Source organism: Dendronephthya gigantea, unplaced genomic scaffold, assembly GCF_004324835.1.
Source record: "Dendronephthya gigantea isolate DGI-Jeju-01 unplaced genomic scaffold, DenGig_1.0 000090F, whole genome shotgun sequence".
In the NCBI taxonomy this organism is placed as follows: domain Eukaryota; kingdom Metazoa; phylum Cnidaria; class Anthozoa; order Malacalcyonacea; family Nephtheidae; genus Dendronephthya; species Dendronephthya gigantea.
The window spans coordinates 152,137-224,225 of NW_021163100.1; the positions used below are offsets into that span (position 1 = coordinate 152,137).

The window sequence follows — 72,089 nt, forward strand, 5'->3', positions numbered from 1 at the left end:
AAATTTTTTTTAAAAATCAGCGTTCTCTGCTGTATAGTCATGTTACAACGAGTCACTTGGTTATCACCAGTTTTAAAATTCAAAAGTTCCGATCGAATTTCGACGAAGATTTTTTTAAATTCAAAAAATTCGTTAACATGCAAGTCTTCCATTTATTGCTGCATGGTTCTATTATACTGCAGGAAGTTAAATCGTTTCACATCAGTCAGTTCAATAAAAACCAAGTTCCTTAGTCTCCTGCCCGACTTCTTCGAAGCTCGATGTTGTTTGCTTGAAGAAAAATTTCAAAAATGTCGATCATTTGCAGAAACAAAGATTTATTTTAGCGCCATGGGGTACATAATATCTATGCGCATAAATATATGCCTTGTTATTTACATCAGTAATAGTTATGTTCCATAAAGCTGCTAGTAGCAAATATATCTCAGCGTCTGTTCGATTTTATGTGTTAAAAGATCTCAACTGTGGAACAATTTTTACTTCAAATCTAATTGGGTGAGTTTAAAATCAACACCAGGTTCTGTTTTCTACCAGATATATAATTACATGGTGTATTACATGAAATTTAACATTGAATTTACGTATACAATACATTATTGCCCTATAGACATTTTTTTCAACGATTATTGATTACTAACAATATTTGATTTGGTTCGGTAAGAGTCTTTTATAGAGGAGCGAAGTTATAGTAGAATGTACGGACGGCTTCGATTAAAAAATCAATAATTTAGATTGACAGCTAAAAACCAATAGCATCAGGTCAGACTGAGTACCGGAAGACGAAGCAAACTTCCTTTATGTATTATATATATATACGATTTCTGATTCTAATAATTCTGATAAATTATTGTGAAAAACTAGAGATCGAGCTCACAATACAAACAGGACGTCCAGTAGGCCTATACGTTGTAATGCGTAATAGGTTTTATAACTTACTTTGACAGGCAACAAACGAAGGCGGTAAGAATACCTGTATATAAGAACTCACTAATAATCGATAATATCTTAATATAAATCTAGCCATCCTCTCGAGAATCTGGATGTGGCTATAGATGAAACAAACACAACATTGCTTATTTATATAATGGTCACTAAAGGTTTATTAAAGCTTAGCTAAACTATGCTTGCTACCATAATAATTATTATGACAAGTCTCAGACTTGTAAGTAAACAATCATTATATATCCCTTTGCGAGCTCATGCTGAGTTTGAGGTTAATGGTTTGTCTGTCAGTTCACTAATGAATAGAGATATTAGCTGGGCTAAGGATAAACTGGGTATATTATGGTCAGTATTTTTTGCCCCGAGCTATCTTAGAAAGGGGCAAAACTAGCGTAATATAGGGGGGATTGAATATTCAAATAATCTGTTCTTCCTGGCAGATTTCTTTTTTACATACGTATTTCGGAAAGCCCCCTTCTCAATTATCGCTGTAGTTTTGCCCGCCGATCTTGGAAACTTTCCCTCTAGTTCATCAATTTATCTCACCAAAATATATTTTGCGAACGCCATCCCAGTACAAATACCAAACCAAATAGGTCAACTATGCGCTATCCAGTTTTTCGCTCGGATAGACGCAAAAGGAATTTTTTTAGTGTCCCCGAAATCCCCCAGTGTGGCCTTCAAGATATGGGTTAGGAACGGAGGGAGATATTGATTTATTTATGCCAGTTCTTATCTTTTTCTGTACACTGGATTTTTTTAGAACCTGTATAATGATACTATAATTAGAAATTAGAAAGTGGTAGTGCCATTATCTCCCCCCAGTTATCGCTTGGGTAGTCTTCTGGTATGTAAAGGTAATATTGCGTGTCAAAAAACTTGATCTTGTTTATAATTATTATGATAAACGTATGCAATATTTTATTGTGGTTATATTGATTAGAATTCTCTCTCAAATGTGAACATTAGAAGTGTGAATATGAAGCATTAGGCATTCGCATAGGATCATCCACGTCAAGAATATAGGAAGGAAAATGAAATTTAAAATATTTTCATTTCCATGACTATGGATGTAGTATGGAAGCAGTATGGGTGTAGCATATGCCACTGAGCTATATTAAATTCCTGGAGGACCGGCTCGTCATTTTTCGGTAACTTCGCCGCCATCTTTTTGGCGACACGATTTGGCCGCGAGCCGGTCCTCCAGGAATTTAATATAGCTCAGTGGCATATGCCCATAGTATGGATTTTGAATAAAAAAATCCAGTGATACACAGTAAGAAATTAATGGTGGAGAATAAAAGAATTTTGTTTTCATTGAAAAAATCATTGGGAAATGCGTATAGAGTCAAACATATTTTCCTAGATGCAGAAAAAAATGTGACAATGGAGCCAAAAACAACTGGTGTTAATGGAATCGTTAATGATGAAAATAATAAGTGGTCGTTAGAAAACTACCCGTTTATAATAGCAGTGATTGTGGCATTGGGAGCGTTGGTTGTTTTAGCGTTCTTTGTTTGGATGAAATGTAGAAGAAAGGATGTTTTTAACGTATGGTACCCTCAAATTTAATTATATATTAGTTTCGAAGTATCGCGTATCATTTAATTGGCTGCTGATTTTATTAGACTGACGTAGCCAAATGTTGTTATTTTTGTCTTAATTGAATGGAAACTTTTTTGCATAACGGGACTAAAACAGGTCGGGCTGGCTGACCTGTTTCAATTGTCCGTAATCCTGAAGAAGAATTATAACCATGCCTCTGACTGAATGAGCGAGGATGATTAATATAAGAGTGCAGCAGAATAAATTATGCGGTCACTTTAATCGGCTAACGTTTTCAAAATAAAAAAGTTATAGCAATATGTCTTGTTTCTTCCAATTGAACATTGTCAGAGCATTTTTATAGCATATATTTAAATGCATCAGAAATTTCCAAATTTTGTTGCTACGAATCATGCCCTTGCACGAGGAATGTGGATATATCGCTACTATAATGAAGTTGAACGAGTCAAGCTTCCGGCGTGTATTGTAAAAAGTTGCATAAGTCACATGCAACTCAACGAAAACATTTTGCATTTAGGTTAGACGTGCAACCATGCAAATGGGACCAGAGATTGGTGAAGTAAATGGTCAACCAAGAACAAATAGAACTCCTGGTTCCGGCTCAAGAACTTCTCACCAGATCAAGCGATCAGATGATGCCTTTTGGGAGTTTCCTAAAGGCAAAATTGTGATTCTTAAAATTTTGGGTGAAGGCACTTTTGCCACTGTAAACAAAGCGAAGATTTTACCTTTGCACGCCATGAATCAAATCAATTGTGGGATTGTTGCTGTGAAGACTCTCAAAGGTACAGTTATGGCATTCAAAACAGTAACGTCGTGAATTTAATTTATTTCTACTTATTTCTGCTATTTCTTGACAACATAGAGAACACAGACGAGAAGGATCGTACAAATTTTCTAAATGAACTAAACGTGATGAAGAAGCTAGAGCCACATCCATACGTCGTACAACTTCTGGGCTGCTGCACTTCCACTGGTACTGCGATTACAGTATTCTCAGTAATTCTCTACCGCAACTGTCACTGCTACCAATTTACATTTTATGCTTTGTTTTCGCCATCTGCATGATTTTCAATCAATCATGCATGTGCATAAACGACATTAGACTTCGCTGTGTCATTAAAATCTCATGAAAGAACTTAGTCTAGTTCTCTTATTTGGCCTGGTGATTAAACTAGTCAGATCTTTAATTGCATATCTGTTACTTTGTCACTATTCATGTTGCTTAGCGAAAAAACCAAGCTTCAGTCACTGGCGTCACCAGCTTGATATGTGAGGGGGACGTATTCATATATTCGTGTTTTACAATATTCACTTCTTTTCAAATTGATTGCTTTTAGGTTTAGTGAACGTGAATGTATGAATACGTCTCTCCCCCACTATTAGTAGTAGCCAGCCTGACGATTTAGTCCTGCTATGCGAATTTTATGTTATTATCATTATTCATGTCGTTAGAAAATCATTGTTTTCACAGTCAGTGAACACCAAAATATTGGCATTGCAAAAACACGCGGGACAATAGCTATGCATAATTTGTGGTCTCATGACAGCGTTGTCATTTTTACGATGCCTTCAAATGAGGCATTTTACGGATTCTCGATGAAATAAACGCAGCGGCAATGTGATAGCTGTTTAATAGCTTATATGAAACTGCAATGTTAGCTAGACATCGGAGGTTCTTAGCACAATTGAAACGTTTGTATGATTATTTCAAAGTAATGGCAGCGTAAAAACTTCCCGTAGCTAATTTCTAGCAAAATAATTGACTAACAACGTCGAGCTTACCGCGTCGTAGACTCGTAGATAATAAACTCCATACTATAGATGCTGGTGACGCCACTGATGATTGTATTCAATGCATCGGTACGTGAGACTCGCCGTGTAGCAAAATTAGTCGTCATAGCTAAATTTGCTTTTGTTATTCGCAGAACCGTATTTGTTAATACTGGAGTACTTGGTTGGTGGAGATCTTCTGGGTTATCTCAGAAAATCCCGTGGATATAAAGATCCTTATAATACTGGAGAGTATGTTCCAACATCAAGGCTGACAGAGAATGATCTATTGTCTTTTGCATGGATGGTTGCTGATGGAATGACTTTTCTCGCCCAAAATGAGGTAATACCGCCTTCACCATGGAAGTAGAGGATAAGCCTATAAATGGTAAAATACCAGTTCACAAGATTGTCTATAAAAACGCCAGGATATCCAGAAACACGTGGCCGTAGGTATAAAAGCTTAGTTAGGGGGGGGGTGTACATTTAGGTTTTCGGCTTATGCCCGACTGGTTTCTAGTCATGTTGTGAATGTGTACATCCTTATTTCTCGTACGCTAATGCTCGTAGTGCTTACTTTGTAGTAAGTTGCTGCATGCGATTCTATGCCTAACAATTCTCACATTATAGATAATCCATCGTGATTTGGCAGCGAGGAATGTTCTTGTTGGAGCGCACAATGTCTGCAAAGTGTCAGATTTTGGTTTGGCAAGGGAGGGGTCTTACGACAGAGAATCAAAGGTTTGTTACGAGTTATTACGATACAGTCAATTATTAAATTCGGGAATTTTTTGTTTACTGCAGCAACACATGCATACAGGTTCTTGAACAAAAACTTCGCTGGGCTACGATATGACTTAATAACTTATACCTATATAACATCTTAAAATCTTTGGTTATTGCGTAAACGGTTTTCAGTAAATATTTCAGTAAACTTAATCTTTCTACTGTTGTGCACACCTTTTTTCTGATTTTACGTGATTTTTCAGACTTCAGTAACGCAAGCAGGACAAAATTGCATCATGCGTGAACTCTTTTCGTTCTCAGAGGTCTAAACACATGCAGCTATGTTGGCACTTTAACCACATTAAGGCGCCCGGTTTTCCACGAGCGATAATTTTCGTGCGATGCGACGTTTTACTTTAATTTTGACATCTTTGACGTAGGCACGTCTTCCTGTTAAATGGATGGCTCCTGAAGATATATTTGCAGGAAAATGTACCACCATGAGCGACGTGTAAGAAGAGTTATTTGCTCTATAACTAGTATTTTATTGAGGAAAAAATGCATAACATTCTCGGGTGGGATTCTCAGGTGGGGAGGGATTTCAATTTATGTCGGACGGATTAAAATTTAATTTCATAATAATTGCAGCACTTTATACTTATAGTCATAGCGTTCCTTGTCTACCCTGCTTACAAAAAATAATAGTGCTCTTAAACAGTCTTAATTTTTTCTTTTATACAAGGTGGTCCTACGGAATTTTGCTAATGGAAATTTTTACCATAGGTAAGAAATTAACAAAATTGTATAATTATAAGTAAAATTTAAGTTGAATATTTACCAGCCATATTTTCTTTAAAAATAAAAACCCGCAGTAAATTTTCACGAATCACGATCTCGGATGTCGGTTCCACTTCGCTTCGCCCAAAAAAATTCTCGCGTAGTGGAAAATGCGTTTTAGTGAGTTTTTAGAATGTAGGTGTAAGAGTTAAAGAAAGATCGTTTCAAATAAAAAAAATTGCTTACATTTTGTTTTTAATTTTTTTGGAAACCCGTCCATTATTTCTACTGAGAATGATCTAAATACGTATTTTCGATTCTTATAATCAGTCAGCCTGGGTATTTTTTTTGTTCACGTATACGTACGTTTAAATCTGACTTCGTAACTAATATAAACACTTTATTGTTTAATTTAGGTGATTCTCCATACCCGGGATATAAAGGGAAAGATGTTCCAGACTTAGTTGAAAGTGGCTACAGAATGCCGAGGCCCAAGCATTTGTCGGTTGAGATGTAAGTGCACAATAGAAAACGCGGGGTCGCCGCGTTTATTGAAAATAATTTTGCGAATAATTTTTTCAAAAGTTAACTAGGAGGGTGCTTGACTGCTTAGGAAGAAGCAAAGATCAAACGAATTTATCTAGAAAACTTGCTAAATATGAAAGAATTTTTAGACTTAATATAAACAGTATTGATCACAAGCGATCCATATAATTATTAAGAAATAAGAGGATCAGATTTTTGCTAAGTACTAATACTCAAGGTGAGTCAAAAGTTTTGGGATTAAAGAAATTTGGTACCTGGTTATTTTATGGCGTATTCTATATGGCATCGTTATTACCTTACATTTTTGCCGAATGTCTCCTGTCGCTATTTCGACTACCATCGACACGCCTTTTTTTGTACGTGTTTGGTTCGATAATTTTTTGAGGTCAACAGGAGAAACGCTGAAATGATAATTCATCTACGTCTTGCAATAAAATTTTCTTTAAAATAATTGTCTTGCTACTATCTTTAGTTATTCCGTCATGGAAGAATGTTGGATAATCGAACCGCGAAAAAGACCACGATTTTCAGACATGGCATCGTTCTTCAAAGAAATGTTGGTAGAGGGTTCGAAGGTAGGCATATTGATTTTCTCAGGTGTCAAAATAGAATTATAAATGATCATTTTTTAATGTACAACGGAAAACCTTGCATGGCTAAGGTAGCGTTTGTTTTCTTAACGTTTCTTTAAAAATTTCAAGGGATGCAAACTTAAATGTATTCCTAAACGATTCTGCATGAATATTTTTTTCCAAAAGGCAAAAAGGCAAAAAAAAACGCTTCAGCAGTCGTTTTGGAGTTTAGAATTCACAGTGCCGTGCAACGTGTTACACACATACGTGCCATGAGTGTTTTAATTCTTAGTAAATTAATACATCGTTGAAAATAGCTGATCAATTTGATTCACAAATTTTGCAATTTCTTTTGTTTCCAGGATTACCTTGACTTGAATGTATTTGAAGACCATCTTTACGAAAATTTCGATGAAATTAAGCTGCAAAGATCAAGCATAAGTTGATGTATCTGGTAGTTTCGGTCGTATATAGGTAATCATTCCCTGCGAATACAATTCAGACCTGCATGTATATATTATTTTGTACTTCTAGCAGTATTTTCGTTTAACTGTCTGGCCTTTTTTAATTCAATTCCTCAAGGACCAATTTTTGTATGCCAATTTCATTTCCGCCATTTTGTGTTGGCAAAATCATTAGTTGTATATTCTGCAACAAAATAAATTAAAAACTCTACCAATCAGCATCAAGTAATTTTGTGATGATTTGGTTTAATTTCTTTGACCAATTTATAATTCCTGGTTTTCATAACCGTAATTAATAATTCATAATTTATCAGTTTTGTCTATGATCGGAAGCTCATCAATATATAAAAATATCTACTTCATTTGTCACCGACAACGGTTTTTAGAAGATCGTTGATAAATTACGACATAATATGAATATGAAAACCCGGATAAACTAGGAGCACCTTAGGGTTTCAAAGCATGGTATTTGATAAAAATAATGTAAATATAAGTGTGAATAAATTATTATCATTTTTCATATTCATAACATAGAGAGGCCTGAATGAATAGAGCCACGGAGACACAGGTTAATTGTGCTTGATATGTACTGAAATCTATTTATTATAGTTTTCCCGACTTATATAGCTACTATACTCCAGGGGTGAGTCAAAAATTTTTTTATTGACATAGCTATATGCAGATATAATTGACGAATGCAAATCGGACAATTTCCTTGTATGAATCAGGACCCATGCAAAACTAAAAGCCTCTTACAGACGAGCAAGTTTTCTATGACAAGTTTTTATGTGACAAGTTTTAATTGTTCGTCAGTACGTCCAACTTTGACAATTTTTTCTATGACAAGCACACTTGTTCAGAATCAAGTATACTTGATCTTGAAAAAATTGTCAAACACCAATTTCGCTTGTGTGTACGAGTCAACAAAGAAATTAAACCTGTCAAAGTAATGTGAGCACTTGTATGAGTTTGACCAGCGGACAATTGTATAATTTTGCAGTGTTAGCTAGCCTTAGCGCCGTACCCTTGACTGATTTTGGCGATAAAAACTGCCCAGAGGTTTAGAGGGAGTTTATGGGATATCGTTTCGGAATGATATAGAGATAAAGACAAAAAAAAACTGAATTGTGACGTTATTATTGCATTACAATCCTTACGTTATTACATTATTCATGCAGAAAGGAAATTTCGAAATGGCGCCTGTTAGCGCGCTTACATTGTCCGCTGAACGATTACATTGCTAACTGCGAACTAAATTGTCAAAGTAAACTTGTTAGCACGTTCACACGAACAAATAAAAATTTTCAAAGAAAAACGTGTCATAGAAAATTTGTTGTACATTCTCACTGCAATTGCCAATTGTGACATAGAAAAATGTCATATAAAACTTGCTCGTCTGTAAGGGGCTTAAGCTGACTACGATTCAATATATCTCGGACGATTAAAATGCATTTTAACTGCCAAAGGGAACACGATTTTTGTATATGTTTCACTTCTGTCAAATTACAGCAGCTGCGGCAAATTTGAATATGAATAGACAATTTTTTTCTCACCTTGGATACACATGCAAATAGCATGTAGCTTATTTCTTTTTTGTTTGCCGGCGTTCTACATTTCGTCGAATGTATATATTATGTACATTGATGTAGCTACCATTTCGTTTACTCCCTTGTGTGTAATAAAACACTATAAAAAATATGTTTTGAATCAATACGTGCTGAACTTTATGCTTTTAGTTTAGCATACGGTTAATTTACATAAGCTCGTTATCCTAGAAGCCATTAGCGTGTTTATATGCAAATGATAAACCTAAATAGTTTTTGTGATCTGTTGATCGATATAAGTACGTTTTATCGGCGTCTTATACATCCGCCCTTCCTTGTGGTAATTAAATTAATGATGTGTGATTGGTAGCCGATGCACCTGTATGCATGTCCGTCAATGCATGCAACTATATAGCTAGTATATGTATAAAATATATATTTCAATAGTTTATATTGCAGTTTTATTGGATCAACCATTTTCCCATCGGCATTCGGCATCGTTCCCAATCCCGTGTTATCTCACTAGACGATTCATGAGTGATTTTCGTTGATGTATCAAAGAGTTCAAAATGGAGCCGAATAATTTGACACGATTAACGTTTTCGAACAAGGCGTGCGTCTGTTTAGGTTGTACATTTTTTGCTACTTTGTAAACTAAAGTGTGTAAAGTAAATCTGTGTCCCCATTAATTTCTATCTGTTATACAATTGCAGTTAAAACAAACCCAACTGTAAAAAAACAAAACTGATTTGCTAAATTCAAATAAATAATTTCCTATAGGGACCTGCTTTCGTAGGCTTTTTAAGAGGTGAACTAGTACTGTTTTTTGGCTAAAATGATTTAACAAAAAAGTGGCTAGTCCTGTAAATTCACATTTGAAATTTACAATTCATAGTTTTGTAAATAATATAATAGACTTTTAATATTCTTTAACTTTTAATTTTATGACAACAATCAGATACTCATCTTACGGTTTATAGTACAGGCCATTAATTTGAAAGTAGATATATTTCAACTGCGTGCATGCATGCTTTACTTTTCATATACTTTTCATAACACTATGTAATATTTTTATAAGTGTTTGTAAACAAATAAGCAATGAATATGAGTGACAAAATATTCATATGTAGTTTTCCGATGTTAACTATTATAAAACATCGTAATAATGATATTTGACAAGTTATACCGGACCTTATACATTTAAATTTTTGTTGAAAGAATTACATTTTTATTCAATTTGTTGATCAGTACTGATTCAGTTTACTGATTTATATTGAAACCTCCTTTGCCATCATCGAGTCATCTCCTGCGGAAACATTGGCTATTGATTTCGCGCCATCTTGGATTGTCTATAAATAAACGTCCGATAAATATTAGTCCTTCTTTACGCAGGGCGGTATTAAACCAGAAAAATATCAGTGAGTTCAAGGTTGAGTTTAGCATAATCAAAAGTGTCGACCATTTCATCAGCGTCAATGTGGAGAAGCTTGTTTCAGAGTGTGCTATACCACCAAACATGATGATTCCAGGCAGACAACAAACATAGCTCGTAAGTACAACAAGGAAACATGATTTGGCTATTCTAATTTGTTTCATAAACCGTGCTTTCTTTTCCCTGTTTTTCGTCGTTGAGGCGTCGCCCAAATCGCAGCCTGGACCAACGACCCATTTCTTCTTAACAGCTGCCCAGAAAATTTTCAAATGCACATATGCGCTCAATGCAAGAAACAAAAATAGGTTTAGAGCATAGAACAACTTATTTGTCTTTCCTCCAACGGAGATGATGCCGCCAAGATACAAAAGCGTTTCCAAACTGGATATAGAGATGAAGAATTTGAAAAGTTTTTCTTTGGTCACTTTAGAATAGTGGATGAAAGGAAATAAAACACCAAAATATCTTTCTAAATTCATCGCAGACATCGCTACCATTGAATAGAAAAACAAGAGAGCTCCTATTGTTCTAGTGACGAATGGAATTGCACAAGATTTCTTTCCAGAAAGGTCGTACATAAAAAGCACAGCAGACAACGTCATAAAGAAAATACCGTTTGCAAGATCCACCATGGATTGAATCATGATAAGAAAGTTGGATTTTATTTCTCTCAATCTCCGACACTTCCAGATTGTTGCAACCGTAACACCGTTGAAAATTAATGTAGTAAATATTAGACAGATATTGATAGCAAGTGCAGTAGCGTATAGAATTACGCTCCAAATGTCAGGAAATTTGATAACTAGATAAATTTTCACGTCAAAGATGCGACAAGTTTCGATATATACTTGTTCATAAGTTGAGTTCATTTTTTTTCCTGTATGTATACATACAAATGTTATGCTACTCGGGCTTGTCTCTTTGTGACTGAGTATAGTTTATATATCAGTATATTCATTTATATGATGAACTTAAAGTCAAGCCCTTCACCTGGTCAATAATGATTTTTGACATTTATTATGGAAAATAATGAGCGGTTTTAATTGTCGATAAGGAGGTGAAAACGATTCGTTTTGATTGATGTATTTTTTACATCGACAGACATCGAGTTCCATTCTTAACAGTTACGCACTGTGGCTTTTTCCGACGGGCATTAGAGTAAGGTGGTCTGATAAAAAATTATAGGTTTAATCTCGTTTACATTAATTTGAGAAAAACACTCCTGGACTATACTTCTTAATCGGCAAACCTCGAAAGTTATTTTGAAAATACACAAAGAAAGCGAGAATTCACCAAATTGTTGATTTATTCAGGTTTTACCCCGTGCGAAGAAAAGGTATTCATTGCTTCATTCAGTTCTAGAGTGTGTCCCAAAAAGTACCCCTAACAACAAAAGAATGATTTCAATAGAGGGTACTTTTTGGGGACACACGGTATTGTATTGTTGTGTGTAATTAATGATGAATATATGCATTCAAAAACTTTTATATCATTTTTTGTCAAATTCAGCCATTTTTCACTATTGTGTCTGGTAACTATGGTGATGGAAGATTTCCAAAAGTCACTCGGCTTGGAATGTGGCATGAAAAGATTTTTATATTTTAAAAATTAAACTAAATCTTGGAATCACGAATTGTTTTGCAGAAAAAAATATCTGTAAAATTTTCTTATTTTCAGCCTTGTTTTCAGGCAAAAAAGTTTGCTATCGCATGTATAAATGCCACAACGAATGATGTTAAATATTATAAATTTAGTTGCCGACCTTATGTCTTTATCTTACTTTATACATAAACTCAAGTTCGCAACGTGGGTCACTGACTGCAAAATATGAAACTGGACAAAAAACTGCACAGCCTGTTGAGACAGCCATGCAGTAAAATTGTAAAATATGAACCACTCCTGGGGCCAATAATTTAAATAGTAACGCCCAATTTGTCTAAACCAAAGTGTTGACTTCATGTCGATAAATTTCTTCAAGTAATTTCAAGAATAATCTCAGCCCAACGGCCAACACAATAGTTGTCTAATATTCGTTAGTTCAGTAGGTGTAGGCGTTTTGTTTCAAAATATCAGCGCAATGGTTGTATACACCCGCACATTGGCTGAGTTCAATGTCAGCACATGCACTTTCCCGATAGAAAGGTTTAATTTTAATAACTTAGTACATACACACTGGTTAGGTTCAGTTTTTACGTAGCCTTTCACCGTTTCACGCATATGATGCTTAATCTATGACGATAAGTGCGAGCAACCCTCCGGTTTATTTGATATTCTCGTGCACTTCATAAACACGTAGGTGGACGTAGGTGACAAAAACTCCTGATTGCGGGCAAGTTTGTAAGAAAGACCGATTCACTCGTAGTCGTATATTAATTAGTCAATTCGCTTGTGATCGAAATTGCTCGACCACAATAGACAATTGAGCGATTGAAATAAACAAATCAGTCGCAAAAATATCTTACCTTGGCCTACGATAATTTTCGCCAAAAGCTTCGAAATATAATTTGCAAATACCTTGCAACTAAAATGATAACCTCGTACTATACCCAGGGTTTTATTACCTACGCTCCACGGCCAACGTTGCAGCAAAAGCGGGGGCCAGGGAGCGTAGGAAATAAAACCCTGAGTACGAGGTTTACGAAAATGAAATCTTGAATTCTCAATAAACAACTCACGAAATTTTCCGAAGATATGACGAGCGCGCGAGTGAGTATGTTCGTCATCCTTCGTACGTCCGACAACCGCTTAGCAGCGCATGCGCAGCAGCTACCAACGAGATATAAATATCTACAAGTATTTGATTGCTTTGGAGAATATGTAACGCTTTTGTCCCTTTTGGGTATAACCATAGAAAAGAACTTGAAGTGATGGACGATTTTGGACTAAATGTTAAGATTGCAGAGGTTTTTTAAAGTTTTTTAGATTTTAACTTTACGTGCGAAGTACTCCTTTTCTATAAAAATTAGGAAGAACAACAATCGTTATGACTTTCGAAGAGTTTAAACAGTCCATTTGAAAATGCATGGTGATTAGAATAGTTAATTTTGATCTAGTTTTATTTAGAATTCTTTTAAATATGTATATAGTTAATTTTATCTTAAATTACTTTAAAGTTTTATTCATGAATTTTATTTGCGATTTTCTTTTTCTGAATAATCAGTTACGAATGCTCTGGCGTATATTAGGCTGTAGCTACTAGTACTACAGTCTAAAGGCCCGCTGTACCTCCTTGAACCGTGTTTTCTATAGACTGTATGAATAGAGCCACGGAGACAGAGGTTTTGCTCGATATATGTACTGAAATCTATCTATTATAGTGTTCCCGACTTATATAGCTACTATACTCCTGGGGTGAGTCAAAAAAGATTTTTATTGGCATAGCTATATGCAGATATATAATTGAAAAATACAAATCGGACAATTTCCTTGTATGAATCAGGACCCATGCAAAACTAAAAGCCTCTTACAGACGAGGAAGTTTTCTATGACAAGTTTTTATGTGACAAGTTTTAATTGTTCGTCTGTACGCCCATGCAGCTTTGACAATTTTTTCTATGACAAGCACCCTTGTTCAAATCAAGTATACTTGATCTTGAAAAATTGTCAATTACAAATTTCGCTTGTGTGCAAGAGTCAACAAAGAAAACTTGTCAAAGTAATGTGAGCACTTGTATGAGTTTGACCAGCGGACTATTGTATAATTTTGCAGTGGCAGCTAGCCTTAGCGCCGTATACCCTTGACTGATTTTGGCGATAAAAACTGCTCAGAAGTTTAGAGGGAGTTTATATATGGAAGATTAATTCGGAATCATATAAAGATAGAAACAAGAAAAAGACTGAATTACGTTATTATTACATTACAATCCTTACGTTATTACATTATTCGGAAATTAAATTTTAAAATGGCGCCTGTTAGCACGCTTACGTTTATCGCTGTACGATTACATCGTTATATAACTGCAAACTAAACTGTCAAAGTAAACTTATTGGCACGTTCACATGCACGAGCAAATAAAACTTGTCAAAGAAAAAAATGTCATAGAAAATTTGTTGTACATACACACTGCAATTGCCAATTAAAACTTGCGATATAGAAAAATGTCATATAAAACTTGCTCGTCTGTAAGGGCTTAAGCTGACTACGACATAATATATCTTGGACGATTAAAATGCATTTTAACTGCCAAAGGAAACACGATTTATGAATATGTTTCGCTTCTGTCAAATTACAGCAGCTGCGGCAAATTTGACTATGAATAGACATTTTTTTTTTCTCACCCTGGATATACATGCATATATATAGCATAGCTAAATTGTTTCATTTTTGTTTGTCGGCGCTCTACATTTCGTTGAATGTATATATTATGTAAACAGATGTACCATTTCGTTACTTCCTTGTGTGTGATAAACATTATAAAAAATATGATTCGGATCAATACGTGCTGAACTTTATGCTTTCGGTTTAGGCATGCAGTTAATTTACACAACGCTCGTTATCCTGGAGGCCATTAGCGTTGTTACATTTGTTCATATGCAAATGATAAACCTAAATGTTTTTTCTGATCTGCCGATCGATATAAGTATGTTTTGTCGGCGTCTTATACATCCGCCCTTCCTCGTGGTAATTAAATTAATGATGTATGATTGGTAGCCGATGCACCTGTATGCATGCTCGTCAATGCAACTATATATATAGCTACTATAATTATGTATAAAATATATTCTATAGTTTATTGCAATTTTATTGGATCAACCGTTTTCCCATCGGCATCGTTCTTGTGTTATCAATCTCGTGTTATCTCATTAGACGTTTCTTGAGTGATTTTCTTAGGAATCCCGATCTTTTCGCGTTGATGTGTTATGTATCAGAGAGTTAAAAACTGAGCCAGTTAATTTGACACGATTATAACGTTTTCGAACAACGCGTGCGTCTGATTATGTTGTACTTTTTATGCTACCTTTTTAAACTAAAGTGTGTAAAGTAAAGTTGTGTTCCTATTAATTTTTATCTGTTATACAATTGCAGTTAAAACAAACCCCACCGCGCGCAAAAAACAAAACTGCTTTGCTACATGATTCAAATAAATAATTTCCTAGGCCGGACCTTGTGAACGTAGGCTTTCTAAGCGGTGAACTGTTTTTTTGACTAAAATTATGATCTGTTGTTTCATCATATAAAAGTAAAAGTTCATTACATTCTGAGCCATTTCACAATCTGTTTTGCAAACATATAATTGACACGATACGATCTTCTTCCTTCAGCAAAGCACACGGACTGCAGCGGTGAGCAGAGCCATCCTATAGTTTGTCAAAATAGTCCACAGGTTGGCCAGACATTGAAGGGACTCAAACCGATACACGAGGCCAAAAAACTTATTCAAAAGACTAGAAATTCTAATTCCTAAAATTTTATGGCGCCAACCATGTATTGGCAAAACCCTAACTCTGAAATCTAGCGATATCATGCTCTGAATTAAGTTAAACATCTGGTTATATTAATTAGCGCCGTAGCTTGGAAAGATAACGACAAAAAAGTGGCTAGTCTTGAAATTTATAATTCACAGTTTTGTAAATAATATAATAGACTTTTAATATTCTTTAACTTTTAAATTTATAAACGACAAATATGACAACAATCATACTCATCTTACGGTTTATGGTACAGGCCATTTGAAAGCAGTGGCGTCGCCAGCCTCATAAGTGGTGGGGGACTTATTCATATATTCGTGTTTTACATTATTAATTTCTTTTCAAATTGATTGTTTTAACGGTCTGTGAACATGAATATATGAATATGTCCACCCCACTTATCGATGCTGGCGACGCCACTGTTTCAAAGTATATATATTTCAACCGCGTGCATGCTTTACTTTTCAAACTTTTCATAACACTATGTAATATTTGTATAAGTGTTTGTAAACAAATAAGCAATGAATAGGAGTGACAAAATATTCATATATAGTTTTCCGATATTTGACAAGTATAGTGGACCTACATTTAAATTTTTATTGAAAGGATTACACTTTTATTCGAATTCAATTTGTTGATCAGTATTCAGTTTACTGACTTATATTGAACCTCCTTTGCCATCATCTCTTGCGGAAATATTGGCCATGGATTTCGTGTTATCTTGGGTTGTCTATGAATAAACGTCTGATAAATCTAATTCCTTGTTGACGCAGGGCAGTATTAAACCAGAAAAATATCAGAGAGTTCAAGGTTTTCCCTATTTTTCGTCCTTGAGGCGTCGCCCAAATCGCAGCCTGGATCAACGACTCGTTTCTTCTTAACAGCTGCCCAGAAAATTTTCAAATGCACATATGCGCTCAATCCAAGAAACAAAAATAAGTTTAGAGCATAGAACAACTTATTTGTCTTTCCTCCAACAGAGATGATGCCGCCAAGATACAAAAGCGTTTCCAAACTGGATATAGAGATGAAGTATTTGAAAAGTTTTTCTTTGGTCACTTTAGAATAGTGGATGAAAGGAAATAAAACACCAAAATACCTTTCTAAATTCATTGCAGACATCGCTACCATGGAATAGAAAAACAAGAGAGCTCCTATTGTTCTAGTAGCGAATGGAATTGCACAAGATTTCTTTCCAGAAAGGTCGTACATAAAGAGCACAGCAGACAACGTCATAAAGAAAATACCGTTTGCAAGATCCACCATGGATTGAATCATGATGAGAAAGTTGGATTTTACTTCTCTCAATCTCCGACACTTCCAGATTGTTGCAACCGTAACACCGTTGAAAATTAATGTAGTAAATATTAGACAGATATTGATAGCAAGTGCAGTAGCGTGTAGAATTACGTTCCAAATGTCAGGAAATTTGACAACTACATAAATTTCCACGTCAAACATACGACAAGTTTCGAAATATACTTGTTCAAAAGTTGAGTTCATTTTGTTTCTTGTTTCCAAACGTTAATTATGCTACTCGGACTTGTCTCTCTGTGACTGCATGAGTATAATTTATATATTAATCAGTATCTTTCTTTATTTATATGATGAACTTAAAGTCAAGCCCTTCACCTGGTCAATAATGATTTTTGACACTCATTATAGAAAGTAATGAGCAGTGGCGTAGCCAGAACGATAATTGGGAAGGGGCAATATTCAGCATATATTCATGTTACGCAGGATTAATTTCTTTTGAAATCGATTGTCTTTACAGTCTGTTATCATGACTACATGAATATGCCCCCCCCCCCCAATTATCAATGCTAGCTACGCCACTGGTAATGAGCGGTTTAATACTTTTATTTAAGTGTCGATAAAGAGGTGAAAACGATTCGTTTTGATTGATGCAGTTTTTACATGGACAGACGTCGAGTTCCATTCTTAACATTATACGCACTGTGGCTTATTCCCACAGGCATTACAGTAAAGGTGGATAAGTCGCTATCCAACGGATAAGTCGCTATCCAACGGATAAGTTTTATCCAGCGTGTGATTTGCGTTGCACGAAGCTTGGATAACTTTATCCAGCGGATAAAAATCGCTATCTACCGGATAAATTTATCCAAGGTCTGGAGGTGGTTTAAATCCACTATCCAGTGGATAAATTCAAAGATACAAGGTAACACTGTAAACATTTATATAAAATAGGACAAAAATGCCATATTCCTGTTACTGTGTTTCAACAAACTAATACACATCATGATTGTATTCACTATTAGAAATGTTTCGAAGTGCAATTTGTCGCAGCAGCGTTTCACGTTGCCTACACATTCCGTTCCGAGCGGCGATTTTTTGGAGATCCTCGCATTTATAACAGGCGGTAAATTTACTATACGCTTCTAATCAGTTTATAAACGCGAATATGCAAAGAAAGATTCAACCTATTCCAAGGAAACTTGCTAATATCTAAGTAATTTCATTCACGAACATTAAAATAGTGTTCCTAAATTTGCTATGGAACCGAATAGCAAAGCGTTGCAAGGTCAAGGAATAAAATTGCGATGCGATATAGTTACTTTTCCATTCAGTAACTATACTCGAGAATTCGTAATGATTATGAATTCAATGTTGTAAATGCTTAGCAACAGCTGACGTTGTGGTACGAAATTTCAGGATAATCCTGTTTTCTTCCGGTAAATTTTAACTTGTCTATTGCCGGGATAGCTATTCAATTCACTATCCACGCTTCGTGCAACGCGTTTTTATCGAATCGATAACTATCCACTGGATAGCAGATTTATCCGTTGGATAGGACTTATCCGTTGGATAAGTTATCCATCTTTCGAACAACCGGCCCCTGGACTATACTTCTTAATCAAACCTCGAAAGTTATTTTGAAAAAAAAAGGCAAGAATTCACCGAATTGTTATAAATTATTATTCGGGTTTTACCCTGTGCGAAGAAAAGTTATTCATTGGCTTATTCTAGTGCTTCATTCAGTTGCATGTGTCCCAAAACAGTACCCTTAACAACAAAAGAATGATTTCAATAGAAGCCAGCTGATCTGAGATCATGACGTCATAAAGCGTCTCGACAAAACTGAGTTATCATGTGCCTGGTGTTATTTCTCCTTATTCTTCCAACTAATAGTATAAAGGGTGAAAAATTTGAATGCTATAATATGCAGTTGGGAAAAAAATAAACGTGTTTTCACATAAATATGATAAAATTACTTGATATTTTCGAGTGTCGAAGTCATATGCAATGAAGGAAATGATCATTTAATTTTGTCCAAGATCTGGCTTCTGATTGGTTGATTTTTACACCCAGATCAGCTGAAGGTACTTTTTTGGGGGACACACGGTATTGTATTGTTGTGTGTAATTAATGATGAATATATTCATTCAAAAACTTTTATAATATTTTTTGCCAATTCAGCCATTTTTTACTATTGTGTCTGGTATTGGTAACTATGGTGATCGAAGATTTCCAAAAGTCACTCGGCTCGGAATATGGCATGAAAAGATTTCTATATTTTTGAAAATTAAACTTTGCTCGGAATCGCGAGTCATTTTGCAGAAAAAAATCATGAAAACCTGAAAATATCTTCAATTTTTTTTTTCATTCAGCGTTGTTTTCAACAAAAAAGTGTTTGCTATCGCATGTATAAATGCCACAACGGTCAACGAATGATGTTAAATATTATAAATTTAGTTGCCAACCTTATCTTACTTTATACATAAACACAAGTTCGCAACGTGCATCACTGACTGCAATATACGAAACTGGACAAAAAACTGCACAGCCTGTTGAGACAGCCTGTAAAATTGTAAAATATGAACCACTCCTGGAGCAAAGAACTTAAATAGTAACGCCAAATTTGTCTAAAATAAAGGTCAATTGTTGATTTCATGTCAATAAATTTTTCAGTAATGTGTGCAAGGCGGCAGGCAAAAATAATCTCAGCCCAACACAATAGTTGTCTAATGATAATCGTTAGTTCAGTAGGTGTAGGCGTTTTGTTTCAATTCAATATATCAACACAATGGCTGTATACACCCGCACATTGGCTGAGTTCAATCTCAACACATGCACTTTCCCGATGGAAACGTTTAATTTTAAAACCTTAGTACATACACACTGGTTAGGTTCAGTTTTTACGTAGCCTTTCATCGTTTCATTCATATGATGCCTAATCTATGACGATAAGTGCGAGCAACCCTTCGGTTATTCTCGTGCACGTTTATAAACATGTAGGTGACAAAAAGTAATTGCGGGCAAGTTCGTAAGAAAGACCGATTCGCTCGTATATTAATTAGTCAATTCGTTTGTGATCGAAATTGCTCGACCACAATAGACAATTGAGCGATTGAAGCAGCCAACGCTGCGGCAAAAGCGGGGGCCATGGAGCGTAGGAAATAAAACCCTGAATACGAGGTTGCGAAAATGAAATCTTGAATTCTCAATAAGCAACTCACGAAATTTTCCGAAGATATAACAAGCGCTCGAGTGAGTATGTTCGTCATCGTTCGTCCGACTATCGCTTAGTAGCGCATGCGCAGCAGCTATCAACGAGATGTAAATATCTATTTGATTGCTTTGGAGAACATGTAACGCTTTTGCCCCTTTTCGGTATAACTATAGCTCTAGCCTCTAGGCAAGTCCCCAAGTCCAGTGAAGGGGGGGGGGTTAAATGGCGGGCGATGCTTTTGTTGATTCGACCCAGTGAACTCTAATAAGACTGGAACGATAACTCGACAATAAAGACTAGTCATTGGATGAAGCCGATTTGAATATAATTTGCTGATTAAAGCGGCAGCCGCGCGAGCAAATCAAGCCTTCAAAAGAACTAGGGAGAGTGAGAATTCCGTAAAAATCGTATTTTTTGGCAAAAAATTGCCAGAAAAGTGCAATTTTTATTTGACCACTTCAACTTTAAACAACGAATTTACCCTTTTTGGATAGACCTAAGTAATCCGCATCATCTTACTGTAAAAACCGGCGAGGTACCAGCTTTGTACTTGAAATATTTAAAGAATTTGAACGGGCCGAAAAACAACTTCGCCTTCAACTCGCAAAAAAATAGGTTTGCACCCTTTCACGTTCATAAAACTTATTTTTTAGTAAAATCTAAGTGTCAATGCTTGTTTTAAGCTTTTATTCATGATCAGATGAGATGGATTTGTGTATAAAAACCGGCGTTGTTTTGGTGGTGTAATTTCAACTCTTGGCCTTCATGGCGGCCATCAGTGCTGGCTTCAAAGATGGCGGCCAAGTTATCGTTCCAGTCTTATTAGAGTTCACTGATTCGACCCAGTGAACTCTAATAAGACTGGAACGATAACTCAACAATAAAGACTAGTCATTGGATGAAGCCGATTTGAATATAATTTGCTGATTAAGGCGGGAGCCGCGCGACCAAATCAAGCCTTCAAAAGAACTGGGGAGAGTGAGAATTCCGTAAAAATCGTATTTTTTGGCCAAAAAAATGCCAGAAAAGTGCAATTTTTATTTGACCACTTCAACTTTAAACAACGAATTTACCCTTTTTGGATAGACCTAAGCAATCCGCATCATCTTACTGTAAAAACCGGCGAGGTACCAGCTTTGTACTTGAAATATTTAAAGAATTTGAACGGGCCGGAAAAAAACTTCGCCTTCAACTCGCAAAAAAAATAGGTTTGCACCTTTTCACGTTCATAAAACTTGTTTTTTAGTAAAATCTAAGTGTCAATGCTTGTTTTAAGCTTTTACTCATGATCAGATGAGATGGATTTGTGTATAAAAACCGGCGTTGTTTTGGTGGTGTAATTTCAACTCTTGGCCTTCATGGCGGCCATCAGTGCTGGCTTCAAAGATGGCGGCCAAGTTATCGTTCCAGTCTTTTTAGAGTTCACTGATTCGACCACACTGTGATTTGACGGATGACGGATATCCGTGCTCACGACTTTATCCTAACCTTCTTGTTCGGGGTGACCTTAACGCTTACACTTGCGATTTTTGCTGCAATTTTATGTGCGATTTTCTTCTTTTGAATAATCAGTTACGAATGCTCTGGCGTATATTAGGCTGTCGCTGTACTACAGCCTAAAGGCCCGCTGTACCTCCTTGAACCGTGTTTTCTATAGACTGTAATTTACATGATAATAATTTTCCCACATAACCCCTGAAAAAATTGTAAATTTTGGCAAAATTACAGAGCAGTTTTGTTTCGTACGACGTGCCATAAGGCAAACTAAACAGAGATTCCCAGACACTGTCCCAGAGCATTGGCAAGCCAAGAAAAGACTGGGCGCTATTTAACGATTTCCCATGATTACCTTCGATGCCTGTGTATTGCTTTGTTTAAGGTGTCGTTGCAAAGTTTTAACCAAAAGTTTGTGAAAAAACCGGTGAAATCTAGCGGAATTTACAGCTCCGAAAACTAACCGAAGAGGTACGAACATGACAACGTTTTATTGAATTTAGATAAAATTTATTAATTGTTGTTAGCAGTATAAGATTACAGCAGTTACCTTTGCTTCGTAGCGCTATTAATCTGCTAAAGATGTTATGTTTATAAAAAATTCGAGGTATATTTTTAAAACCGTGTCAATGCTGTGGTATATATACCATGTGGTATATTATTTGAAGACTGTTGTTCTTTGCAATGCTGAAGGTTGTTGGCCTTCTTTGGATGGGCAAATAAGTGAAAATTTTGAATGCATGCTCGAATATTGTTTTTAAAGTTAGCTATGATGTCTAACTATGCAGTACATTAGCTACTCAGGTAATCTTTAATAAGGCTAAAATTCCTCATTGTGAAGTTGTGAGTGACCCCATTTAGGAAAGCCCATGGCAAATTTATGCGGTAGTAAGTAGTTATTGCAGGACTTTTCTTGCACACTGAATAATCTCACTATTTGTGATCAATTGTCCTAGCTAGCTCACTCTTGCCACATTGGCTGTGCATGACCACAGCCTACATTAAGTTCTTCCCAGAATACTCATTTCACAAAAGAGTATTTTCACAAAAGAGTAAAAAAATGCTTTGTGCACATTTTTCAAAACATAATGCACTGTCTGCATACACAATATATTTTGGTTTGCTGAACAGTTGCAAAAGCTGTTGTTATTTCTATCTATAAGCATGCTCTCATACAATGCTGAAAGTTTCGATATGCATATATTTATCTCAATGCTAGTGCTTGGGCTGGGAGAGTGATTGTATTAGCCAGGCAGGCCCAGGCCCAGGCTAGCATTCAATGAATTGTCAGTGTTATAAAAAGTACTCATAGACATATTGAATTTGCTTTTGCAATAAATTTCTGAGTGTATTTGGATAACAACTGTATATATCTTTAGTCACCTCAGCTGCCTTTTAGTACATTTAGGACTTGGTAACTTTGTATTTAAGCTATAATGATTTTTAGCTATAATAAATTTTTCATAAAGCTCCATTTTGCAATAAAGTACTCATAATATTGTTTGCAGTACACTAGTGGATTTATAAAGGTCTGAGACCAGTTGGTCACCAAGATTGCCCAAGGGGTCTAAGAAATTTCCTTTTTTAATGGTGTGGTAAAATTATAGTCCCTAAATGTAAGCAAACACTTTGTTCACATTTTAAATCACTGGATTTTTAAGTTCAATTACATGTTTAATAGTAAAATATTAAGGCCGCACAATCAATTTTTGCATTGCATTTCTGGATTTGATTTAATCAATGCTTGATTTAAGCTTGAGCACCATTATTGGCCACAAATGTATTTACATTTGCTCATGACCGAATATAATACATACCGTATCACATTAATCTAGCCACTATAACATAATTCATTTTTAAAGTCACCTCCCCCCAAAAAAATTTTGGATGGACTGACCCCCTATTTTGCTGGAGTTCATGTTCAGAAAAATGGGTTAACAGACCTAAAGCTGCATATAACAAATACACATGGTTTTTGTCCATGTTGATTATTTCATTGTTAGACTTGCTGTGTTTTGTACACATGCCACTCACCTATAGCACACTTCTAATAAAACCTTGCTGCATTTACCAATGATTTAACATTTGGACATTGTGAGCCAATAGTTTGGACATTGTGAGCCAATAGTTTGGACATTGTGAGCCAATAGTTTGGACATTGTGAGCCAATAGTTTGGACATTGTGAGCCAATAGTTTGGACATTGTGAGCCAATAGTTTGGACATTGTGAGCCAATAGTTTGGACATTGTGAGTCAATAGTTTGAACATTGTGAGCCAATAGTTTGGACATTGTGAGCCAATAGTTTGGACATTGTGAGCCAATAGTTTGGACATTGTGAGCCAATAGTTTGGACATTGTGAGCCAATAATTACCAACTTGGCAAAAACATTATTTATAACTTGACAAATATTTTTCCTTTCGCATGGAGTTATCAGGTAATGCAGTAAATATTCTGTTATTATAAAACAAAAATTTTGATGTCAGATAATTTTTCTTACTCTTATTTTAATGAAATTGGCCTTGGATAGCACATGTATTCTCATTGAAAGAGAAAATTTAATAAATAATCAAAAAATTCAAGTAATTAGGGTTTTACCCACTCGTGTCTCGGGAATATGCATGTTGAAAATATATCCCCGTTTATCATTGCCGTTTACAGAGGTTGATAGGTCGGTGATATTTTAACGGGAAGATCACTAAGCCTACGGTTCCCTTTATATATGAAAACAAATGTATGTATGGTAGCTATTGGGGCAGTTGAAAGTATTTGTCAAAGGAAAGGCCCAACACAGAACACTTGGCGCGCTTTTCAGTTGTCAGTCACTATATATATTAGGACATCAGAGATGAGATAATCGATTCTTCAAGGGTTTCAAAGTAGTTTTAAAGAATTTTGCTATCCCCAACCCACGATATTTTAGAATTTGCACCCCTTTCTTTCCGGGGGATTGCATTTTGCTAAAAACATTAGGTATAGCAAAAGTTGACTAGTACTTGAATTCTTTTCAAGTCTTACCATTTTCTATTCGAACATTTTCTAATGAACAGATTTAGGTTGACGACGGGAAAGTAAAAGACGATATGAGATCCCTAAATGGCGTGATGCGCCAGGGATGTAGCTACTACGTCATTTGTTCGCAATTTTCACATCGTCTTTGACCTTTGCGTCCTCAATCTAAATCTGCCTGACGGTCGTCACTTGTTTCCAACCACCAAAATGACATGACCTCACTGTGCTTTGGTTTCGCATGGGAAATACCCTTACTGCCCAGCTGAACTGCTAATATGCCTAGTTTAGAGCAATTCAAACAAGATGATAAACATTATAATAGTGTCACTTGGCTGATCGACTGCCCAGATAATGTCAGGAGGACATACTGTACCAGCAGCGTTGAGTTTAGCTAGAATGTAATTAGAGTGACATTGACTGGCTAGTGTAATTAGGTACATGCAGGATCTTCGTCTTTTGACAGATGCAAACGAGCGAATAGGGACATAGGGTGTATAAGCATCCGTAACTTATCCACTCGATCACATTTATCAAAAGGAGAAAATCACTCAGAGGCGCATTTGTTCTCGCGGGCTGATATAGGAAGTAATAGAACGTTGATCTACTGTGTTTTCTTTATATTGCATTGTGACTTAGGGCTGCTTTTTACTGTCGCGTTTTTATACGCGTGGAAAAATTTAAATTTTGACTTGTTTGCTACCATATTTCCCAATTTAATGTTCTTTCAGAATTGAATTTATTCGCTTCTGAAAATGGACGTGAAATTCGTGTCGCGTTAGCTAATCGCATCCAGTGTGTGGTCCCGGGTAGTGTCGCAGGTCCTCGCAAGAATGATTTTCATTGGCTAAACTTAACAATATAGTTCTGTTTCAACCAATAGCATAGCTTTGTTCTTTAGAAAGCATAAAAAGCATTATCCAATTTCCAATATCCCTTTAAGGCCCACACAGACCGGACGCGATGCGGCAACGAGACGCGATCAGTTTTCATTTTCCAGAATCAAATAAATTTTAAACTATTATTATATTCTTGTAGATTACTTAACGATAATACATTTTGACTACTCTGCCGTCCATGGATCCCAAATTTTCGCGTCCGGTCTGTTTCGACCTTTAAGCCCGTTTTCCATTAGCGTAAAAAAATTTTTTTTTTCGCTGACAAATCACGATACGGGAACAAATTGGTTTAGTGGAAACCAAGCTCCGAATGCTCGAATATATTCTTAATTTGTGCTTTTTTCTTGCAGCGTCTTCTAAATATGATACCATATGAAGTGATAAAAGGGGTAAAATCAGACACAATAAAGATCAAATGTGGTTACTGCAGTAAAATGTTTGATACTGTTCAGCAACATGAGCAACATCGCTGTCGAAAAGAAAACATCTTCACTGTGAAATGTTTGTCTTGTACGAAACCGTACAATGATCACGTATTGCCACAAAAAGATGAAAAAAATGTCAAAGGTAAAGTTTAAACAAAGTATATATACAATTTTCTTCAAAGTTACAAAACACCAGTGGCGTAGTAACTAGCAAGCCTGGGGCCGGTTGTATCACCCCCATTTAGCTTAAACGGTGGTTAAGGGCAAAATAGAAAGCAAATCTAAAGTTTTATTCAATAAGCAAACTAAAGGTTTTTATTCCTTAATACAACGATCATGTTTACAAACTATACACGTTAGGTGCACATACAATATTCAGGTTGACTGATTCAAGAGGGATGTAAGAGTGTTATTTACTTTTGATTTATTCACGGTTAAAGCTAAACGCGGGCTTGATACAACCGGCCCCTGACAATTAAGGCTATATACATTCAAACGGAAGAATTTTGAACTTTTCTCGGTTCAATTTTCAGCCATTACATCAGTAGCCTGAACACGGAAAAATATGGGTACGGGAACCAACTTTAGGAGTGCCGTGAGCGAGAGATACGTGCAAGGGTTACTGCACAGTCGAGCTCCTTTGTTTCTGCTATAGGCGCGAGGTCCATAAACCAGGGAAAGAGAAAGAGAACTGGAGTGTGGTTTTTTACGTACCAAATAAACTCTGTCAATTAACTATTTATTACCATTTGTATGAATCGTGAACGGATTTGTTTACGGCTTTGTTTACGTTTCAAACATTTATAAACATTTATTAACATGAATAATAAACAAAAAGCATGCGAAGCAAACATTTAGTTATCCTAAACGAAACGTTTCAAGCTTGAAACGTTCACATTTCATGCATGCTTGTTTTCTATCGATACGGCACATAGCGTACGTGCATTTTTATGCCTGGTTACCGATTTTATATAAACATTTTTATGGCCTGTCATACAAACATTTTTCAAAATTTAGCGCCCCAAAATAAATGTGTTCCGCTGCCGATGCTATTTGTGTAGTCCAGATTTCAACAATCCCAGTGGCTACTGGCTACCATTGAACATTTTGGAGTCGAATAAAATACGTACCGATGAAATTTGACTAGCTATTGGGCATGCAATCAAAATTTTATCCGACAAAAAATAGTATTTTTTTGGCAAACAATAATTAGAGAATGATCTCCCCTGAAGTAAGTTCAAGTAACTATGTCATGTAATCATTGTACTAGTGATCAAGATTTGGTTTTCAGTTTTTTTCTCTATCTTTCACAGCATGTCCGAAGGAAACAAAGGAGATAGCTGGAGCTACCAGTGACGATACGATAAGGCCAACACCTGAAGAAACGAAGACCAATTTGCAGCTCTTCCGTTGTTGTATTTGTGATAAAATGTATCCAAATATTGGAAACATGGTCCGGCACATCAAGTATCATTTGAACAGAAAAACAGATGTACAACCAGAACAGTGTAGTCGTTGTGGTAAATTATTCCAGTCCAAACAGCAGCTGACAAGACACGAAGCTACACACGAAGATACCAGAGCTTTTAAATGTGAAGAATGCTTGAAATTGTTCAAAACTGCCGATGGCGTGAAACGTCACATGTATGTTCACAGTGATGAAAAACCTTTCTCGTGTCACTTATGCGGCAAGGAGTTCAAGGCAAAACATCTTATGAGAAAACACGAGGAAACGCATTCTGACGAGAAAAACTACGAATGTCCACAGTGTGGCAAGAGATTTAAGGCGAGGAATAGCCTACGCGATCATCTATTGGTCCACAATGGCATTCGACCGTATAAATGCGATGAGTGTGATCAAGCATTCTATCGACGCAGTCATCTTGCAACGCATAAAATTGTTCACAGTGAAGTGAAGCCATTTTCTTGCAAGGTCTGCGAGAAATGTTTTGGTCGACGTGAACATTTAAGGGTTCACGAGCGAATTCACAGTGGAGAGAAACCTTTCAAATGTACCCGATGTGAGCGATCGTTCAACCAGCAAGCTGGACTTCAAGCTCATCTTGTTAGTCACTCCAATGATCGACCATACGCGTGTTCGATGTGTAAGAAAACATTTAAATATCAATCTCAGATCAAGCATCATGCATGTAAACCTGAGGAAATTGTGCCGTGTAGCATGGTTGATCTTCGTCTTACTACCGACACGATGGAGGAAGACTCTGAGCCAACGACTGTTGTAGACGACACGCGAGCAGAAAACAATCAGGAAGAACTGAAAAATGAGGGAAATTCTTCAACTACCGAAATTTCTAATTTAAGAACAACCTCGGAAGATACAATCATACTTATTCAAATTGAGAATACTTGCCATACCGATGATGCAGCCATGTCAGTCGATGTTGTCGCCACGCGTAAAAAAGATTGTGAGCTAGGATCAAGTCATTCAGTGGCGGAAAGAGACGCTGTAGAAGACGTTCGTTCGTCCAACTCCGGCGCAAAGATAAATGACGAGAGAGATTCAAACGCTTCGACTATTTGTAGTACAGTTGAAGGAAGACAAGATGACTGTGCGATGGGCTGTTCATCTGTTGGCATCACAAATCATGCGTTAGCGTCACAAAACGTCGAAAATGTTGATTTTTCTGTATCTAATGCGGGAGTATCGCAAACACATACTCAAGAAGCTACGAACATGCTTTCTGAATCTGCCTCAACGCATGGTGAGTTTTTAAGGACCCAGCTTTGCAACACAACAGAAGAAATGAATGCGGTAACGCAAGTTAGTCAAGGGTATAATACTACAAGTGCACCACACGGATATGCCATGGGTGAGGTACTGCATTTGTTGGGAGTGCCAGAAGAGCCGAACAAAAAAACTATGCAAGTGTTATCAGGACAGTTACACCAACCATCGACAGCTGGAACTGTCGGAATGAATCCAGGTACGATATCAGGTTTACCAGCACATCTTTGGAACCATAGTTAGCCAGTAACTTGCTGGATCTGTTCCAAGTCGCTGGAGCAGTGGAGAACGGACGGTTGCGATTTCAGGACAAACAATCTTGTATTTGTACGTTGCATGATTGCAGCTAAACCTTTTCACGCATGCTTTAACCATAATGTATAAATAATACGAGTATGATATTGATAAACTGTTTTTTTTTCATTCAGTGCCGTGTTTTTTATAAACTGCACGCGACTACCCTTTATACGGACCATTGATATCCTTGTATCATATCGTTCTCGTATAGGAACGGTAAGTTGTCGTATAGTCAGCAGGAAAATCCTGATAACCCGTTTGGTGATAAAGACATAAAACTCCCCGTTTTCGAAAACGAGACAGATTGTCAAAAGCAAGATGGCGGCAGTGAGAAAATTTATATTAACGCGTGAAATACTGAAAAGTTGCGGGGAATAACGGGAGATATCCTAAAGCAAGGTTAACGGAACAGCGTTTATCCTAAAACAAAGTCAAAAGCGTTTTGTTTCCATTCCAGCGTTTTATCCCCGTTTCAGTTTCCGCTTTCCGTTTCCGCGATTCAGTCCCAGCGTTTTATCCCCTACCCCGTGCGGTCGTCATAATTTTCCGAAGCATTTCAGCTGAGTATCCATTGTCTCTAATTGCTGGCGAGCTCATCAAGAATTCTGTGTATATAATTAAAAACAGCATGAAACGGCATCCTAATGTAATTTTATTATAAATATCTAATGTTACACACAAGCTTACAATGTACTTTACTAGACGTGTATTGTGTTGCCAAGGAAACGACGAAAAATACATTAATTATGTAGCAGGAATTAGGGACTGTGTCGCAAGATCACACGCAGCTCTTAAACATTGAAACAAAAATTCTCATCAACATCGCTTAATTTAAAAGCTTTGTATATCAAAACAATTGATATAGCATATAGCAAGACTTGTTTGTCTTGAAATGCGGAGAAACGTCAGCTAAATAATAGCCTATAAACTCTATTTTTTATTCTGCCGAAAGGGGTAAAAAAATGAGTTGTAATATAGCGTCTGTAGTAAATTCATTTTTTTCGACACTCCCTATATTATTGGGAAAATAGGAAATATAATGGGAATATCATTCCTTCCACAGCTTCAATATTTGTCAAAATTGCTTTCTAATACAGATAGTAGCAGACGTGAACACTTCATGTCATTGTAGTGCTACTGAGAAACGTTTGTTTAATGTATGCATAAAAATAGCTTAAACACACAAATTTACACCGTTTTGTACATATAAACTCTTTACGTTTAAAAATTGTAGTTTATTTCACAGTTAAGGCTACAACAGGATGATTTTATTTCATAAAAGTAATATAAGTATTTTACTATTCCTTGGTGTTGAAAGTATTCCGATTCAAATTTAATATGACGTTCGAAGCGTTGTTGATTAAATACATTCGTGACGACGCTTGTCGCAATAAATTTTCCATCTGCTATTTATACGCATGTTAACACCTAAATTATCCTGAACATAAACAAATAAGAACGCAAGCTTTTTTCCTAGAATATTCTTTTTAACAACAAGAATCGATGTAGTAAAAAATAGTTCAACGATTTTTTTAGCTACAAAGAATCATACATTGCAACAACCTGCCCTTGTTTTCATTTCGTACATTTTTATTATTTTGTTCCTCCGACATACCGGTTATCACGCTAATCTGCAGGTTGTTATAGCAACACGACACGACGAAACGTGCGCTGTATACGTGGAAAAATATAAGTGAAGATGCTACGAAAGGCTTAATAAGAGTCTGGCTTTTGTTCTGCTGTTTGATATTGTTGATAAATACAATACTAAAGTGACAGTGGACGGCTGGTTATATATTATATCAAGATCACTTCCAATGAACATAGAATTCTAATCAAACATTTGCCTACCCAGCAGGTCATTTGCAAATCAAGTACTAAACAGCGTATTTATTTGCGATATTATTTTTAAATGAACGACGAGTGTTTTAAATAGGAGAATTCGAACTCGTAATAAAATGGCCGATTTGAAAAGGATAAAAGAGCAAACGGTTTGTAGCTTTTGCGAGAAGCTGCTTACGAATCCACGCCTATTGCCTTGTCTGCATTCCTATTGTACGGCTTGCCTCTTGAAGTTTGTCAAAGAAGATGAAGATCTCATTTGTCCGACATGCTCCGAAAACCACGGCAGGAAAGAAGTTCCAAATCTGCCTAAAGACGTGCTCGGAGAATCCTTGATATCTCAAGGAAGAACTGGCGACGAGGAGAAGACATTATGTTCCAGCTGTAGCACGGATACAGAGGAAGCTGTCGATCGATGTCTCAACTGTTGCGAGTTCCTGTGCAGTGAATGTTCGAGCATACATCGTCGCATGAGGCAGACACGAGATCATGAAATTATAACACTAAATGATTATGAAAAAGAGGATGAGCAAATTTCACACCGTACTCTATACTGTGACGAACATCCAAATGAAGAACTAAGGTATAGTACTTAATTTTAATTCATAAAGTAATCTAGTATAAATTCACATTTATATGAAGGTGTATGTTATGTCGCCCACTTGGATATTTAGGACGTATTTAATCACTGCCGACCTCGACGTCTAGGACTTGTTTCTGTAGCTTAAAGTGAATTTTCATCCATCCTGCATTTTAGCACTTTATACAATTTCAGGCTGAATTTCTTAAATGTATACACGATCCATATATTTTCGTTCAGGTATTTTTGCGACAAATGCAAGCAATTCATCTGTCGTGAGTGTACGGTGATCGTCCACAAGAGTCACAAGTACAAATACATGGAACAATCAAAAAGTGTCAAGGAAATTGTCGACTCGTTTAAAAGCCTAACAATAAAAGTCAAATCTAAAATTGAAAAAGCCGAGAAAGCTCTCGAAGAAGTGAACACAACAAATGATATGATCACCGCAAGCATAGTGGGTCTGAAGAACAGCATTCATAACACTGCTACAGAAATGGTGAGACAAATACGTCTGGCTGAGGAAGACATGATTATTGAAATAGATCGAATTCAAAGTAAAAAGTTTCATAGTCTCAAGGATCAGACCAGACTGCTACAAAATAGACTGGAGACATTTGAATATGGAAGGAGTTATGCCGAACATTCTTTGAAGTATTTAAGTGAGGTATGATGTAGTTTGATTAAGTAAGGCTCATTTAGAATGTACAATTAGATGTATTTGATTATCACTCTGAGGAATGGAAACGAGTATCCAGGAATCGTGCTCATTTTGTTGCATTGAAGACGGATTTTGAAATTCGATGCATGTTCATAGGCACAGAATAAATAATAGATATCTATTATTATACTCTGTCACAAGTCCATACACGCTAGCAATATCATATATGCTGGTAAAAGCTTGATTTTTCATTTCATTTGAAGCTGAATCGTGAAGCACGTCAAATGGGCTGGGTACGATGACGTCCCCCCCCACGAGACTCGAAATATAACAAATGCTGTATTCAGTCAATATGATAAAAGTACTATAATCTCCGTAAAAACAGGAATGTTAAAAATGCTCTCATCAAGTTTAAACACTCATTGTAAGGAACGTCTAGTCAACTTTTCAAACTTTTAATGTATTTTTCTTTTGACAAAACAACTGATAAGAACGCAACAAAATCAACCCACTATCGTTTTGATTTTCTAAACTTAGTGTTGTTAACTCACAACTAGTATGGGTCCAGCACATTGAGATGAATAAACTAACAGCCGTGGGTTTATTCATCTCAATGGTCCAGCATTATTGCTCGATAGCCTATTGACCAAATCCATGTGTTCTCCTTTACAGGTTGAACTTTACCTCACCAGAGAGCCAATTGGAAATCGGCTGAAAGTCTTAAGCAAGAAGAAAATTTCTGCTGATCCAGTTGAAGAAAACAACCTGAAACACGTAAAGGAGACCAGCAGAGGTCAACGGATGGCACGGACATCTCTTGGGTATCTTGAGGTGAATGGTAATGTTGTTATTAACGGTTGCGTTCGCGATCTGAGTGATTTTGAAAATTTGAATGTGGCGATTTCGGAATCTTCTCCTGAGTTGACCGGGATTTGTGTTGATATCAGAGGTCCAGGCGGTGAACTGATCAGTCCAGTGAAGAGGGAAAGAGGTAACCATTTATGAAACTTCTTTGCGCGTAAAAGCAGACATGTAAAAACAACAACTGGCATAGAAGACGGGTGCAAAATATTAGAAACGTATACGTAAGGAATTAAAAAACATGCGAGATGATAATAAAAAAATTAGATGTCATCGTTTTCAAATTTATCCGGCAAAGCCGTCCACACGTATCCGCTCAGCCGTCGTTTTCAAATTCTTCCACCCTTGAGAGGGTTTTCAGATCCGTTTCGAATTCAGTGGGCGAAAACGCCAGATACGTGTGGCTGTACGCGTAAAGGTCGACACAGACCGGACGCGAAGCGGCAACGCGACGCGAATTTTCAGCTTCCAGAAGCATATAAATTAAATTCTGGGATCAAAATTTGACGTCTGAAACTATATTCGCATGTTTCAGACAATCCTGGGAGTTGTGGCGCGGACTTTCAAACAGAGAGGCCTGGTACCCATAGCGTAATGGTCACCCTTGACGGAGTTCCCATCTCAGGAGCCCCACTTGAAGTTGTCGTTGGTAAGCCCTCGATATCGCCAGTTGGTTCTACTCCACCAGGAACGTCTGCACGCTGTGTTAAAAGAAATCCGAAGAAGCCAGGGGAACTCTGGGATGTTCATGGGATTGCAATATGCAAGAAAGGACAGATAGTTGCCACAGATACAAACTGTCATCGAGTCCAGGTATACAATTGGACGGTGGGTTAAGGATTATGCGGGCGATCGGTCATACTGTTTTTTGTTGTAATATTCAGAACGTACCCTGACGTAATTGTTTTTGAAAAAAGCCAATAATTGTGCAGCTGATCGGAGATCATCACATCTGAGAGCGAACGCAAATGATAGACGAAATGTGAGAGAAATGATAGAATTACCAGTGCTGATTACAAATTTGTTCAGCTCTTGAAAATTAATTTGTTAAGCTCAAAACTTTCCGATCACAATTTTGATCGGCTTTTGTAAAAGTGACACCACACTTTTCGCCTTTTCGTCATTTTGGAAAAATTGAAAGGGCCGTTATTTGAAAGCAAACAAACACAGAATACAACGAGTTTTGAGCACTGCGGCTCGGTGGAATAAAAGGCTTATGCCACACATTCAAGATGGCGGGTAACGTCATTGAAAATTTGAAAACAGCCCAATATTATTATTTCTTCGTTGGTTAACTGCTCTTACTTCTATATAGTGCAGGAACATTTTAACAGCTTCGATTTCTGTTTTACCCAACACTTTATGCGTTATGCAATAAGTACTACAGATCCTAATTTCCGAACCGTTAATTGATATGCCAGCTTTTATTGTTATTTAGATATTTACCAAGACAGGAAGATTTCTCCGAATGTTTGGCTCTTTGGGAAGTGAAGACGGTCAATTTCATTTTCCACGCGGTGTGGCGGTTACCAACAAGGATAATATCGTTATTGCAGACACAGGCAATGGCAGGATACAGGTAGGTTTGAACATTCGGAAAACCATGCGGCAAATGCAGCAAAAAAAAACTATTTATTACAACAGACTTTCACAACAGAGTTTTATATATGCTTATATAGGATTTATAAAATTTTCAATTCAAGCCATGCAATTTTGTCGTGCATTCCAGCAAATCCTCCAGAAACTAGAAAATTCAGTCAGCTAATAAACGTTCTCAGGCATGAATGTGTGTTTTGTCAAATCATCAGCTAACGCGTTTTTTATTGCACAAAAACAGCCCAAACACATGTGCTTTTTTAATAATAAAATGGTTGCAAGTAGCTGAATGCAATCTTAATGTTGGATAATAATGAATGCGCGTGTACGAGGTTGTCACATTGTTCTCACTTGTAGATATTCGACAGTGAATATAACTATCTGCGCAGTATCAGATGTTATGGTGACGACGAAGACACATTTCAGCCCTGTGACGTCATAGTTGACAAGGACGATAACATCATCACGTTAGAACGCGAGAAGAGTAGAGTGAGAATTTACAACAGAGGCGGTGACGTCATTGCAGAATTTGGCAGCGTGGGGTCTGGTGATGGGCAATTTATCAATCCATCTTATGTGACAGTGAACGGAAGCGGTCATATTGTGGTCAGCGATTTAGGAAATGATCGAATTCAAGTATTTACAAACACAGGCCAATTTCTTTTCAAGTTTGGAAGAGCTGGTAAGGGAAATGGTGCATTTGGCTGGCCAACAGGTGTCGCAGTAAAAGGTAACGGGGATATCATCGTAGCAGACTCGTGTAACAATCGGATTCAGATATTTCGGGCTGATGGATGTTTTGTAGGTTGCCTTGGAGCGCTAGAATGTAGCACAGATGATCGAGTAAAGTCGCCTCAAGGTCTCACAGTCGATGAGAACGATGACATATACGTTGCTGACTGGGGAAATAACCGAATTCAGATATACTGAGATTATACTGTAATAAAAAATAACTTTCAAACTTGTGTAGTTCATAAGCACCAGAATCTAGCGGTGGTTAAAATAATTATTAGTAGAAAGTTGTAGGACATCTTTTGGAATTTTGCATCAAGCTGTATTATGTGCAAGTGTTTGTAAAAACCGTTGTGAACGTTATTTGCATCTCACGCAAGATTGATCGAATTATTAATAGATTTAATGAATCATTGACAAAATCTTAGAATGGCGTTTAACGCTTCCAAGGAAATTTTCGAAGATAACGATGTATAGTATTTGTAATTTGTATATGTGATGTATAGTAATTTGGCTGTAATACAGCCAATTATTGGAAATATTCAAATATATAACATATCAACTAAAAGAATTATGAAACTAAGTGTAGTTTTAATCGCTGGTCTACTTATATTGAGAGATATTCGCACCACCACAAAGATAAAGATGTACTCTAACCAACGCCATCACCCCTCGCCAATAACAACCAATTTGCTGCGAATATTTGCAGTCAACCTTTAATAAACACGCTTTTGAATAGTTTGCGAAAAGACAGTTAAATAATTTGCTGACGTTCTCAATAAAATACAAACTTAGCCACCTTAGCCAATCAGGACGTTTCTGATTACCAGTATTTACTATCGTTCCGCGAAGATCCGTGCCGGTTCGGGGAATGAAGCAAAACCTCACTTAGAGGATAATGTGTATAATGGATATGGAGCAATTTTCCCCCTCATCAAGCTTTTTAATAAAATCCCCTTAGGATGTTGCATTCTCACTTTATTAAAAACAAGGGACACGCGTTAAGTACAGATTGATAAAGCAAATTCTATTTTCTTTTCGAGTTATTTTGCCATTTTTGAAAGTGATAAAAACGACACAATTATGGCTCACGTCCTAATTATATTCTACTATTAAAAAATACACTTAGGCTTTTCCATGCACTATAGACAAAATTTTGCAAACGGAATTTTTGTCTTCGGAACTCGGCCTAGTGAAAACTGTCTTCAAATGAAGCAAAGGGAGTTCCTTTTTTGTCATTCGCTAAAAAACAGTTTTAATCGTTGACGAGCTGTACACGGATGACAATCAGGAATAAAGTAGTCGAGAAGCGTACAATTGTACTACACAAGGCAACGTAAGTTGTTCTAGTTTTGGCATCGATCAGCTTTACAGACTAACTCCGCAGCACTCTATAACCGTTGATATAACAATCTGATGCAGGCCTAGTTTGAAAGAAAAATAAAACAAATACGATAAAACCAACTTGTAATACACCAAAATATGAAAAAACAACAGGGTTGTTGAATTCAACGTGAAAAACATGGCTGGCTGTGGATTTTCTTCCACCAAGATAGTTTGTAAGATTCTGCCGAAGAAAGGCCCATCATTTACACTATGCGATTTGCCGTATACGATTCGTACCCTGGCGTATGTGAACGTATCAACACACGTACACAAACATGACAGTTTAAATTCTATTTTGCATTCGTCAATTGAAAATGATAATTGCATACAACTTATTGTGTAGTCTAAACAGACCTTAGTTTTGCAGCCGATGTTGAAAACACACAGGCGTGCGAGGAAATTAAATTTTTTTTCTCGCGTAACTCAGTTCCAACACGTCCCATGTTCAACTTCAAAAACAAGCGCCTCACGTTGCCCATCGCACACTTGTTCAAGGGAATTATCGATATGGATAATACAATGGTAAACACAAACAACTTACCACTCAGTATTTAACGTCTACTGCGATATTTTTCACGATCACGGGATCTGGAACGGCGATCACGTGATCTAGACCGTCTGCTGCGTGATCGAGAGCCCGACCTTGACCTTCTTTTTCTTCGTCGACGTTCGCCTTCCCCATTATCGTCATCACTATAGCGACGTGATTCACGTTTAGCCGACCTGATATAAAACGAATGAAAAGTAACTGATGTGTTGTAGCTCTATAAATAATATTGCAAAATACAGGTAGATGTTTAAACAGGAAAAACTGAGCTTCGCAATGTGTATCAGCTCGTATACTACAAAGTTTCACCAGTAGTGTCGTAGTTGTCGAAAAAATCATTGTATATTATAAAATTGTGTAAACCAAAACGTTCTACAAATGTGACGTGGTCTGGTTATGCTTTATGAATGAATGGTAGTATGTGTATTCTTATATGGTGTCACGCTGCCATTCCTAGATCATTGAGACCACTTCTACGATCGTTAATCGCAAAAATGCAACTTTCTTGGAGTAGAAAGATCTCAATCTATCACTGTACAGGTTTGTGTAATATAATGTTGCGAAAAGCCCGAAAACTTCTACAAGGCGTTGTGCCATATTATTTCACAAAAAGGCTGGTCTAAAACTGATCGCAATGAGAATCGCACTTTTACTGAACCAACAACCAGGCATTCAGTGTTTTACTTACTTTGCTCTATCACTAGCGGAGCTTGAAATCATCTGTTGTTCAATTCCTTGCAAGCAATCTTGAAGAGATTGAACGAGTATCTACATGCAGAGAGGAGAATATTGCTTAACACAATAGTAGACGTTACGATATGGATGTTAAACGAAGTTTATCATCGCATGTCTGTGCACAACTAACCATCTCATCAAACTTCGCGTGACATCAGACTTCCACGCTTGTTGGTTTTATAGGAAAGGTCTAATGCAATCAATGTTTACCTGACTGGTTTCTTCATGAGCAACTGGAGACTGTTTTATGATTGAAATTGCTTGAACTAAAGTTTCGATGGCGATCTCATGTTGACCTGAAATATAAACACAATAGAGAACAATGTATCGTATTAAGATTACGGAAATTACATCTCAGCTTGATCAACCATTAAAAAGGCACATAGCTAATATATTTGGTTTAGTCGCTTTCTAACCAGGAGGAATTTCGTTTTAAAGGAGGAATTTGTTTACAGTATTCAGGCAAAGCCAATCAGAATGCCTAAACTTGTAATACTTCATGTATTCGTGATACATCAAAGTGCATAAATGCGCTTTGTACAGAAAGTAGTCATTCCGATTACGTTAATGCAAATGTGAACAAATTTGCTGATCGGTCTAAAACGAGAGTTGGCCATGGTATGCTTCGCTAGAGTTGGGATCTGCATGGCCATATTAGACTGAGCATAAAATAAGGTAATAGCGTGGAGTCAACGTATCTTACGCTGACTTTGAGTATAAGCAGTGTAACACAAGACTTTGGGGCGGGTTATGTTGCCTAGAGCATGTTTCAATGGGCATAGGAACTGAGCATATCACCCTGGCATAAGGTCGGGCTATGTTTCATAGAAATTGGATCAGAGAATATCACATTTCGGCCATATTTCATAGGGTATGTTTTACGGGGCATAATAACCGTGCGTGTTACGCAGGCAGGCATTAAGTCGGGCAATGTTTCACAGGTATCGAGCATGTGACACTGGACGTGGAACATGACAATGTTGCACAGGTCTATTTTCTCCAATAATGTCGGGCAATCTTTGAATTTTTAGAATCATTTCACCTTTCCTTACTAAGTTACTATTTCATACCTGCAGTAGAATCTACCATCGCCTTCTTGATGGAGTTGCTTGTCAATATCTGATTTTGTCTTGTCAATTCGTCGAAATCTCCACCTGAAATGTTCGACAGGACATTAGCAATACATTCATAGGGCAAAACATGCGACATGCGAAACATTATCATATCATTTGTTAGCAAATCACACGACTTAAATATCTACAATTACAGTGGCGCTCACGTATATCGCAACAGACGATACGCGTATCATAGGGCACCTAAACAATTTTTGCTCTACTGGGTGGTTGGATTATTGAACGATGCACAACAACTTAAGCCTCGTTTACACTACACTCAATTCATTGGCACGGCACGGATAAAATTGGTACCCGTACCCAGTTTTATTAGTGCTCAGGCCACTAATACAAAGGCCGAGCACGGATAAGTTAGTACGGGTGCCCATTTTAGCCGTGCCGTGTCGATATTTAAATTGAGTGTAGTGTAAACTGCCTATATCATTCGCGCACGGCCTTTGTTTTGGTGGCCTGAGCACTAATAAAATTGGGCCTGGGCACCATTTTAGCCGTGCCGTGTCACAAAATTGAGTGTAGTAGACAGAGCTTTAAACGATTTGCTAAGTAATTTGAAAAACTTACCAGGTCTGGGAAATTGCCCATACATGTCAGGAGGTATACCACGCGCCATAAAATCACCTTCGAATCTAAAAATTAGGCAAGTTTCCACCAGGTTATCGATGTTCCTCCATTTTGGTTTTACATGGTTCATGATATCAAAAGTTATATCAAATACTGGTTGGTGGGTTATGGCATCTTGTTTTTATTCATTTTGAAATCGCAACTCGTTTCGTTCGGAAACGGTTAAATTCATTTCAAAAGAGTGAAACTTATACGGGCCATGTAAAGAAAAAGTTGATTACTATTTGTAAAAACATGGAATACTTATATTACGCATTGCAAATTGTGTTCATCTTTTTAACCAGAGTACATACCTGGGTCCTGGGGGCACCATTCCAGGCATCATAGGATCGGGCTGAAGGTAAAAGACGTATATAGAAATGTGAAGATTTTAAAACGAGCTTTGTTAACAATAGAATAGTCTAAATAATACAAAAATGGCTCAGTCAGGTCGCTCAATATTGAAACCAAGCCATGGATTGTAATAAAGAAAATGTCTCAGAAGAATTGCATTGCAAGTTGCAAGAAAAATGGCACCGTGTCACAGGGCCTTTAAGCTCACGGTATACATTAGTTAAATTACCCAGTCCTATTTTTGTATTGCATACTTTAACAAAAAACATGCTTTACACGAGTCTACGCTCTTGACACCCCCGTGCAAATCAACCAAACTCGTGTATAAATATACTTACCGGGGCTCCTTCAGGGGGGAAAAATGCTGGATTAAAATGAGGAGCGACTTGAGGTTTTGGTAAACCTACGAGAAATTAAAAATTTATCAGCTAACAATTTTAGTACAATTTGAAAACTACGATTCTCCATTTTCCATGATTTCCGAATTGACCTTCTTTTATAAATTGATAAGTGTAATATTTAATAGTACAACGTTATACAGTACAAAAATAACGTGTCAGTTTCGTTCACCATCTTATTCTGCGAGCTAATTTGTACAGAACGCAGTGCCAAGCCACATGTGATTTACACGTGTCAAATCACAGTTTACCCCCTCCCTATTCGTCGTCATTTGCCGTCCTGACACTTTGCGGTCATAAGCGCACTTTACAAGTCTATTTTTAACACGAGCAACTTACCATGGTCTCCAGGAATAGGCATTATCATGCCCATCGGAGGGGGAGGACCACCCTAAATAATAAAATTGTACTATGTATTATTGAAAGCAAAAATTTACAATGACGAAGATACTGCTTCAGAGAATACAATTTTTCTGAAATTAAGTTCCACATTATTGTTTTCCTTTAAAACCACCTTAAAGTTCACGGATTTACACCTTAAATAAACGGATTTTAGGCTCTCACAAGCTATCTGCTAAAGAGGCAAAACTTTCTTCCTAAGCACAAGACATATTTTGATCGATGATGTAGAAATTTACGTGGCCCTATACATTCGTTTTCGGTACTAGACTTATTTCCAATTTACTCTTCAATAGCTTATAGCATTAGGAATTTTCATTTACATGTAAGGTTGTAACGTAATTATTTTTAAGACGGTCTCGCATCTCAGCACCTACCATACTTGCAGGTATTGCCATTCCAGGTGGTAGTTTTTCTCCGTGGGGAGTTATCATCCCAGGTATCACAGGTGGTGGTCCACGTATTATAGGAACTCCAGGGGCTACGAAAATAAAACATCAAATTAACCAGAAAATAAGATGGAACAAAGGAGTTCCGTTCTCGGAGAAACGCTGGTTGTACGAAAGCTGGATAACGCTCTCCATTTTTACAATGGTTGAAAAATCCCTTTCGGTGGATAGAGCTTTCCAGCCTTAGCAACCCATATAACGAAGGGATGGAGTAGCAGAGTCTCTTAACACAAGCGATATAATTGTCTAAATAGACAAAAACACTCGAATCTCGACGTTTTGGCCTAACTATGCATGACTCTCTTTCATTTGAAACGCTAACTCTGCTCAGGAAGGCCCTCAAGTATAGAAATGTCCTTTTTATTAACTGCCCCTAAAAGCACTCACGCATCCATGGTGTAGCTATAGCCATATCAGGCGGAGCCAACTCTGTAGCTCTACCCATACCAGGACGCATTCCACCACGGCCACGAAAACCACGACCAAATCCACGACCCGCGCCAGCATCATTGTCTTGATGACTGTTTAATGACGGGTTGACTGAAAACATTTGAGAAGTAACTATTTAGGCAAACTTTTCGTAAAGCGGCCGTTCATGGACCAAATACTGTAGACATAATCAAAGTTTTGGTGAGAATATATCAATATGCGCCTGTTGTATAATTTTTCGCCGGTCAATTCCAACGTTTTGGAGAACTCGTATTTGAGAAGGCTCAAGCACTGAAGCTCACACTGAGATCTATGTTAACTTGAACTCGATTCAGCTGTAAAACTGGCGGTAAAAATAACCGTACACTGGTTATTTCACTCGGCATGTTTTACAAATTCTTCAGGTTTGGGGGTTTTGCAAATGGAAAATTTTAAGTGCGATCACATAAACTATGGCATGCTATATAAATCGGGCAACAATCGTTTGAAAAACAAACATAACGGATTCTAAATATAATCGATATCATAATAATATAACGAGGCAAAGTAAAAAAAATCTCAACAGACAACACAGCTTGACAGTTAATATAAGATTCAAACAGGACACATGCAGGTTGAGAGATTTCAGAGTCATCTTTAGACAGAATATAACAACAGCTATACATGTTATATTTATACCTGTTATATTTAGCATCAAATGTGGTATAACAACTGCCTAAATAGACAAAACACTTCTCGACGTTTCGACCTGAGGGCCTCCGTCAGGAGAGTTAGTTAGTTATACTGACTCTCCTGACGAAGGCCCTCAGGTCGAAAGGTCGAGAAGTGTTTTGTCTATTTAGGCAGTTGTTATACCACATTTGATGCTAAGTTGTTTGAAGACGCTGCCACGCTGCTCCTTGGTTATACTGTTATATTTAGGTTTATGAATGAAATGTCATAACAAACTTACTTTTTCTGGCAGTGACCTCGAATTGTTGTAAATGTGTTTTAGTAGCGGGAGTAACTACAGGCGTCTGACCGTTGATTTCCCTAAAATATCAATTATATATGTTCAGAAAGAGAGAAAATAGAGGAGAAATAGGATCAGGAGGCCCTTAAATTAACTTGCAATTAAATTTTAACTAGAGTAATTCCAATCAAACCAGCGTATTTCTGAGCAAACTAAACGATTAAACTAAGCAAAACCAAATTCAAAGTTTCATACGATCAACTTCAAGTTCCCAAGAATATAAACAATTTGTTCTGCGCCAATTTCTTTTGAAAAAATTCTCAAAGTGTGGGTTGTATTTACTCACCTTAGAGGTAATTTTTCACTAACCAATCTAACAGAGACATCTGAACCCAGTTCGACCAAAGCATACCTAAAACCAAAGTTTTCCAGCATTAGAAAGGTAACAAGTTGTATACACAAATTAGCGAAAACAAACCATAGTCCTCAGTTATATTGTTTTCATTAAAACTACTCTCGAGAAGCGAAAATCTAACAAATTAAGCATTTTCTTCCATTAAACAATTATCACTGTTGTTATGTCCACAAATCGAGCAAAACAACAAAAAAAATCAAATACCCCATCTGCAACGACATTTATGCACATGTAACATGCGTGTATAACCTACCTTGGGAAAATACATCAAAATTATTTAGGTATAAATTTTAAAATACTACGTAAAAAAGCGAGCACATTAAAGGATAACAAATACCACAGCACAAACACAACGGCACAAACTACACACGACGTTACAACATTAAGGAAAATTCGATATTGACTATAAGTATTGAGTACCGTAAATTTATTTGTATTTGAAAAATATACAATGATATATTAATTTGTTTATTTAACAACTCCGCATGCTTAAACGTAATTTAACAAGCATGTTAAAAATATCCATGAGGTATCCGTAAACTAGGTATCTGCAATAATTGTTTGCAGAAACTCGCTCTCTTTACAAAATGCAACAAATGCGATATAATCACGATCTCGTACCAGGAAGGCACGTATTTAACCACTCCAATTGACCGTTTATAATCGCATAAATTTCATTTTACAAAGACTGCATTGCAGATACTTAGTTGACTGGTCAACACTATACTGTACATTATATACCAATATACAAAATATATGTTAGCATAACTAAACAGTATCAGAAATTATTTTGTAGCTATACAAACAAAACTTTAAGTTAGTGAATGAGAAAGGTGTAACCACCTTGTATTATACAACGTTTCCGCCGATTATACTGCCAATATGGGGTGGTGAATCATAAATTAAAGGTCAGATTACAGAAATTCTTCACTTTTGATTTTACAAAATGCTAAATAGGCAACTTGTACGAAATATAGAGTACATGTAGATGCAACTGTAGTAATTACAAGTTATGCACCGATTTTCACAGTAATATACAATGCATTTTCCCCCAAATTTCTGGGATGATTTGCGACAAAATATTCACAGGTTTATTTGTACATTTTCTACAGTATATGGAGGCCTGACGATCATATTTAATACAAGTAGAAGACGCCATAATTATTCAAGCTTATTAAATTGCTGGCCACGCATCCAGAGCTTGGTGTTTGGCTATAGTCTAAACCGTAATCATGAACATACGACATTAGTTTGAGATAATTGGAAATTCATTATATCCAGGGTAACACACAATTACTTCCTGATTGAATGAAAATGAGTACTTAATTGGGGGCAATTAATTAGATATATTGCGTTAGAACGATTGCCTATCGTGAACACCTATGGATTCGTTGCATATGATGAAATTTGAAATATAATATCTAAGGCATTTACGATTTTTGCATTACTTAAAAAAAATATGTGGAATAGAGTTTATAGGTATGCGATGTATCTAAATATATCTCATAATATATAAAAATCAGCAATACCTACCCCTTTGATTGACCATTTGCTCTGTTTTCAAAAAACTTAATTTGAACAATGTCTGTGACGCCACACTCTTGCAGTGCATCTTCCAGTTGTTGATCAGTCGTCCACTAATGAAGTTTCACAAATTGTTTGTATATCATAATTATTTACATGTAACAATAATAATCACAATCTACAGGTAGCTGACTTCTTACGCACTACATACTGTAGCTACATATGTACTTTTTAACTCCAAGTTAATGTCTTAGTTAATGTCTTAGTTAATTCTTAGTTAATTAACAAAATATGCATAGTAAACCTACGGAACACAAATGACGAGGGTGAAGTAGCAAAATTGTAAAAAAAATGTGTGACGTGTGACTGACGTCATTGTACGACGTCATAGATGTTCACAACTCATGAGTGAGACGACTCAAAAATGATAGATCATACTTGTAGCTGATTATTAGTGTTATATAGCTAGGACATAACCAACTTTCAAATAGAACTTTTATTCCTGAAATAGACGTCTACACACAAAATGTACATGTATAAGACGAATTATCCTTAATAGTGCTCATGAAACGTTATTGATTTTTTAAAGGTGAAGCACCCCCCCCCCACACACACACACAACAAGAACTATTCTAAAGATGCTTAGTGAATGTTTAAGATTTCAAAATATGCTTTGTAAACTATCAGTGACTATCATTTTGAAAAAGAAAAGTCTGCTTAGGCTAGGCTTAGAAGAACATGGCTTAGGCTAAAAGAGATCAAAACCTGAAACTCTAAGCTGCAACGCATTTTCAAACAACAACCATCATGAAGTCTATACAGTAGGCTGACATATTCCTCATAATAATTTTAGCACATCATGAAAGTCTGATTCAAACCATTATCTAATATCCAGAGCTTTTACAACAGACACAGCATTTACAGCGTTTTACAACAGACTTTAACAGTCCTTCGCATGTACAATACGTATTAGCTTAAGATGACATTCAAACAAAATATTTCGCCTAAACATGGTTCATGATGTAACATAATGGTATTGATTTTCATCAGAGTATTGTTTACTATTAAAATATAAGCATAATAATACCAGGCCTTATAAAGTTTTTATTATGTCATGAGCCTAGTTATATGAGTCACCACTATGGTTGGCGACAAGTGAGAAAATTCTTGAAATTGGAGCTTCTAGATTAGCTGTTAATTATTCTGCTCTCATTGGTAAGATCAAATAGTCTGTTCTGGCTCTGACTAAAGATAACATATCTTGACTTGTTACAAGCAGGGATGTTGCATGCACATGCAACCACACTCTAGCGCCGCCCCTGTATGTGCGTACAGACAAAAAATTGGACCGTACCCATTTTCTTAATGGGTAGAATCAAGAGTTGATGTTTGATTATACAAAACCAAAATAGTTGTAAGGTAAGAAAACCCCCACAAACATATCACCCAAGCATACACTATACATATAAACTTGAAATAGTTACTATACCCATGTGAAGTTTCCAACGTAAAGAGGTTTTCCTTTTGGTTTATCAGGTATCTGTGAGGCAGCTGCTTGCGCTTGAGCAGATTTTGGATGAATAGTTGTGAATGACTTGTACTCATACGTGCCACCTTTATTGATAAAATTACAGGACAAATATTTAGGAACACCTTACCACCTTTATTCATAAAATTACAGGAGAAATTGAAATATTCTAGATTCTGGCAGTTACTGTGCAAAATCAGACTAGTTATCACATTACACCCCCTGTTTATAGTGAGACATGATATTTATGTAACAGTACTTCACAATAAAAGTCAAGGCATTCTTGTGCCAAAACAATATAACATGCAAAATGTTTAACTTTTACTAAAGTTCACTTACTTGCACTGACTTCAGGTGGCCCAGGAACAAACTACAAACAATAAAAGACAATTTTTAGGCATAGTATGTTTATATATTTCTGTTATGACAAACAGTTCACTTAGTCTTTGATAAATTTGAATATTGTATAGCAAAATTAGGCCATTACTGTCTGGAAAATTATAACTCATCAACATATTTTAAGAATGCTGAAGATAATTGCAATGAAGATCTTGGCTCAGTGAAGAGTAGACCAATAAATCCAAATGTTAAGAATATTACTTGTTGTTGATGTGTTGGTGGTTGGCTAGCAGAGGTAGCTAAAACATCTTCATAAATATCTCCACCAAATCCTGAAGATACTCCAGACTAAACAGAGATACAAAATTTATTATTTTTTCCCTAAATTAACCTCTGTGACAAAGATTTTAATCTCGGTCGCATAGTTTGCATACTTTCCTGTCAGGACCCAAGGTGACTTGATAAACTTTAAATTCAATAATTCGGGCTCTGATGATTATATTTTACTAGGTGGGAGTATATTAGCTGAAAGGGGGAATACTGTAAATAATTGTTTTGAATATAGATATGAAATCTTTAAAAAAATAAACAGCCAGCAGCCTATTGTTCAGTGACTATAGCCAGTGACTATATACGGCCATAATCATTTTACTTTAAAATTCAATACCAAGGTTTTCTAGCATTATTATTTCAGATAAGTGGGATTTTGTAAAAAGCTCTCAGGTTATTTACCAAGAATAAATAAATTCAAAATTGCACTATTAAGCTGGTCATTAGACTTCGGACATCAACCACTCATGACTAAACTGAACTGCACCGTGTATAAAAAATAAATTTTTAATTCTTGCAATAAATTTGAACCATGCTTCCAAATAATAAAAACATTGCAGAAAACTAACACAATAATTCATTTGATGAGATTCACATTGAAAAAAGGGTAGTGGAAACTGAACCATTTCTACAACTAAATTGTCGAAATTGATTCTAGTGGCAGTGCCAGAGTCAGTGTGGCACAAAACTAACATCAAAATTTTCCAATTTACAGGGCACTTTGCGGTGTTTTATACAAAACAAAGAAGCTACAGATTATAAGGAATAACATAACGCTTAAAATACCTGATTTAAATCAGAATCTAACTCTCCAACACCAGCATAAAGATCAATATCGGCTCCAGCCATGTCTGAAAACTTCCAACAACAAACATGTGGGACAACGACCGCTTTACTTTGTGGGTGAATTGGTGTTACCACTTTATGAAGATAAAATTCATATTCAAATGCTTACAGAATTTTACAAAAGTACTTTTTGAAATTACAACCCTTCTACGGATTGTGATTGGTAGTTTTTGGCAACATTTTGCATTTGGAGTACGTTTTTTGCAAGCGACTTTCTCAGTAGAAAAATCACATAATAACCCCCCCCCCTGGGTACCCCTGGTATTGTTAAAGAATTCACACGCATTTCTCTTGCAAAGCCCCTGAAGATGCAATAGAATCTTTTGTAATGCTCAGGTATAACAACATTGGGAGAGAGTAAAAACTCTGTGGAACAAAGATGATAAAACAATAGAAATTTAAACAAAAGAAACTTTTATGGGAATCTGTCGACTTTTATATAGGCCCGGTTTTTGTAAACAAAGTTGCCGAATTTCCAAATGAAAATTCTGAGTTGCAAAGTATTTGGTAAAAGGGATCCCAAACATAGGTAAACACTGAGTTAGTTCACCCTCTGCAAGATTTTTTAGATCTTGGGATTTACCAAAGCAAAACACAGGAACTCTTAGGATCATCACAGGAAGGCCTTGATGACACAGGCAAGTGAGGGCTGTGAGGCAACTGTTAATGTTGTACAACTGAAACTAGTAGTAATCAAAGATTAGGCAAGTGCATTCGATTTTTTATTACCAGTTGATTTTTACTAAATTTTCTATGGACTTTTTCTTGCTAATATACGGCGAAATATATATAACTCTAGTCTCGTGCATAATTATGGCAATTGGCAGTGACAATAAATATAGGTATAAACGGCAACTACAAGGCTAAGTTGAAGTGTCTTTAAGGCGAATAACAAAAAATTGAAAAGAAATTAGGATTGTAGAAAGACTGCAGAACAAAATGTGAAGAGCTTGTGCTAGAGTTAAAGTTCCGAGCAAAATGAAATAGCACTGAAAAACTCAAGTGCTCGCATCCATAAGAATTTGCGAGTGTACAGTAATTAGTAATAGGATTGTAAAATCGAGTACGTCACACACGAAATCGAGGCAAGATGTGAGACATAGTCCATCCAAGATGGCGTAAAAGCCTAAAATCGAATGGCATGCAAAACCACGCGGGACACCGCGCGAATCAGAATTAGAAATTAGAATTCTCCTTCGTCGAACGCAATTATATTATTTGGTGAGAACGAATATGGCATATTAAAACTTAATTGGTAAGGTTGTATTTACTTAGGTCGATTATTGTATATTCGACTTTATCCGTATAAGGAACTGAACCGAAGAATATACCGGAAAATGGTATATTCGACCTTGGCACGGTGTGTGTTTATTCGTAATTGCACGAGAAATTATATTATGATGATATGCAAGGAAATCTTCGATAATATATTTGTAACAGGATTTTGCACTGCTGTTACAGGAATTTGCACTGCGCGCTACACATTTTTGCACTACTGTTTGGGATTAATTGCACTGAAATCAACCAATCAGGGTGGAGAAGCATTTCCTGGTGTATTATTATTATTATTATATTAATATAATATCATATATTTAGCGCTACTAGAAATATTTGAAAATATAGTTACATGCATCGCTGTCTACTAACGTGAAGTTTGTTAGATCTCATGAACACTGAATCAGTGGCTCTTTAAACTCATGTTTGAAAGATGATTAATTAAAGCTGGTTCAAATTATCCCATTTTCTTTAATTTTTTGAATGTTTATAGCTCTTAGGTGAATGCGCGTGAACCGTTTTATTATGCAAAATATACTTGAACAATATATTTAAATACTGGGAGATCTTAGTATACATAAGAATCTTTGTGTATTTCACTGTAATGGAAATGCCGTTTATCGGCTGCAACCTGAATGCTATAAAATAAAAAATTTAAAGATTTCCTATATGAAACAAATTTATAGAAACATGTTTTTTAAAACGAGTATATATATATATATATATATATATATATATATATATATATAAATATATATATATATTTTTTGTATGCGGCACAGTCCAAGCCAATGTCCAACATGTTTGAAGTCTTTCAAATATCGACAATCGCAACTTTCTTCGGTTAGCCCGGTTTTCAGATGTATACATCTATATATATTATATACATTATAATGTTTGCCCAAGTCACCTTATATATAGGTTTCTATATACTATATTTGATGTCACGTTTTTTACTGTTTTTTGGCAGTAATGCTGGTTTTTGCGGTTTTGTTTCTTTTCTAATTAAATGTAAGTGATGCTTTCCTCCCCAACCACAGCCACAGGACCTTTGGGATGGGATGTCAAACGTGGAGGTTTCTGATTTTCAATTTTGCTGCCGAAGAACGAAAGGTTCTCCAGCTTCCCGTCTTCATCAGAATAGCACAGAATAAAGAAAGAATCTTTCCCCTCTCTCGCACAGGTTAAGACCTTTATCTTACCAAATACGCAATGAAATACCGCACCCAATACCTTGTGTCCTTTTGGGAGTTTTAGTGTTGCCTTTAGGTCTCCTCTCTTTGTGTATATTTCAACCGCCTTACGATTGTCCGTTGGTATCATAATTTCATTCTGCGAAGAGATACTCAATGACGCCGACGTACTGGACTTACGTATAAACTTGTATTTGAATTGACCGACCTCATCAAAAACATACACTCGTGGATCTTTCTCCAGGATTATAATGATATCACCTTGTTTGCATATCGCGATCTTAATCGGGCAAGAGGATATCGGCATCACCGTGCTAAGATAATCCAAACTATGTCCTGCTTTTACGTCAAAATTCTCGTCCAAAATCGTCAAAAGCAATTCTTTACCAGAGCGCCCTTCGACTTCTCTCACCAAGTAAATATTGTTATTGATATCGACAGCAGACGCCAAATGAATACCACGTATAAATTCAGGTAACGTAACCCGCTTGATTTTTCCTGTCTCAGAAACAATCGCGATGTTCTCAAGCGGCTGAGTCTCAGGGATAGTGAGAACATCTCCCTTACTGTTCACACCAGATAAGGTGGCGATTCGTTCATCAAGCGAGAGCTCGTTTGGAGGATGGGTTAACTCTTTTTTCGTACACTGAATTTTTTCGAAAATTTCGTACCAATCTCTTATTGGGTGAAACCGCCTATGAGATTGAAGGTCAATCGTTGGTAAACAGGCGGACACTTCGAATAAACGCTTGTTGCTGAATCTCGAGACGTAATGAAACAACACGTAGTTAATTATCATAACCGACTTGACGTTCTCCTGTCTTTCCGTTTTCTTTAGAAACGATTTAACCCCGCCGTCCAAATACACCAAGAACATATCCTGAATGGCTGGTAAGCTATGCAGAGTTTTCAGAAACGGCAAGCATCCAGTGATTGCGGTCTCAGGACTATCGAGATTTTCTAGTATCTCCGAAATTATTCGTAGCTTCGCAGCCAATATCCGATCCTCGATACTAAATGCTTCATTCCAGAAAGCGGTGACCGCTGTCTTGTGTGCTTCTTTAAATCTTTCTCTCGCAGTTTCAAGCTTTCTATCGCCGTTGAGTTTAAGCTGTTCCATTGCACGAGAAAGCTCAAATGCTCGGTTCAAGACGCCATACTCGTCTGACGATCCACCAAGGTTCGCAGAAGCTCCGCCACTCGCTTTCTGCCCCGAAGATATTTTATCCAGAGAAGCATTAAGTAAATTGACTCCTTCCAGCAGAAAATCGTGACTAGCGAGTAAAGTTGCTCGGGAAAAGCCATCAATTCTGGCCTTGATATCGTCTATCTCGTTTACCACAAGCTTTCGAATTTCCGCATCAGCTAGGTCGTCGTCGAGTTTTTCAGCCGTCCAGTCAATGGCTTTATTCCACAATAGACCAGCTGTTGAACTGAGAATACCTGTCACAATTTCTGTCATACCGAGTATCTAAGATAACCTGAAGTGTCTAATTCAAGTGTTTCAACCGAAGATAAACCGATCACTTTTTTTAATAACAATTTGCCCAAGCTAATTCGGTCTTGCGAAATTTCGAATTATGTTAAATATGATGCATGCGTGTTATGTTGACACATGGATGAGGCGGTGGGGGTCCTCACGAAATGATTCCAGTTTATCGATAAAATTGTAAACTTAACTTAGATCCAACGATCATTACATTCGATAGACAAACTTTTGTCACGTCGGTTTTGTTTTTTTATTTCAGAAGGAACTGAAAAATAAAATCTTCTGCTGTGATTTGAAACGATTGATTGTATTCATAAGCGTTGTTCGAAGGACAATTTAAATAAATATTATGACACCTGTACTTGTCTGCACCGGATATGAGATCACAGGAAAAATCGCAAATGCATGTAAACGGGCTTTTACAGACTTTTTATACTTAACCTTAGTAGAGGTCAATGGCATGCAATCTATACATCCAATAGATCCAAGCTTCTTTGCACTTTGCAGGCTGATAGTTTTGAATAAGCCTTGATTTTCATGGATTATGGCGAATAAATTATGATTCCCATGATCTGTCGCTAGGCAACAAGAAACCCCGTGATTGATTTTGACCAATCGCGTGACTAGATTTACGCCAATGCACGCGAAGATTGTTTATTAAATTATATGGATGTATTGCATTCCACTGACCTCTACTAAGGCTAAGTATAAAAAGTCTGCATGTAAAGGCTCGTTTACACTGGCGATTTTGCTGCGATTTTTCGTGCTATTTTCTTCTTTTGATAGATGAGAATGAGTAATTAGCTACGAATTGATGTTCTGATGTATAAAATGAGCCTTAAGTCTTCAAATATGGGGGAGTTAATATTTTGCCGGGCTATCAGTGATCGAAATGCAAATTAAAAGATAGCGAACACAAGCTACGTATACGTGCATGGTCTACAGTGTTTATTAATATTGCGGTGTTTGCACCGCAGCGAATAACTGAACCGGTAAAGCCCGAATAATATTGACTGAGTATGAGGTCTGCACTGTGAAATATCAGACTGAGGTGCTTTAGTATGGACCGAGCGACGAATGAGCGAGGTTCATGTAAAAAAAAACTCGGTCTGATATTTCACAGTATACATGTCGAACAAGCGAGGTCAACAATCTGTTTATAATTATTTGGCTAAACTGCATGAGACATCCGGAATACTGGCCAGATACGCAATATACAAACCAGCGTCCGGATACGTCTTTTTTTACAAACCGCTCATCAACCAATAAGAATGGAGGATCTGGAAAAGCCATATTTTAAACCGTTAATATATAGTACGAATTCGACGTTTACGGTAAACGTTGCATGAACATTTGCTCTATTTTTGTGTCTTTGGTGTAATGAATGTTTTTATTCGTGCCGCTACGGAACAAATATTTTCATTTCGTCTAGTTTATGGCTGGGTTATTCCTGTTTCCCTCGCACAGTTTATATAGATATACAAGGACGTAGTGTGGAGGTATTAAGGTGATCTCCATCCCCGTTGGATTTGACCCTGATTTGACTCACTGTTATCAGTATATTTTGTCAAATTTTCGTTCGGCCTGTTACCAAAATTCCTTATTCCTGTACCAGAATTCCTTATAAACGGCACCATATATAGCTAACTCTCCACACTGCAGTCCGACTGTTTGTCTATAAAGTGTGCCAAGGAAACGGTAATAAACCAACCCCAAACCAGCCATGTAGTGGTAACGTTACGTAAATCTTTTGTGATGGAAATGGACTTTTTATGAGAGGGAATTGATTTGTCTGAAAAAAGCAGTTCGAACAAATTATGTCATCTTGTGGAAGTTCAGAATGGGGTAATATAAAACTTTAGTGAAGCATATATATGCCCAGCAAAAGAAAACGATACAATTTTTGTAATAAATCTCATTTCCTTTTTGCTGACATTTTCGTTTCTATTTATCAACGGTGAGGTGAAACTGGAGCCATGTTTATTGTAGGTTAACGTTAACAGTAACATTATGATCTAACAGTAACATTATGATCTAACAGTAACATTATGATCTAACAGTAACATTATGATCTAACAGTAACATTATGATCTAACAGTAACATTATGATCTAACAGTAACATTATGATCTAACAGTGACATGATCTAACAGTAACATGATCTAACAGTAACATTATGATCTAACAGTAACATTATGATCTAACAGTGACATGATCTAACAGTAACATGATCTAACAGTGACATTATGATCTAACAGTGACATTATGATCTAACAGTAACGGATCTAACAGTAACATTATATGCGCCTGATAGACATGGCGGTGGGGGAAGACAGGACCGAAATCATCGTATAGGACTAGCGTTTGTAGTATTTGATAGTTATGTTAACAAAATACTTTTTTGTACTCGTAAATGGACTAAAATGATAAGATAGGAAATTACACAAGTTCTAGTTAATAATGAAAAATCGCAGTTGCATGTCTTTGGTAAAATATTCATAATAATCATATAAATATTTCGCCAAACACACATGCAATTTTTCATGAATACTTCCTCCGACCGTGTAATTTCTTAAGCAAATGCCACTCTTTTGAAATTAAGAGGGATATTTTTTATATTTTTAGCCCATCAGAAACGAGCAGAATTGTTAATAATTATAAATGATGTAATTAGAAATTTTATTGATTAATATGACTTATTTTGTAATTTTATCTGGTTGAGGTTTATCATCTTACATTAAATGTCAACAACATTTTTTAGCATAAGTCTAACGTTTATTGTACTATTAAAGGTTTATTGCTCAAAAATTTTGGTGCTTCGCGACGTTGATAAATTGACGTTGTTTCGACGTTGAACCGAGTCAACCGACGTCGAAAAACGACGTCGAACCGACGTCGATTCCATTCGCATTTTCGAATCTTTTTCGACGTCGTTTAATTTTCGCTATGCGACGTCGATTCAACGTTGATTTGACGTCATGTTGCGCACTAGTGTGGGAGACTGGCGCTATTAATATAGGGTTATATAGGGTTTCAATTGCACGTGACGTCAGAAACATAATTGTAATTTAAGACGAGGGTGGGGGGAGTTATAAAGCAGTGTGTGTGATAGTCAAGTGTGATGTGAGCAGCCCGTGCGCTGATTGGGATTTTCTGTTATTTAAATACATATTATAAAAACTTGTGATTGTGTCGAAGATTACATATTGGCGAAGGCAACATTTTCGACACTAGGAATATGGTATTATATAATTTATATTAATTATTATTATATCATATATTTAGCGCTCCTAGAAACCTTTGAAAATATAGTTAGATGCATCGCTGTCTACTAACGTGAAGTTTGTTAGATTTCATGAACACTGAATCAGTGGCTCTTTAAACTCATGTTGAAAGATGATTTAATTAAAGCTGGTTCAAATTATCCCATTTTCTTTAATTTTTTGAATGTTTAGCTCTTAGGTGAATGCGCGTGAACCGTTTTATTATGCAAAATATACTTGAACAATATATTTAAATACTGAGAGATCTTAGTATACATAAGAATCTTTGTGTATTTCATTGTAATGGAAATGCCGTTTATCGGCTGCAACCTGAATGCTATAAAATAAAAAATTTAAACATTTCCTATATGAGACAAACCGACAGAAACATGTTTTTTAAAACGAGTTTAGCTTTAAAATTAGCTAATAATAACAAATGAAATTACGTATCCAAAAACTGCAAAATAACTAGAATGTTAACTAGAATCCTCATCATTATACATCATGATAGAAATCAATATAGCTTTAAAGTAATAATATATCTACATTGTTTTCGGCACAGTCCAAGCCAGCGAATGTCAAATATGTTGAAGAAGTCTTGAAATATCCACATCCTACTTTCTTCGCTTCGGCTAGCTCGTACTAAAAACGTTCGTGCTGGCTGCAGACCACTGAGTTTCGGATGTACATCTATATATTGTATACATTATAATGTTTGCCAAAGTCACCTCATAATATATAGGTTTCTATCCTATATTTAATCTCACGTGTTTTAATGTTTTTTCTGTAATGCTGGTTTTAGCGGAAAAATGTTTCTTTTCTTATTAAATGTAAGTGATGCTTTCCTCCCTAACCACAACTACAGGACCTTTGGGATGGGATGTCAAACGTGGAGGTTTCTGATTTTTAATTTTGCTGCCGAAGAAGGAAAGGTTTTCCAGCTTCCCGTCATCATCAGAATAGCACAGAATAAAGAAAGAATCTTTCCCCTCTCTCGCCCAGGTTAAGAGCTTTATTTTACCAAACACGCAATGAAATGCCGCACTCAATACCTTGTGTCCTTTTGGGACTTTTATTGTTGCCTTTAGGTCTCCTCTCTTTGTGTATATTTCAACCGCCTTACGATTGTCCGTTGGTATCATAATTTCATTCTGCGAAGAGATACTCAATGACGCCGACGTACTGGACTTACGTATAAACTTGTATTTGAATTGACCGACCTCATCAAAAACATACACTCGTGGATCCTTCTCTAGGATTATAATGATATCACCTTGTTTGCATATCGCGATCTTAATCGGACAAGAGGATATCGGCATCACCGTGCTAAGATAATCCAACGTATGTTCTGCTTTTACGTGGAAATTCTCGTCCAAAATCGTCAAAATCAATTCTTTACCAGAGTGCCCTTCGACTTCTCTCACCAGGTAAACATTGTTATTGATATCGACAGCAGACGCCAAATGAATACCACGTATAAATTCAGGTACCGTAACCCGCTTGATTTTTCCTGTCTCAGAAACAATCACCATGTTCTCAAGCGACTGAGGCTCAGGGATGGTGAGAACATCTCCCTTACTGTTCACACCAGATAAGGTGGCGATTCGTTCATCAAAGGAGAGCTCGTTTGGAGGACGAGTTAACTCGTTTTCTGAAGACTGATTTTTTGCGAAAAATTCGTACCAATCTATTATTGGGTGGAATTGCCTATGAGATTGAAGATCAATCGTTGGTAAACAGGCGGACACTTCGAATAAACGCTTGTTGCTGAATTTCCAAACGTATTGAAACAACACGTAGTTAATTATCATAACTGACTTGACGTTTTCTTCTCTTTGCGTTTTCTTTAGAAACGATTTGACTCCACCGTCCAAATACACCGAGAACATATCCTGAATGGCTGGTAAGCTGTGCAGAGTTTTCAGAAACGGCAAGCATCCAGTGATTGCGGTCTCAGGACTATCGAGATGTTCAAGTATCTCCGAAATTATTCGTAGCTTCGCAGCCAATATCCTATCCTCGATACAAAATGCTTCATTCCAGAAAGCGGTGACCGCTGTCTTGCGTGCTTCTTTAAATCTTTCTCTCGCAGTTTCAAACTCTCTATCACCGTTGAGTTTAAGCTGTCCCATAGCACGAGAAAGCTCAAATGCTCGGTTCAAGACGCCATACTCGTCTGACGATCCACCAAGGTTCGCAGAAGCTCCGCTCGATTTCTGCCCCAAAGATATTTTATCCAGAGAAACATTAAGTAAATTGACTCCTTCCAGCAGAAAATCGTGACTAGCGAGTAAAGTTGCTCGGGAAAAGCCATCAATTCTGGACTTGATATCGTCTAACTCCTTTACCACAAGCTTTCGAATTTCCGCATCGACTACGTCGCCGTCTTTGAGTTTTTCAGCCGTCCAGTCAATGGCTTTATTCCACAATATACCAGCTGTTGAACTGAGAATACCTGTCACAATTTCTGCCATATCTGAGAATACCTGGAGTGTCTATTCCAACTGATGATAAACTTTGACTGTTCACTAATTAATTTGCCAAAGCTAATTCAGTCTTAAAAAAATTCCGAACTATGTTAATATGCATGCGTGTTATGTTAACTATGTTCATTCCGTCCAATTTCGCCATATCACGCGTATGGAATTTTCCGATCTAAACATGCAAATTTGCAAAAGGTAAGTTTCTTTGTTTAAAACATATTATTGTGACACTGACATGGAGTTACTCTCACGAGTTACATTGCATCCTCTTACCACGTTGCTCCTTTCCGAAATATTGAACAGGGGTAACAAGAGAAACTCGGTTGATCGAAAACCATTATTTTCGCAGCGTGCTAAAATGATTTCGTGTTCAACACATGAAAGACGCGGTGGGGGTCCTCACGCAATGATTCCAATTTATCGTAAAATTTGTAAACTTAACTTACATCCAACGATCATTACATTCGATGAAGTTAATCTAGCTATAGTGCAAACATTTTTCACGTCGGTTTTGATTTTTCAGAAGGAAATGAAAAATACAATCATTCTGCTGTGATTTGAAACGATTAATTGCATTCATAAGGGTTGTTCGAAGGACAATTAAATAATTATTATGACAAAGACCCTTCTCTGCATCGGATATAAAATCACAGCAAAAATCACAAGTGCCTATAAACGGGCTTTTACAGACTATACTTAGCCTTAGTAGAGGTCAATGGCATGCAATCTATACATCCAATAGATCTAAGCTTCGTTGCAGGGTGATAGTTTTTAAGGAACCATGATTTTCATGGGTTATTGCGAATAAATTATGATTCCCATGATATGTCGCCAGGCAACAAGAAACCACGTGATTGATTTTGACCAATCGCGTGACTAGATTTACGCCAATGCACGAAGATTGTATATTAAATATATATAATTATATACCACTTATTAACCGAATTTGAGGTCGGTACTAGAAAAATATCACACCGAGGTCTTGACAGTACGGACTGAGCAATAGCGAGGTCCGTACATAAAAGACCGAGGTCTGATATTTTTCCAGTACGGACCAAACGTATTCGGTTAATAAGTGATTTATTATATGGCATACAGTATTCCGTTTATATATTTATATATACAATGCTCTGCAGCATTCTTGCCGGCTCTTTCGTCAGCCAGTCGCCAAGCAAGCACTGAAGTGGATTCCAAAACTTTGTTTTTTTATTACTTGTTAAATAAGAATGATACAGTAATATAAACAAAAATCAAAGATGAATAAGTATAATATTCAAATGTACCAAATGATGCTCTTCTTCGTCCATTCTCCGTCGATATTTTTCGTTTGAAAAGTAAAAGTGCAAGCTTGTTTTTGTTCAAAAATATGAGAGTTGGACCGTTACTACGGCAACGGTGTAATACTGGGAGATTCCAGACCGGCAAAGAACCAATCAGCGCACGCCATTTTAGTCACGAGACCGCGTGCCATATAATAAATGTAAATATTGCATAACACTGACCTATACTAAGGCTAGGGCTATGTAGCCGGTAAATGCATTGCACTGAAACTGAGCTATAATGATGCACTGTAATGATACGCGACTGTCCGCGCGGAAGACAGCCCGAGTAAAAAGTCTGTAAAAGTCCGTTTACACTTGCGATTTTTGCTGTGACTTTTTCGTGCGATTTTCTACTTTTGATAGATGTGAATGAGTGAATTAGTTACGAATTAATGCTTTGATGTATAATAAAACGAGCCTTAAATCATCAAATTGGGGGAGTCAATACTAAGCCGGTCTATCGAAAAGCAAAATAAAAGATAGCGAACACAAGCTACCTGCATGGCCTACAGTGTTTGCTAATATTCACGAATTGCACCGCAGCGAATTACTGACCCGTTGCATGAAACATTATTATTTAATCACTTTGGTAAACCCAGCATAATATTGACCTCGCTTGTTCGATCTGTGCTGTGAAATATCAGACCGAGGTGTTGCAAAGTATGGACCGAGCGACGAATGAACGAGGTTCATGTAAAAATCCTCGGTCTGATATTTCACAGTATACAGATCGAACAAGCGAGGTCAATAACCTGTTTATTATATGGCTAAACTGCATCAGACATCCCGGATATGGTCCAGATACGCAATATAGAGACCACGGTCCGAATATGATTTTTTACGGACCGCTCGTCAACCAATCAAAATGGAGGATCTTAAAAAGCCATATTTTAAACCGTTCTATTTAATAGAACATGTTAATAAGCAAAAGTACTCATTTGATCTATTTATCAGTGATTTACATTAAAATTACGAATTCGACGTTTACGGTAAACGCTGCATGAACATTAGCTCTATTTTTGTGTCTTTGGTGTAATGAATGTTTTTATTCGTGCAACGGAACAAATATTTTCATTTCGTCTAGTTTACGGCTGGTTTATTCCTGTTTCCCTGGCACAGTTTATAGATATAAAGGGACGTGGTGAGGAGGTATTAAAGTGACCTCCACCGCCGTTGGATTGGACTGACTGTTATCAGCATAATTTCTCAAATTTTCGTTCGGCCTGATACGTGTTACTTATAAACGGCACCGTATATAGCTAACTCTCCACACAAACCAGCAATGTAGCGGTAAGGAACATTTGATGCCCCCGGATGTGTAAATGTTTTCAGATGGAATTGGAACTTTTTCATGAAAGGGGATAGATTTGTTTGAAAAGGCAGTTCGAACAAATTATGTCGAAGCATGGGGTAATGTAAAACTTTAGTGAAGCATATATATGACCATGCAGCTGGAGAAATTTTTATAATTTTTATAATAAATCTCATTTCCTTTTTGCTGACATTTTCGTTTCTATTTATCAACGGTGAGCCGAAACTGGAGCCATGTTAACTGTAGGTTAACGCTAACAGTAACATTATGATCTAACAGTGACATTATGATCTAACTGTAACATTATGATCTAACTGTAACATTATGATTTAACAGTAACATTATGATTTAACAGTAACATTATGATCTAACAGTAACATTATGATCTAACAGTAACATTATGATCTAACAGTAACATTATGATCTAGTGGTGAATGCAATAACACTTTAGGCAATTTCCTATTTACATTCCTCCCAGACTAGGTTACAGATCATTTCAAACTAGCCTACTACAAAATACATTAAACAATTGCGTAAACGTAGTTATTTTTCTCCTTTCCAGCACAAGCTAATGTTGATTGATCAGAACATGTCTTCCAGTTCGTGTTGACGCATTCTGTTGAAACTCCATCTTCTTTGAAAGAATTTTCGTCTCCTGAAGGACCTGACCAACATTCACCTGAAATCGGACATAATATTTGGTTCAGACACAGGTTCAGACGAGAGATTGTTATACTGCATGAATCTGAAAGAAGAAACCTACACAAAACCTACCATAATATTGTATTCCAAAGTATTTAAAATTTTTAGATTTTGCAAGTTGGGCACAACGGCAGACCAAATCGGGAAGATAGTTCACCCAATTTCCCCAGTCAATTCCTTTGCCACTGTAAATCGATAAGGTATTGTCGCGATCAGTTAAGATGTAGTTTGGAAGAGGACGTGGAGGAATTTGATCGTCTTTAAAACATCCTTTCTTCTCAAGACGTACTAGACATGATACTAAAGATATTGGGAGGAAATTTCTTTGAATGATGCTATAGAACATTGATGGTGCCGTGAAATCGTTTTTCATTGGTGTTATAGCCTCTAACCCAGACGCTTTACTAGTAAAATATATATTACGTTGCATTCAGCTATTGTCTAAAGATCAGCTGAAAAAAGCGAGCGCACTGGTGGTGTTTGGGCTGGTTTCCCTTCGAGCGCTCGATTTTTCTCAGCTGAACTCTATATTATACCTGAATGCAACGTTATATGTTTTTCCACTAAAACACCTAGGTACGAGCCTGTTAGTGTTATTAATCTATATATAACCAAAGAGTATAGCGTGCGAGCTCTCCTGAAGAAGGTCCTTTTTTGTCGACTAAAAAAATTAGGCAGTTTGAAGAATGTTACTAATTTTACTAGTCAACTTACATTCTCCTGGAATGGATGGCGCTGGTGGTGGGACCGGAGCAGATGGTATGATTGGTGGAGGTGGGGAAGGTATGATTATTGGAGTTGGGGTTGTTAGTGGCAGTGGAGATGGTATGATCGGTGGTGCAGGGGTTGCTGGTGGTGGTAGAGAAGGTGTGTTTGGAGGGGGTCGAGATGGTATGATCGGTGGTGCAGGGGTTGCTGGCGGTGGAGGGGAAGGTTTGGTTGGAAGGGGTGGAGATGGTATGATCGGCGGTGCAGGGGTTGCTGGCGGTGGTGGAGAAGGTTTGGTTGGAAGGGGTGGAGATGGTATGATCGGCGGTGCAGGGGAGGCTGGTGGTGGTGGAGAAGGTTTAATTGGAGGGGGTGGAGTTGGTATGATCGGTGGTGCAGGGGTTTCTGGCGGTGGTTGGGAAGGTTTGGTTGGAAGGGGTGGAGATGGTATGATCGGAGGTGCAGGGGTTGCTGGTGGTGGTGGAGAAGGTTTGATTGGAGGGGGTGGAGATGGTATGATCGGTGGTGCAGGGGTTGCTGGTGGTGGTGGAGAAGGTGTGATTGGATGTGGTGGAGATGGTATGATCGGTGGTGCAAGGGTTGCTGGTGGTGGTGGAGAAGGTTTGATTGGAGGGGGTGGAGATGGTATGATCGGTGGTGCAGGGGTTGCTGGTGGTGGTGGAGAAGGTGTGATTGGATGTGGTGGAGAGGGTATGTTTGGTGGAGCAGGGGTTACTGGTGGTAGTGTCGGCGGACGTGGAGTTGGCGTTGGTAGACGCATGGTTGTAAAGGTTGGAGGTAATTTGGAGGGTGGGGGTTTGATGGTTGGCTTTGTGACATTTTTACCGCATATCATAGGACATATGAGGATATGAGTACAGTGCTTGCATGTTGATTTCATTGACAAAGTGAGTTTGTCTGAAAGAATAAGTTCAAACTTTAAAAGTGGTATTAATAAAATAGATTTTCACGATTGCTTTCCTGTTTAGAAATATGCTTTGATTTCAGAATTAACCAGTTTTGCCTCCATGGGTTTCTTTACTAAATGAGTTAATTTTGGACATCATCTGGTCCACAGCTAACAATTTGTTTGCTAACAACCGTGGCACGAGCAGCCAAAAATTAGGAATGCTTAAGAAATAATGATGAGGTGTTTGAGTTTTCCGCCTGTGGCCGGTTGTATGAAGCCCATTTAGCCCATCAAAATAAATAACACTTTTAGATCTGTTTTGAGTCAACTTGAATATCATGCACTGAATATCTACAATGCGAACCACGATATTAGTTTTATAATAGATTTAAGCAATACTCATTTAAATCTCATCATGTATAAAAGAGGTGATCCACGCTATTAGTTTCAAAAATCTGTGATCACGATGGGACGATGAACCGATTGAGGAGGAGTGTCTGTAAATTACTTGAATCAACAAGTGCAAGAATTTTTAAAGAGGCTGGTCTACCAAATTTGACGAAAACAACCCGAAACCGTCTCCTTACGAAGGTTGCAGCAATCAAAAGTCCGCCTAAAATGCCTCGCCTGACCTCGACAAATAAAAAATTACGTGTAGAATGGTGCAAGAAAGATATGAAAATGAAAGGAAGCTTGTCCTATTCACTGACGAATCAAGGGCAACGTTAGATGGTCCTGACGGCTGGGCAAAAGAATGGATTTAACGATAAACGATTTTTTATATCTGTCTCATGGAATTAACGCCGTTTTTCCAACATGGAGCTAAAATCGTATGTCAGTAGAAAAATTGCCAAGTCGAAATAATGGTGCATATTTTCATCAATAGTTTCACGCTAGGATTGGGTAAATTTAGTACCATTGTATGAAAATTTCTATTTGAACTAATAAAATTATCGTGTTTCGCACTGTAGTTGCTAACGGTATCATATTGTATAAAAGTTAAGAACATTTAGTTCGCTTCTTGAATAAAACGATAGACTTGCTTTCAATTTTGAACTTAACCACCGTTCAAGCTAAACGGGCTTGATATGCAACCGGCCCCTGTACGGCTAGCGTGTAGGGACAATCAGTTTGAAATTTTAGAAGATATAGACCGCCCACAAAAGACGCCAGCATTGCTAACGAAATACTATGTCACGCGAATTTTCAGTTTTCCTAAGCATATAAATCAATTTCTGGAAGCAAAATTTGGAATCTATGCACGCCAGAGCAGTCAAAATGTATTATCGTTAAGTAATCTACACGAATATTATGACATGTTAAAATTCATTTGCTTTTTATTGAAAAATAAAAAACTTTACAAAATCGCGCCACGTTGCCAAATCGTGTCTGCTCGGCTGCTCTGTGTGGACCTTAATTAAGACTATACGTGTCAGGAAACAAGCATGTATGTATAATGTGATTTAGCATTGTAAAAAAATACAAGGTCAATATCGACGAGGAAATTACTTGGGGAACATGTCACATAAAATGACGTGTAAAGTAAATATTATTATGACCCTTCGGAATCAGAAAATTACTTTTCCTGTCATGAGGTGACAGCCCATGGAATTTCCTCAATAGTATGTCGTACAAAGTACAAGTGTCACTACTCAAGAACATAAGTTCTAGGCGGATACTAGTTTGTGTCAATCATTTCCTTGTTATATTTTGCTCGGTTAAGCACTTGAAGCCTTACGTCACGAAAACCTTAATTCGATAAAATTATTAGTAAAATAGTTTATAAGTTTGAGATACGGCTCACAGAGTAATAATTTGGTAATTGTTCTTTATAAGTTTATGATAAATATTTTTAGTTGGGAACACGTTTTAACAATGATCGATTAAGCAAAAGACCAACTCGACTAGTGGGTCACCGCTCTTAAATCGAGAGCTGGACCGAACTTCTATAAATGCCAACCAACACTTGTAACCTACAACACTGATTGGATAGAGTGAATCGCACCACTTTGCATAAGGCGTCTTCAAGATCCCCTCAAATTTTATTATAAAAAGAGGCGCACAGCACCGGAACCTTGAAAGGACTAACGGAGCAAAAACAATGTGAAACGTTAAAGAAGCTCAGCATTACTGAACCAACGACAAAAGACAGGACAGAAAACAACGAGAATCCGAAAGGACAGAAAGAAACAGAAACGAAGCTTTGAAGAGCAAGAGAAGAACAAGAAGACAACATTAAGAACACTAGTATAAAAAATTGTAAAGATCCTACTACCTCGCGTATAAGAAAAAAAACGTATTGAACATACGTGCTACGCCACATCAACTTGCCTTAATTTTCCTGCATGCATGTGACTATAAATGTGACATACGACTAATATTACAACTAATTCAAGTTATATTCCAGCATTCCTGAAGAAAAATGGGTACAGGGGTAGGGTCGTATAACCGAGCAATAATTACGTGGAAGTGATACGTATATGTATACTGCACGACCCATTCGTCTATAAAAGAAATCCAATTACTGACTGCATCTATAAATATGGCCTTGTCGCATGAAAAGAAGTGATGATATAAATTGCTCTTTCGTTCAGTTTAGCAATGCCTGTACAATTCGAGTGATCAAAACTCTCGAGAAAGTATTTTACAGTATATAGCATGTTTTTTTATATTATGCCTTTGACCTTGTTGTCAATATGTTGACCTGCCAAAACTGAAACAATGTTTAACTTTATCAAAACAAATGATGTTAATTTGCATGAACTTTTGAATATACCTGCTTCTTTTTTCGCGTCTACTTCTCGACAATTTGATATGACGGAAAATATAGAAAGAAGAGAGCACAGAGGTAACATAATGCTTCAGTCGCTTTGACTTTGCATACGCTGATGTAATTTCAAGTAAAAATCATTGCATGCATGTATATATACTGTATTCAGAAAACCGTGTAATTAAGAGTGAAGTTTTGTTTATTTTGGAGAGTATATCTGTCATACGAAAACACTAAAGAACCTGCTCACTGCTCAGCTGCGTGTATAATCCTTTGCCGTGTTTCTTTTTATCGCTTGCAAAATTTGTTCAATGGGCCGCACACTGTTAATTTTATGGTGTTGATTTTATTCGCTCCAAAAAGGGGCTAAACATTAGGTACAAATGACACGTTTTGAGTGCCATTTTAACCGTTTGAGAAGTCGTGCGAATTAGCACTTCGTCGGTATGTGCTAAAATAGCACCACTTTTTGGCGTCATAATAACATGACGAATACAAAGAAATAAGTGCTAAAATAGCACTACATTTTGGGCCAAAATAGGCGTTAATTTAGCGCAATAAATTCGCGAGTTGATTTAGAAGAGCTACTTTAACACCCGTGACATTTAACCTTTAACCTTTTATAAAAATGCTGAAATAACACTTCTTCATCGCCGGTCTGTGTTATACAGTAGCGTAGCCAGCCTGACGATTTGTCCCGCTATTCTAATATTTTGGTGTTCATAGACTGTGAAAACAATGAATTTCTAAGGAAATGAATAATAATAATAACACGAAATGTACATAGCGGGACAAAATCGTAATCCTGGCTATGCCACTTGTGTTATATCGGCACGACATAAGCTTTTCTTCGCATCAGTCAAAATGGTGGATAACGAAGGAGTGATATAGGTTGATATACACAAGCAAATTTAGGTGAAATATCACAATTTCTAACTATCGATATCTTATCAATCTTTATATTATCGATGAGCAGATTGAGCTGATATAAAAAGACCAAGATGAGCGGCAATTGTAAGGAGCAAGAAGCAAAAAGTCTAAGGGTAAGGTAACGGTTATGTTTTTACTTGCGTAAGCCTAGTATAGGAAAGGGTGTGATTTAATCTTATAATTTTTTGGTTCTCGCCTTTTACAGAGCTTATAACTCTACTTATAATTTTACTTTTTTAGCTGTTTTACGATTCACAATTTTTTTTGCGATCATATAGAGTGACAACTTATTTCCAAATTTAGAGATTTCATACTTTTCTACGCCTCAAATTTTCAAGTGTTAAAACAACGGCCAAATCCCGCCTATTTTGACTCCAAATGTAGTGCTATTTTAGCACTTGTTTCTTTGTATTCGTCATGTTATTATGACGCGAAAAAGTGGGGCTATTTTAGCACCTGCCGACGAAGTGCTAATTCGCACGACTTCTCAAAGGATGATTCATGTTAAAATGATACTCGAAAACGTGTCATTTTGTACCTAATTCTAACCTCATTTTGTTTAGCCCTTTTTTAGTGCTAATAAAATCAACTGAGTGTGCCGGCCCATTGAACAAATTTTTGCAACCAGTAAAAAGACACACGACAAAGGATTATACACGTAGCTGAGCAGGTTCTCTAATGTTTTCGTATGACAGATATGCTCTCCAAAATCAACAAAACTTCGCTCTTAATTACACGGTTTACTGAATACGGTGTATATACATGCATGCAATGATTTTTAGTTGAAATTACATCAGCGTATGCAAAGTCAAAGCGACTGAAGCATTATGTTACGTCTGTGCTCTCTTCTTTCTATATTTTCCGTCATATCAAATTGTCGAGAAGTAGACGCGAAAAAAGAAGCAGGTATATTCAAAAGTTCATGCAAATTAACATCATTTGTTTTAATGAAGTTAAACAACGTTTCAGTTTCGGCAGGTCAACATTGACAACAAAGTCAAAGGCATAATATAAAGAAACATATAAATAACTAGATAGATATGCCTACATGAAATAACTAGATAGATATGCCTACAAAAATTAGGCTTTAATCAACAAAATTCTAATACATAAAAACTAATAAATATGGCGGCCAAAAATGTTGCAAACATAATGTCAACTTGAATGCGGGCTCTGAAACCCGATCAGTCCATACTTAATGTTATTTAGATAAATAAGTAAAGTTCTCTATTAATAGCATTCAGAAAGGCAAATATTACAACATTCACCCATCGTTTAAATGTTAAGCCGATCCGGCGGGCGACGCACCCGCTCAAAACGTCGTAGAGTTGGTTGTATTTCTACTGCGTGGATCGGTGGCGCTAATTCTACACCAGAATTTTCTGCTGTTGACATTGGGACAACTTCAGTTGACACGGGGACTGCTTCAGGGCTACTTAACATCGGAACCGGTTCCGGCTCTGGCAAGACAATCCTTGGCTGACCTCTAGGTGCAAGATGTTTAGTGCCACGGTAGTCTCCCTACCATCCGGGTAGCGTATATGAGCATATTGAGGATTCGCCTGAAGCAACTCCACCTCATCAACGAGAGGGTCTGTCTTGCTGGTACGAACATGACGTTTGAGAAACACTGTTCCAGGGGTGGCTAACCAAGTAGGGATAGAGGAACCGGCAGATGATCTCCTTGGGAAACCGAAGAATCGCTCATGAGGCGTCTTATTAGTTGCTGTGCATAAGAGAGAACGGATGGAATGTAAAACATCAGGGAGAACGTCTTGCCAGTTCTTTGTTGGCAAATTCCTTGATTTCAATGACTTAGTAATGGCTTGCCATACAACACCATTATACTTTTCAACTTGGCCGTTACCTTCGGGGTTATAACTGGTCGTTCGGCTTGTGGCGATTCCCTTTTCTGTGAAGAAAGCCCGTAACTCATGGCTCATAAAAAAAGCTCCACGGTCTGAATGGACATAAGCAGGCATTCCAACAAGGGAAAACAACGTGACTACTAGGCATTTGATAACCGTAGTTGTCGAGAGATCAGGACAAGGGAAAACAAATGGAAATCTAGAGTATTCATCGATGACATTGAGAAAATACTTGTTGCCGTTGATGCTGGGTAATGGACCTTTGAAATCTATATTTATTCTTTCAAAAGGTCGGGTAGCTTTGATGAGAGGGACTTTCTGAGGCTGGTGAAACTGAGGTTTACATTCACAACATACATGGCAACTATTAGTGACTTTCTTGATCTCATCCAAGGCATAAGGCAGGTTCTTGGTTCGGACGAAGTGGTAAAGTCGAGTTACCCCTGGGTGACTGAGTGACTCGTGAAGCTTGCAGAGGGAGTCTTCTGTAGCCGAGGCACATGTGGCTCTGGACAATGTATCCGGTGGGACATTGTCTTTTCCAGGTCGATAAATAATGTCGAAGCTATAACAGGAGAGTTCAAGTCTCCATCGCATGATTTTGTCGTTTTTGATCTTCGTTTTATGGCGTTGATCAAACATATACGAGACAGACTTCTGATCGGTTTTCAGAGTGAAGTGCCTCCCTGTTAAGAAGTGTTTCCAGTGTCTTACAGCTTCAATGATAGCTTGTGCTTCCTTTTCTACTGATGCATGTTTGTGCTCACTACCTTGCAGGGTTCTTGAAAAGAAGGCGACTGGTCTCCCATTCTGATTGAGAGTGGCTGCTAACGCTACGTCGGATGCATCGGTTTCAACCTCGAATGGAACGCTGTCGTTAATTGCCGCGACAACAGTTTCTTTCACTGTCTTCTTGAGACTCTCGAATGCTTGGACAGCTTGCGGTGACAAAGGGAAGGACTTACAACTGGTGATCGGCTTAATTTGATTGGAGTACCCAGGGATCCACTGTGAGTAATAGGCAAACAATCCTAAACACCTCTTCAAGGACTTTGAATCATGAGGAACGGGAAGCTCGCGTAGAGGTCGTAATTGCTCAGGGTCGGGGCGGATGGTGCCTTCTTCAATTAAATAACCAAGCAGGGGAAGACATCTTGTTGAGAAGATACTCTTGTCATCATTACAACAGACATTTTTGCACTTTGCAGCTTCAAGAAATCTCTCCAGGTTTTCATCATGCTCTTCCTGATCTTTACCACATATGGTTATGTTATCGAGGTAAGGCAAAACTCCTTTAAGAGCATGATGCCCCACCAGTTTAACCATTTCTCTTTGGAAACAAGCCACTCCATTGGTAACACCGAAGGGCAAGCGAGTGAACTGATAAAGGCCATTGCGGGCTTCAAACGCAGTATAGGGCTTGTCTTCATCTTTGAGCGCAAGTTGGTGATAGGCACTTCGGAGATCAATGGTACTGAAAATCCGATACTTGGCATTTTCGTTGACCATCTCACTTATATTAGGTAGTGGAAAAGCATCAAGGAGAGTAAAACGATTGATGGTTTGGGAGTAGTCAATAGCAAGCCTTTTCTTGTGGTTTTCATCCTTTGTTACTACCACTTAAGCTCGCCATGGCGATTGACTAGGTTCTATGATGCTTTCTTCAAGCAATCTGGTGACTTCTGTATCGATAAACTTGGAGTCTTCTTGACTATATCTTCGGGACTTCGTTGCAATTGGATGACAATCTGGCGTCAAATTTGCGAATGGTTCTGGGGGCTCGACATTAAGCTTGCTAAAGCTACAAACTGACAAAGGAGGTTTTAATCCTCCATACTGGAAGACAACGCTCCTGTGTTGTGATTGGAAATCAATGCCCAAAATCAAATCAGCACAAAGTCCTGGTAAAACAGATAAACTAAGGCCTTTATAATTTTGTCCTTGATAGGCGAGATCAACAATGCAGGTTCCACTCACTTTAGCCGATGATGTTAGTGTTGCCATGGCTATAGTACTAGACGAGGGATGGACTGTTAGGGCCGCTTCTTTTACAATCTTGGGTTGGATGAAGCTCTCACTGCTACCACTATCAAAGAGGGCTTTTACTTGCAATCCATTAATGTCAACAGTTGCTGATGACTTAGATTAGAGATGTTGGTACAGATGAGATAGTGGCTAGAGTTGGTGACCAGGCAGCAGCTGAAATATTTCCTTTTGAATTAGCAGGTTTACCTCGGCACACTTTTGCAAAGTGGCCTTTCTTCTGACATTTCAGGCAGGCAGAATCACGAGCCGGACACTTAGAACGGGGATGCCTGGCGTTCCCACAGAAGAAGCAAGTATCTTCAACTCCCGTAGCAGCTAAAGTGCCGACTTCGGGTTGTTCCATTGAGTTCAAAAGGGGAGCAGATTGGAACGGAATAGCTGCATTTACAAGTGGTTGAGTAACATAGGATTCAGAGCTTCGCATAGCCAATTCAAGGGCACGAGCTTGATCAAACATAGTTTTCAGGTCAAGAGTTTTATTCTCTAACAGACGCTGGCGGATAAGACCAGATTGCAGTCCGGTGATGAATGCATCTCTAATACTCTCCTCACAGTACTGAGCTGCTGTCACGGTCTTAAAGTTACAATCTTTACTTAGAGCCTTCAAAGCTTGAAGGTATTCATCCAGGGTCTCACTTCGAGCAAAAATCTCATTCTTAGGTTTGATAAAAAGGGATTCCAATATTTGAATAGCAGCATCATACTCTGTACTATCTTCAATATGTTGGAAGATTGCAGGAGATACAAAGTTAGCTAAAACTGTTAATTTGTCAAGACCTTCTTGAGGTAAAACAGACAAAAAGTTTACAAAGGTTCGCTTCCAATGAAGCCATTCTTTCGTTGCGGAATTGCTGCTTGGATCAGTCTCAGATCGTTCAGGTCTTAGAACCTTATCCACTGAATTTTGTTGATTAAATTGTTGTGAAATAACTAGATAGATATGCCTACAAAAATTAGTCTTTAATCAACAAAATGAAACCCGATCAGTCCATACTTAATGTTATTTAGATAAATAAGTAAAGTTCTCTATTAATAGCATTCAGAAAGGCAAATATTACAACATACACATACAATACTTGCTCGAGAGTTTTGATCACTCGAACAGTATAATGCGCTAAACAAGCTCAAATGACTTTTAAGGTTTTTGTAGTCAGTGGCGTAGCCAGCCTGACAATTTTGTCCCGCTATGTAAATTTCGAGTTATAATAATTATTCATGTCTTTAGAAATCTATTGTTTTCACAGTCAGTGAATACTAAAATATCAGCATAGAGGGACAAATCGACAGGCTGGCTACGCTACTGTTTGTAGTCAGTTTTGGATTAGATTCTGCCATCTTGAAATCATTAATCAGCAGGCGTTTTCCTTCGCATTACCCGCATTTCTAATGCTGCCCGCTCCGTTCGCCCCCTAATTATCCCGCCCACTCGCAGTATTATGAGACGCCTGCATGTGGAGGAGTTAAGTGGCGGCCTACTTCTGACATACCCTCGTACCTTCCCACGACACAAATAGGAGCATTTGTCTTCTCTTCACTCTTTGTTTGCATATCGATAAACTTTGACTGATCACTAAAAAATTTGCCAAAGGTAATTCAGTCTTGCGAAAAAATTCCGAGTTATATAATTATGTTAATATGATGCATGTGTGTTATGTTAACAATGTTCATTCGGTCTAATATATACTGGAATGATATTAAAACAGCTATCTTAGTATATATAAGAATCTTCGTTAATATAAATTATACTGGAAAGTCATTCATGTGTATTTCATTGTAATGGAAATGCCGTTTATCGCCTGCATGCTATAAAATAAAAAATAAAGTTTTGTAATGAAACAAACGGACAGAAACATGTTTTTTAACGAGTTTAGCTTTAAAATAAGCTAATAATAACAATAATGTGGTTTTTGCAGAAAAGTGTTTCTTTTCTTATTAAATGTAAGTGATGCTTTCCACCCCAACCACAGCCACAGGACCTTTGGAATGGGATGTCAATTGTGGAGGTTTCTCATTTTTAATTTTGCTGCCGAAGAACGAAAGGTTCTCCAGCTTCCCGTCTGAAGAATAGCACAGAATAAAGAAAGAATCTTT

At 37.2% G+C, this 72,089-nt stretch overlaps 4 protein-coding genes across 5 annotated transcripts; 2 read left to right on the forward strand and 2 right to left on the reverse strand.

Moving 5' to 3' along the window:
- The first annotated feature begins 855 nt into the window (after nt 1-855).
- Nucleotides 856-7,532, forward strand: LOC114533431 (tyrosine kinase receptor Cad96Ca-like). Of its 2 annotated transcripts, XM_028554943.1 has the most exons (11): nt 856-960; nt 2,309-2,493; nt 3,026-3,293; nt 3,374-3,484; nt 4,437-4,624; nt 4,912-5,022; nt 5,448-5,518; nt 5,750-5,790; nt 6,201-6,297; nt 6,803-6,905; nt 7,265-7,532. In XM_028554943.1, exons 2-11 carry the CDS (start codon nt 2,329-2,331, stop codon nt 7,346-7,348), a joined length of 1,239 nt encoding a protein of 412 aa, XP_028410744.1. In that variant the 5' UTR covers nt 856-960; nt 2,309-2,328; the 3' UTR covers nt 7,349-7,532. The 2 variants fall into 2 exon arrangements, with proteins under 2 accessions (XP_028410744.1, XP_028410743.1); XM_028554942.1 differs by lacking the exon at nt 856-960 and having other exon boundaries at nt 2,204-2,493.
- A 14,568-nt stretch (nt 7,533-22,100) lies between these two features.
- LOC114533399 lies at nt 22,101-35,915 on the forward strand. Its single transcript, XM_028554910.1, has 9 exons — nt 22,101-22,187; nt 25,975-26,191; nt 27,363-29,037; nt 31,017-31,517; nt 31,755-32,181; nt 32,848-33,166; nt 33,572-33,849; nt 34,475-34,615; nt 34,990-35,915. The coding sequence occupies exons 2-9, from the start codon at nt 25,987-25,989 to the stop codon at nt 35,560-35,562; spliced, it is 4,119 nt and encodes a 1,372-aa protein (XP_028410711.1). The 5' UTR covers nt 22,101-22,187; nt 25,975-25,986; the 3' UTR covers nt 35,563-35,915.
- Nucleotides 35,916-36,333: 418 nt separating this feature from the next.
- LOC114533391 (cleavage and polyadenylation specificity factor subunit 6-like) lies at nt 36,334-47,759 on the reverse strand. The gene is made up of 18 exons (XM_028554904.1): nt 47,669-47,759; nt 46,814-46,900; nt 46,553-46,583; nt 46,175-46,299; nt 44,695-44,798; nt 43,093-43,158; nt 42,747-42,826; nt 41,753-41,905; nt 41,294-41,397; nt 40,857-40,908; nt 40,458-40,522; nt 40,080-40,120; nt 39,727-39,791; nt 39,103-39,186; nt 38,243-38,328; nt 37,986-38,065; nt 37,292-37,473; nt 36,334-36,788 (listed from the first exon to the last, which is right to left on the reverse strand). The coding sequence occupies exons 1-17, from the start codon at nt 47,729-47,731 to the stop codon at nt 37,302-37,304; spliced, it is 1,458 nt and encodes a 485-aa protein (XP_028410705.1). The 5' UTR covers nt 47,732-47,759; the 3' UTR covers nt 36,334-36,788; nt 37,292-37,301.
- A 12,486-nt stretch (nt 47,760-60,245) lies between these two features.
- On the reverse strand, nt 60,246-65,216 carry LOC114533456 (vegetative cell wall protein gp1-like). The gene is made up of 4 exons (XM_028554973.1): nt 65,161-65,216; nt 61,481-62,392; nt 60,839-61,066; nt 60,246-60,743 (listed from the first exon to the last, which is right to left on the reverse strand). The coding sequence occupies exons 2-4, from the start codon at nt 62,373-62,375 to the stop codon at nt 60,586-60,588; spliced, it is 1,281 nt and encodes a 426-aa protein (XP_028410774.1). The 5' UTR covers nt 62,376-62,392; nt 65,161-65,216; the 3' UTR covers nt 60,246-60,585.
- Between the last annotated feature and the right edge of the window lie 6,873 nt (nt 65,217-72,089).

Coding starts and splice junctions, on each gene's coding strand:
- LOC114533456 (XM_028554973.1), bottom strand. CDS start 62,375: ATGAAATCAACATGCAAGCACTGTACTCATATCCTCATATGTCCTATG. Junction 61,067..61,480: donor GCCATCCATTCCAGGAGAAT/GTAAGTTGACTA, acceptor CAATATCTTTAG/TATCATGTCTAGTACGTCTT. Junction 60,744..60,838: donor CTTTGGAATACAATATTATG/GTAGGTTTTGTG, acceptor GTCCGATTTCAG/GTGAATGTTGGTCAGGTCCT.
- LOC114533399 (XM_028554910.1), top strand. CDS start 25,987: ATGATACCATATGAAGTGATAAAAGGGGTAAAATCAGACACAATAAAG. Junction 29,038..31,016: donor CATCTTTGGAACCATAGTTA/GCCAGTAACTTG, acceptor ATGAACGACGAG/TGTTTTAAATAGGAGAATTC. Junction 31,518..31,754: donor CATCCAAATGAAGAACTAAG/GTATAGTACTTA, acceptor ATTTTCGTTCAG/GTATTTTTGCGACAAATGCA.
- LOC114533431 (XM_028554942.1), top strand. CDS start 2,230: ATGGTGGAGAATAAAAGAATTTTGTTTTCATTGAAAAAATCATTGGGA. Junction 5,023..5,447: donor CTTACGACAGAGAATCAAAG/GTTTGTTACGAG, acceptor TCTTTGACGTAG/GCACGTCTTCCTGTTAAATG. Junction 6,906..7,264: donor TGTTGGTAGAGGGTTCGAAG/GTAGGCATATTG, acceptor TTTTGTTTCCAG/GATTACCTTGACTTGAATGT.
- LOC114533391 (XM_028554904.1), bottom strand. CDS start 47,731: ATGGCTGGAGCCGATATTGATCTTTATGCTGGTGTTGGAGAGTTAGAT. Junction 44,799..46,174: donor ACGTTGGAAACTTCACATGG/GTATAGTAACTA, acceptor AAACTTCATTAG/TGGACGACTGATCAACAACT. Junction 43,159..44,694: donor GCAAATGGTCAATCAAAGGG/GTAGGTATTGCT, acceptor CTTTGGTTTTAG/GTATGCTTTGGTCGAACTGG.